A 68,400-nucleotide genomic window follows, 5' to 3' on the forward strand; every position below is an offset into this window, starting at 1 on the left:
TGAAGGAATGCAACCAAAGTCGGTTTAGGCTGTTCTGAACTCCGGATCCGGTTTGGACAGGTTCCGCAGGCTCTTTATGACGTTTGCGCTTTAGCTGAAAGATCAAGGGGCCGTCTGCACTTTGCCCCCCCCCCCCCCCCCCCTGCTGATGGAAGCGCGTCTCAGTGAAGGGCTCGGAGCGCGCACGGCGGGACACACGGAGAGGAAGATGAACGGCAGCAGGACGGACCCCCGGAGCCGCGCTCACTCCGACGCGCTCATCTTCTTCGTCAATGGGAAGAAGGTAGAATGGATCATCAGAGTAAATGTGGATGTAGATTCCAGAATGTGTGTGTGTGTGTGTGTGTGTGTGTGTGTGTGTGGAATCTGATTCCTAAATGTCCTTTTATAAACTCTCGCTTTACTTTGGTGACCTTTAAGGGAAGCATGAAGCGGATCAATGGCTAACCTCCTTCATGTCCGCGTGTGTCTGCAGATCATCGAGAGAAACGCCGACCCTGAGATGACGCTGCTGATATACCTGAGGAGGAAATGTGAGCAGAATGAATGAATGAATGAATATATTTATTAGATAGAATGTTAGAGTACAAGTACAGTCACAGAGTAGCATGTATTACAGTACAAATAAAGTCAAACATCCTGTCGAAGAGGAGCATTTCAAAAAAGCCCTTGCGGGCTTGTTTCCGTTGAAAGTCCTTCGTGCATAAATCATCCACAAAGTTTAGGGACTCTATAACTATATAACTATAACTATAAGAGCAGGTCAAAGTCTGGCCGTAAAAATATTCATTCTGACTATAAAGGTTACGGAAAGCTCACTTTTCCCATGTTTCTACGCGATTACGGCGGCTTTATCGACCCAAAAGCATCTGAATAATCCTGCGTGGGTCTGTAATCTCCTCCTGAAATGCTTCTAATCTACGATAATGTGACCTCACATTGTAAGAACGCGCGTAAGATGTGTGTGCGCATGCACGCACGTTGCCTTAAAGATCTCAATAGCGACTGTGGGAAGAATGAAGAACCCGAAGAACGAGCTCTGAGGGACCCCTCTGTGTGTTTTCAGTGGGTTTGACCGGAACTAAACTGGGCTGCGCCGAGGGCGGCTGCGGCGCCTGCACCGTCATGCTGTCCAGATACCAAACTGGCACTCAGCAGCCGAGGTATCCTTCCGCTGTACATGTAGAAGAAGCTCTCATGTGACCCCTGATCCCTGGTTTTGGGCCGTCCTTAACCCTGCCCCAGCCACCACGCCGTCAACGCCTGCCTGACGCCCGTCTGCTCGCTGCATCTGGCTGCCGTGACGACCGTGGAGGGCATCGGCAGCGTGGCGAGAAAACTGCATCCCGTCCAGGTGAAATCAGCACGTCTGGGGGCGCCGTCTGTCGTTCTGGCAAGGTGGCCACTAGAGGGCGGCAGAAAGCGTCAAAAAAGAAAGATCGTTAGCTTATTTGTTATTATGTTGATTTCAACAACGCAAAAATGTCCTCGTCCAGGAGCGAATAGCGAAGGCCCACGGCTCTCAGTGCGGCTTCTGTACGCCCGGCATCGTCATGTCGATGTACGCCCTGCTGAGAAACAACGCCACGCCCAAAATGGCCGACGTGGAGGAGGCCTTCCACGGTACAGCCTATTTGTAGTTTGTTGTTGAACAGCTGGAGAAACCAACCGGATGCATGAAGACGAACGTTCATTGGAAACGTCAGAAATGAAAATATTTGTTTGTTTTCAGGAAATTTGTGCCGCTGCACCGGTTACAGACCCATCCTGGAGGGATACAAGACGTTTACTGCGGTGATTACGCAACCGGCCTCAACTCAGCTGACACTGAAGAGCTAGCGAATCAATTAATCGCTCGATTATTACCAGACAGCGAGCGCCTGTGTTTTGCCTCCAGGACGGTGGATGCTGCGGTGGCAAGGGGGCGTCGGCGGATGGCTGCTGTAAAGCCAATCGGAATGGGGCTGAGGAAGACTCGGACGGGCGCGTCGATGTGAGTTTACCTGACCGTTAATCCCGAGGCTGTGACGCCATCGCATCTGACGCTGAGCTGCGTTTTCGTCCAGGAAGCCCGATCTCTGTTTGACGCGGCAGAATTCGCGCCCTACGACCCGACGCAGGAAATCATCTTCCCCCCTGAGCTCACGGTGAACACCTCGCAAACACGCGGCACCGTCAGGCATTGCAATGATGTCATTAGATGCGATCGAGCTCTCCCACGTAAACCGGGACATCGTCTGCATACAAAGAATATTCAGTTTGTTTTTATGTGAGGCAAAGACAAAAAGCGCTTTGTGGTTCCAAGACTCACTGGAACCAAATGTAAGACCCAATATATATACGCAAATACGTGTGTTTTCTTTTTCTTTCTCGTTCCATCAAGTCTCTCGCCAAAGGTCAAAGGTCGGCGTCCCTCTCCTTCGTCGGAGACAGGACTGTGTGGCTGCAGCCCGACAGCCTGGAGGAGTTCTTACAGCTGAAATGGGAACACCCAGAAGCCCGAGTGGTGGTGGGGAACACGGAAGTGGGTCAGTCCGGGGCTCATGAACGTTGCGTCGGTCGGTTCGTCGGTCGGTTCGTCGGTCGCTTTACTCTGTGAATGTGCTTTTAGGTATTGAGGTCAAGTTTAAGAACATGGAGTACCCGGTCATCTTAGCGCCGGCCTTCCTCGTGGAACTGAACGCGGTGACGCACACCGAGCACGGCGAGTACATCCGATGGTACCGACGGTCGCCGCGAAGTTCACAAACTTTATTAATTATTAACCGCGGATCCCTCTCTGCGCGTTCAGGCATTTCTTTCGGCGCCGCCTGCACCCTCAGCCGAGTGGGGAGCGTTCTCAAGCAAGCGGTGAAGACGCTCCCTCCTCATCAGACCGAGGTCTTCCTCGCCGTTCTGGAACAGCTGCGCTGGTTTGCCGGGCTGCAGATCCGAAACGTGGCGGTGAGGCGCACGCCGTTTGCGTCGGTTTTTTTCCCCCTGCTGTTATTTCCACCTGAAAACCTGGAACGCCGACATTCCTGTGTTACATATTTACCTGGATGTTGTGCAACGACTGTGGCGTCCGTGTGCTCTCAGGCCGTCGGCGGAAACATCATGACGGCGAGCCCCATATCGGACCTCAACCCCGTCTTCATGGCGGCAGGCTGCCAACTCACCCTGATGGACAAGGGTAACGGGATCATGCGGACGAAGCGGCTGATCGATCAGCTGATCGTTCACGGTCACACAAGCCTGACCCGATTTCAGCAGCATGTGACCGACTTGTGGATCAATATTCCACGGAGCGTCTTGATTTCGCGCTTCGCTTCGGTGAACTCGTGGGCGTCACGCCGTGCTCTGGAATTGTGTTTAAAGCGCCGGATTGAAATGGTTTGGGGGGGGGGGGGTTGACCTTTGACCTCTGTCCACGTTTCCTGGCTTTCAGACGGCAGTCGCGTGGTTCAGATGGACGACACGTTCTTCACGGGTTACAGGAAGACCGTCGTGCGGCCGCGGGAGGTTCTGCTCGCCATCGAGATCCCGTACAGCAAGGAGGTTGGCGAACGGCGAGCGTCGGGAACTTCCTCCGCCGCCCGCCCCCGTTTCTGACGCCCTCTGGCGTTAATGTCCCTCCAGGGCCAGTTCGTCTCCGCCTTCAAACAGTCTCCGCGGCGGGAGGATGACATCAGCGTTGTTACCGCGGCGATGAGCGTCACTTTTGCTCCCGGGACTGACATCGTCGACGAATTGAGGCTCAGCTACGGCGGCATGGCGGCGGTCACGGTGATGGCAAAGATGGCGGCGAGCAGCCTGCTGGGAAGGTGGCTATGAAAGTGTGAAAATCGCATCTGGGGGGGGGAAATGGATGGACGAATAAAACGCCGGTGTCGTCCAGGCGATGGGGGGAGGAGCTTTTGCAAGAGGCTTGCTCCGCATTGGCTGAGGAAATGACGGTGGATCCCTCTGCGCCGGGCGGGATGGCGACGTACCGGCGAACTTTGACCCTCAGCTTCTTCTATAAGTTCTACCTGATGGTTCTGCAGAAGCTCAGGAAGCAGGTGAGAAACCGCCTGGGGGGGGGGGCCGAAGCAGCCGGCGTCTCCGTGGTCTCAGCGCCCCCTGCTGGTTCCGGTTAATAACGCGTTCCGTTCGTCAGGGCGTGAATGCGGAGGAGGTCGGGTCAGAATGTCTGAGCGCCGCAGAGATTTACGACCCGGAGACTCCGTCCAGCGTTCAGATCTACCAGGTGACGTCTTTAAAAAGCGTTTTATAAAGGTGGTAAAAAGCCATCGACCAAATCTTCAAGGCCTCACCCGCCTGTCCTCCAGGCTGTGCAAGACCAGCAGGGACGGGACGACTCGGTGGGCCGTCCCATGATGCACCTCTCCGCTCTGAAGCAGGCGACGGGCGAGGCGGTCTACTGCGACGACGTGCCGCTGTACGAGAACGAGCTCTACCTGGCGCTCGTCACCAGCAGTAAAGCGCACGCTAATATTCTGTAAGTCACGCCCCCCCCCACCCCCCCCGTGCGCGAGGACACCTGTCCGACACACGACCCGCCGTCTAAACTCAGGTGTGCGTTGTAGCTCCGTGGACACCTCGGCAGCCGAGGGCGTGCCCGGCGTCGTCTGCTGCTTGCTCAGCGGCGACGTACCCGGCTCCAATCGGACCGGGCCTGCCGAATACGACGAGACCGTCTTAGCCCAAGACCAGGTGTGTTTTCATTTGCCCAACCAATCGGTTCAGAATCATCATCGCGAGGTGTGTGTGTGTGTCCCCCCCCCCTGCAGGTGACGTGTGTGGGCCACATCATCGGCGCCGTGGTGGCCGACACTCAGCTTCACGCTCAGAGAGCCGCCAAAGCTGTCACGGTCCAGTACGAGGAGCTTCAGCCAATCGTGAGCATCCAGGTGAGACCGGCCGCACCTGGACAGGATGTAGAATAAGGATGATGTTAAAGTTTAAAAAAAAAAACCCCACCTGGATACAAATCTGTTGATTGACAGGAAGCCATCGAAGCCCAGTCCTTCTTCGACCCGATGAGAACCATCCAGAAGGGAGACCTGGAGGCGGGCTTCAGCCAGGCCGACCATGTTTTGGAGGGTAAGCGTGATCCCGTCCCGATTCCAGCAGACGATCCGGTATTTATTCATCAATAGCCATCGATTGATCGTTCAACAGGCGAGATGCACATTGGAGGACAGGAGCACTTCTACCTGGAGACGAACGTCACTCTGGCTGTTCCACGGGGAGAGGACGGAGAGATGGAGCTCTTTGCTTCTACTCAGTCTGCCTCCAAAACGCAGGTAATATACTGCAGGACGCAGGTAATACTACTGCAGGAAGCAGGTAATACTACTGCAGGAAGCAGGTAATAATACTGCAGGATGCAGGTAATACTACTGCAGGACGCAGGTAATTATACTGCAGGGCGCAGGTAATTATACTGCAGGACGCAGTTAATAATACTGCAGGACGCAGGTAATAATACTGTAGGACGCAGGTAATAATACTGCATGATGCAGGGGACAGACCTGTTAATTTGACAGCGATACCTGTGTCCGTGTTTCTGTTAGTCTCTGGTGGCGAAGGCTTTGGGCGTCCCCGCTAACAGGGTGGTGGTCCGGGTGAAAAGGATGGGTGGGGGCTTCGGCGGGAAGGAGAGCCGGAGCACAGCATTGTCCACTGTGGTTGCCGTGGCAGCAAACAAGTACGGCTGATCTTTAATTATATTTCCCCATTTTTTTTTTACATCGAATGCAAACGCGTCATTCGCTTCCGCCTTCTTCTTGCGTCAGGCTGAAGCGGCCCGTGAGGTGCATGTTGGACAGAGACGAGGACATGCTGATCACCGGAGGAAGACACCCCTTCTACGGGAAATACAAGGTAGGAGGTCGCCCTCTGCTGGAGAGACGCAGGACCTGAAGTCAGGACGTTGTTCCGCCGTCTCTTCTCGGGTCTCGCTTGCAGGTGGGTTTCCTCCGCAGCGGGAAGGTCGTGGCGCTCGACGTTACCTACTACGCTAATGCAGGGAACTCCAAGGACCTGTCACTGGCGGTGAGTGGACCGGCAGCGCCCCCTGCTGTCCGTCGATGGCGTGAGAACCTGACCGGGCTCTCTGCGCCGTCCAGGTCTTGGAACGCAGCCTGTTCCACATGGAGAACTCGTACCACGTGCCCAACATACGAGGGCGGGGCTTCCTGTGCCGCACCAACCTGCCGTCCAACACGGCCTTCAGGGGCTTCGGAGGGCCGCAAGGCATGCTGGTCGCTGAGAACTGGATGACGGACGTCGCTCAGAGTCTGGGGAAGCCGGCCGATGAGGTACTCGAGAAAAGCAAGGCGTGATGCGAGTGCGAGGGGGGGGGGGGGGGGTTGGCAGCAACCGATCAGCGATGCCGCCGTCCCCCTGCAGGTGCGGCGGCTGAACTTGTTTGCGGAAGGAGATCTGACTCCCTACAACACGAAGTTGGAGCGAATGACCTTGGACCGATGCTGGGAGGAGTGTCTATCCCGATCCGGTTACCCCGAGCGACGAGCGGCCGTCGGAGCGTTCAACAGGTGAAAGCGACCGCGCGCGTCGTCGGCGGCGACGGCAATCGGTAAAAGTCGAGTCGGCGTGAACCCGGCGGCGGTTTCATTTCTCCGAACAGCCGGAACCGGTGGACCAAACGAGGCCTCGCCATCGTCCCCACCATGTTTGGCATCAGCTTCACGGCCACCTTCCTGAACCAGGTCCGGCGACGCCGACCGGCAAACTGCCAAAGTCGTCTTCTTCTTCTTCTTCTTCTTCTGTGGTGACGTCTCTCTGCGTCGGCAGGCCGGCGCCCTGGTTCACATCTACACGGACGGCTCGGTGTTGTTGACTCACGGCGGGACGGAGATGGGCCAAGGCCTCCACACCAAGATGATCCAGGTACCTGCTCGCCAGAGTTAGCGTCGGAAACATTCGGGAGCCGAGCACCGGACCCGGGGGGCACACCCCCCACCTCGTGACTGTGTTTGCAGGTTGCCAGCAGGGTTCTGGGCATCCCGTGTTCAGATATCCACATATCAGAGACGAGCACCAACACGGTCGCCAACGCCAGCCCCACCGCCGCCTCGGCCTCCTCGGATCTCAACGGCGCCGCCGTGATGAACGCCTGCGAGGTCCTGCTGAACCGCCTGGAACCGTACAAGAAGAAGAACCCCAAAGGATCATGGGGGGACTGGGTGAGCAAAAAGCCTTTTTTTTTAAGACTTTTAATCGACATTTCTTCGTTCTGAACGGCAAATTAAATTCGTGTTCCAGGTCGCCGCGGCGTATTTCGACCGCGTGAACCTCAGCGCAAACGGCTTCTACAGGTGAGTTCAGAGAACGCGTCGCTAAGATGGAGACCAGGAAGCCGTCCCACGGCTCCGCTCTGTCCCCCCAGGACTCCAGATCTCCACTACGACTTCGACTCCAACACGGGCCGGCCGTTCAACTACTTCAGCTTCGGCGTGGGATGCTCAGAGGTGGAGATCGACTGTCTGACCGGAGCCCACAAGGTGCGGCGCTTACAACGACGAGGTGGCGTCCCGCAGGGATCCGCTTTGGGCTCAAACCGTCGTAACCAAGAGGAGAAATGCGGGGCCACACCCTTAAATCTGCTTCCTGGTTGTGTTCTCCGTGTAGAACCTGAACTCCACCCTCGTGATGGACGTCGGGCGCAGCCTCAACCCAGCCATCGACATCGGGCAGGCAAGTCGACCCCCCCTGTTGACGGGAATGACATTTTACGAACTGCTCCTTTACTCCCTTCCTACGAGCCCGCTTTGTCCTTCCCCAGGTGGAGGGGGCGTTCATGCAGGGCGTGGGTCTGTTTACCCTGGAGCAGCTCCATTATTCCCCCAAAGGGGTCCTTCTCACTCGGGGTCCCGGTTCCTACAAGATCCCGGCCTTCGGGGACATTCCCAAACACCTCACCGTGTCGCTGCTCCGCGACGCCCCCAACCCGAAAGCCGTCTTCGCTTCCAAAGTACGTCCCGGGGAAAAACGCCACGGAATATTTGACGGGAGAATACTCGATCTCGATTTAGGAGTTGTTTCGGATGCTCTCGCTCCAGGCTGTGGGCGAGCCTCCTCTCTTTCTGGCGGCGTCTGTTTTCCACGCCATCAAAGACGCCATCGGCGCCGCCCGGGCGGAGTCTGGACTCGGCGGTCCTTTCAGACTCGACAGCCCGGCTTCTGCCGAGAGGATCCGCAACGCTTGCGACGACCGCTTCACCAAACTGGTACCGAACGCTAGCCCGGGAAATGTCGAGCCTCATTAGCTTCGATAAATGTCAACTCTGCGAATGCTTTTCTCTCGCAGTGCCCCCCCGCGGAACCCGGAACCTTCACCCCCTGGTCGGTTCAGGTCTAGGATACGAGGCCGCCATTGGTTACTGGGGAATTCTGCAGCACGACAATAACACAATGAGCCATAGCCATAACCTCTCTCTCTAGTATGCTGTTTTTCTGGTGCCTGGTCTTGAACCGTCAGTCAGTGTCTCTTTACCTCTCTCTCTCTCTTTGTCATTCGTGGAATGACGTGATTGCAAAGCTCGGATGATGGAAGAGTTTAATTTTCAGAGAATTGTGAGAGGATTGTTATTTTAATTTGGTGTGTTTATAAACCGCTATTAAAGCTGTGGCCGCAGGAGGGCGACAGAGATCTGAGTTATTTTTTAAGGAGGTTTGATGTTTGATCACTGATATCTAACATAATTAGTCAGTAATGGCTCCTTTATTTTCCTGTGAAGCGTCACGTGATGAGAACTTAAGCACAGAATTTCACTTTTGTTTTCCTGCGTTGAAAATAAACACGAAAAAGTCTTTCTACTTATTCCAGACTCCATCGTTCTTTATCAATAAAGTTACGCGTGAAGTTGAAATATACAAGTAGCTAATTAAGTATGCGTGACGTCACATGGCCTGTTCCCCGCTGCGATTGGATTGTTGCCGGAGGTTCGGCGTTCGGTAACCGTCTTTGCCCCGCCTCCCGCAGCCAACACTGCTGAGCGTCCCCGGTGCTCTTAACGGTGCTCAGAAACCGACCGGAACGAGGAGCGGCGCCGGTAAGTTCCGCCTCGCGCGTGCAGCGCGGAGGTTTCTCGGTTGATGCGAGTGCGTGAGGGGAGCTAGCGGTTCAGAACCGGAACCGAGCTACGGGTTTTATTCCCGTTAATAGACTCGTCGTTTCGAGTCACCGGAAGGGCTTTTTCCTCCCGAATCGCGATTTAAAATAAAAACGGTAAAAAAAAATTAAAAACGAACGAATCGAAGATGCTTATTTAGACGCGGATGCATCGATCCGGGTTCGCTGAGGTATGTCCCGCCCCTCTCTGTCTGTGATTGGCTGGAGTTTTTTAATTTGCTTATCCTGATTGGTCGGATTAAGTCATGAGATTTAATGATTGGCTACTGTAACAATAAAACGAGGATAGACCAATCAGAAGCGCAGCCCGACGTCGCCATAGTGGAATTCGTGAACTATTCGTTTATTAATTTATTTATCTTTGTAGTTTCTAATAACTAAATGTTATAATCGCTACTCGGGCTAACGTTAGCTTGTTTGCTAATTGTGTTGCTACGGCTACAGATGCGTTTGTTTTACGAACTTCTGCTGAAAGTAAAGCCTGTCTCCGCCCCTCTCTCTCTCTCTCCAGAGGGGGTTCTGATGTCCTGCAGCGGGAGACGCCACATCCGGGACATTGCGAGTCCAGGAGCACCTTAACCAAGGATCTGGCTGCAGTAATAATCCCTTAAAGACTATTAGCGGGCTACGTTTAGCCACGGAGAAACGGCCTTTGCTTCGAGCCGCTCGCCATGATGCAGATATCCGAGTCCTACAAGCAGAAGAACTCTCTCTACAACGCCATGAACCGCTTCATCGGGGCGGTCAACAACATGGATCACACGGTGATGGTGCCCAGCATGCTGCGGGACGTCCCGCTGGACGAGCCGGAGGACGGCGCCAAGGCGGCGGCGGGGGCCCCCGACGGCGTCGCCTACTTCCGGGACGGCGACATGTACAGCTCGTACGTGCTGCTCAAGTCCATCCGCAAGGACATCGAGTGGGGCGTCCTGGAGAGCGACGAGTGGAGGAAGGAGAAGGCGGAGGCGGAGGCGGAGGAGGAAGCGCCGGGGGGGTCGGAGGGGGACGACCTGGAGAAGCAGTTTCATTTCCACCTGACGGGGCTCCACGCCGTCCTGTCCAAGCTGACGCGGAAGGCCGACACCCTCACGAGCCGCTACAAGGAAGAGGTCGGCTGCAGGAATTAACGGAAATGTCCGCTTTGATCTCTGAGGGAGACCAAAAGATGAGAGAACTTTATTGAGAAAACGCCGGCCGTCTTCAGGCGTCTGTCTTTTTCTTTTTTCTTGTCCTTCCTCACGGTTTTCTTGTCTTCTCGCTTTTGCGTCTGTGTGAGGAGGAAGAGGCGCAAACTGACGATCAATCGGGCGGAATGGGTCCAGCAGCCAATCGGGACGCTCGACGCCGCCGAGGCTTTCAAGTGGGATTCATTACTTAAGACTGAAACTTAAAACTTTTTGGCCTCTTGTTTGTGCAAAAAAGCTTAAATTTCCATTTGTAATTTAACTTGATGTCATTTTTCTTTAAGATACGGTTGTTAATTGTTGGAAATATTCTCGTTTGTTTGTTGACATTGTTAAAAGTCTTGTTTTGTACTTTATTTTACTCGGTACTCTTCAGTTTACTGTGATAAAATAGAAAACCTGAACATTTTCGGTTGAAAAACTCATTAAAAAGACGTCAGATGTTTTTCCTCGCAGGTGATGGAAGCTAGAGATCTGATTGGCTGATCTTGTTTATAAATCTCATTGGCTGGTGCTCGTATGAAACCGATCCAACTGCTTTTTCCAGCTCCTTTTATTTCATCCAGTAAACAACAAAACATCTCACTGTGAGGTTTCTGGCAGCAGTAAAAACCACAAACGGCAGCTTTAAGGTTAAAAACATTTCTGTTCAAGGTTTGTTTTTATATTTTATTACTGTGTTTATACTCAAACAACCTTTTTCTATCGAACGTCCAGCTTGGTAATTAAAAGGTTTTCAGGAGTATTTTGTTCTTTCTTCTTGTTCAAGAGGTTTCCTCTTTCACAGACCTCAATGAAGGTGAAACAAACAACCCCAGGAGCTACGGTGGTTACCCCCGGCAACGCCGCCGTGAGGTTTAGAACTTGCTGATCCGCCAGAAACAGAAACCCGAAACGCGGAGCTGAGTCGGCGGCTTCTCTGCTGTTTATTTTGCAGCTCTATCTTTGTTTACCGAGCTCTAATCGGTTCTCAGGTTAAAAATAGAGTCCGGTCGGCAGGACCACGTTCAGGATACGTGATCAGCGTCTTTGCAGATCATTGATCTTTCCGGCGCTCCCCATTAATGTGTAATCTGTTGGCAGGAAATGGGGAAAGATGGAAAAAGCTGCATCAGCAGGATTCAAACCGGCAACCTTGCAAACACGAGGCGCCAACAAAACCTTGTTGATTTGAAGACCTGTATCCAAAAAAATAAATCTCACAAACACATTTTGATTATTATTAATATATTCTATTTCTCGTTCATTCAAATTTATCAGCACATTTAGTTCCATTTACTCAGCTGAGACGTTCTGACTGGATCCAGCAGGGGGCGCTGTGGCACCACCGCTGAACGCACACACAGCTGATGCCATTGTGTGCGTGTCAGCGTGCCAATTAGTGGTTGACACGGTCAAACCTGCAGCAATTAACACGCACACGCAAGTCCGCACGCAGCATTCATTAGTGCGCGTGTAAACGTTTGCGTGTGGGAGTGTAAATTAAAGGTCAAAGGTCGTCTGCAGGGCGGGGCGGGTGCCTTCCACCCGGGATTATAGGACGTGCCCCCCCCCCCCCCGTCGTGGTCCGCTGAAGGTTTTAAAATGGTAATGATCCTCGGCTGCATCCCATAATTAGGGCTGCATCAACGCCGAGACGCTTCTGAGCAGCCGTTTCTCTCGCGAGATTTCGTCGAGGTTGTCTCGGATCACCTGAAAACAAAACGTAAAGGTAATACCTGTTTTTCACATTTTTAAGTAAAAAGTCTACCGTGTCGAGCGCAATGCCTCATGGGAATTCTGTGCGTGGAGTGCGCTGTCTCTCAGTGGTGCATTCAGGGTCTCTTTTCGGGTGTTCAGATCCTCTGTGGGGCGTTCAGTGTCCCAGTGACATGGTTAGCAGGTCACTGGTGCGTTCAATGTCCCGTGCTCTCAGGGTCTCTGGTGCGCTCAGGGTCTCTGGTGCGTTCAGGGTCTCTGGTGTGTTCAGGGTCTCTGGTGCGTTCAGGGTCTCTGGTGCGTTCAGGGTCTCTGGTGCGCTCAGGGTCTCTGGTGCGCTCAGGGTCTCTGGTGCGTTCAGGGTCTATGGTGCGTTCAATGTCCCGTGCTCTCAGGGTCTCTGGTGCATTCAGGGTCTCTGCTTTTGGTTTGAGTGTCAGTGGTGCGTTCAGTGTCCCTGACTGCACCAAGAGCTCAGAGTGTGTGTTCAGGCTTGCCCCAGTTTACAGGTGTGTGTGTGTGTGTGTGTGCGTGTGCGTGTGTGATCTGCCGCCCATGTCGCTGCCGTCAGGCATCGTTTCCGTGACGATCAGCGCCGCGGCTCTGATTATTTACCTGTCACATCTCTCACTCTCACAGGCGTCTGCCTGGCTCTCCCGTCGCCATGGGAACGGAGGACACAGACAGCTGTGGCTGTGTCCCCCCCCCCCATGAACGAATTGTTAAAAGTTTGAGGCTGTTAGAATAAAATCGCGGCGGTGTGTCATCTCAGTTCGACCACTAGAGGGCGACGGAGATGTTCCGCTCTCATTTGTTAGCATTTTTTTTATCGTAAAATTTTGACACAACGCACAGAATATTTATTTCAGAAAATATCTGACGGTACTTCAATGTTTTATGTGTTCATAAGAAAATAATAAAAAGATTTTGGAAAAAAAAGAAAATATCTGACGGCTCCTTTTTTAATTAAAAAAAGATTAAAGACGATTTATTTTGCGTGACAGATTTTAAAAGCCACTAGGAGAGGTTAGCCGCTAACTCTGGCAGGGAAATTTGCGAAGAAAGTATTCCGATTAAAACGTGAGAGATGGCGTCTGGAAAACCGAACGGCGCCGTAGCGCTTAGATTTCCGAGCCTCACGCCGTCTCCTTTTCGCTCGTCTCCTTTTCTGCCTCGGCCGTTTGATCTGGCGGCTCGTCCTACACGCGCTCGGCGCCTGTCGCTCGGCGCGCGGTGGGGGGGGGGCGGGAGATTTGCAAGAGCGCGATCAATTTGTCTGACTGGAAGCGTGTGATTTATGTGATCCCGCAGACGTCCATTAGCCTCCATCTCTTTCCTCTTTTCTTTCTATCCGTCTTGTGGTCGTTTCTCTCGTTCTTTCTCCCGTGGCGTCCTCCTCTCCTTCCTTCCTGTGGGCTCCTCTCGCCGTCGTTTGCATGATTGAAGGTTATTTGATGTCAAACGGTCGTCTGCGGAGACGTTAAGCGGGAATGAGACGCGGTGAATCACGCGGAACGCGGAGGAACAGCGGAGATTAACTTGCCTTGACACGCGTTTTAAAAAAAACGCCCGTAAACTAACTTCATTACGAGGATTCTAAATAATCGGCAGCGGCTGAGGTGAAGCCGAGTCGGCAATTAAAACAGAAAATCGGCAATTAATCAAAAATGTCTCCGAAAAATGCCAGATTGAGAAACGCAGATGAAACGGTCCGTAAATAAATCGTACAAATAATCGCAAGAAACTGTCCGAGACGCGGCTGCTGCTAGCGGCGTCTTCAGATCAATAGTTCAAACAATTGAACACTTTTATGATCAAATACCTGCAACATTAATGGAGTTTTGTGCTTTTCGCGCTAACTGGCTAATGTTAGCATGTTGAGTTCAGGAATGCGTTTAAAAAAACAGCTCTTTAGCGCCGCCACCGGGACGGCCTCCCAACCGACGCTCCCTCTCTAGCGCCGCCACCGGGACGACCTTTCAACCGACGCTCCCTCTCTAGCGCCACCTGGACGGCCTCCCAACCGACGCTCCCTCTCTAGCGCCACCTGGACGGCCTTCGAACCGACGCTCCCTCTCTAGTGCCACCTGGACGGCCTCCCAACCGACGCTCCCTCTCTAGCGCCGCCACCGGGACGGCCTCCCAACCGACGCTCCCTCTCTAGCGCCACCTGGACGGCCTCCCAACCGACGCTCCCTCTCTAGTGCCACCTGGACGGCCTTCGAACCGACGCTCCCTCTCTAGCGCCTCCGCCGGGACGACCTTTCAACCGACGCTCCCTCTCTAGCGCCTCCGCCGGGACGACCTTTCAACCGACGCTCCCTCTCTAGCGCCACCGGGACGGCCTTCGAACCGACGCTCCCTCTCTAGCGCCACCACCGGGACGCCCTTTTCGTCACGCGTTTTATTCCTTAGTGCCGCGTCAACAAGTCTGTGGATTTCTCCAACGCGAAGAAACCGGTGTGTGCGTCGGCGTGTGCGTCGGCGTGTGCGCGTGAGGGGAGTGATGCATGGTGGGAAATCGTTTAGCGCCCTCGCCGGTCCTCGGCGACAGCCCCCGGCGACGGATGAGAAACGAGGCGGCAACGAGGATGTAATTTGAGAACGGAAGAACAGGGAGGGGGGGGGTGACAGATTGAAGGGGTGAGGACGCAGAGGAGGGGCGGGTGATGGAGGGAGATGCGGAGAGGAAGAAAGGAGGAACGGGAAGGAGGGAATTGAGAGTGACGGAGGAGGGGAGGAAGGAGAGAGCGGCGAGGGAGGACAAAGGGATGGTGAATGACAGAACGAGGAGACGGAGGAGGAGGAGAGGAAGGGAGGAGGGAGCGACAGATCTCTCTCTCCTTCTCTCTCTCTGTTGCGCCGTAAACGAGGCGAGCTGCGTTTCTCCTCCGAGCCAATTTGAATAATGAGGCAGTCTAATTCTCCACGCACACACACGGCGGCAATTAGAGCGTCACAGGGAGATTGGAAGTGTGTGTGCGTGTGTGTGTGTGCGCGTGTGTGTGTGCGTGTCTCTGTGTGTGTGTGTGTGTGTGTCTCTGTGTGTGTGTCTCTGTGTGTGTGTCTCTCTGTGTGTGTGTCTTTGTGTGTGTGTCTCTGTGTGCGTGTCTCTGTGTGTGTGTCTTTGTGTGTGTGTCTCTGTGTGCGTGTCTCTGTGTGCGTGTCTCTCTGTGTGTGTCTCTCTGTGTGTGTGTCTTTGTGTGTGTGTGTGTCCCTGTGTGTGTGTGCGTGTCTCTGTGTGTGTGTCTCTCTGTGTGTGTGTGTGTCTCTGTGTGTGTGTCTCTGTGTGTGTGTCTCTCTGTGTGTGTGTGCGTGTCTCTCTGTGTGTGTGTGTGTCTCTGTGTGCGTGTCTCTGTGTGCGTGTCTCTCTGTGTGTGTCTCTTTGTGTGTGTGTCCCTGTGTGTGTGTGCGTGTCTCTGTGTGTGTGTCTCTGTGTGTGTGTGTGTGTGTGAGGCGCGCCCACGGATGTTTTTTTCTCCAGCTGCAGCCTCCGTTCGTCTCTGAGCTGCGATCAGCGGCGAGCCGAAGACAAAACGTCTCCCGGGAGGGGAGGGGAGGGGAGGGGGGAGGGGGGCGGGGGGAGCAGCCGGAAGCCCGAGTTCCCGGTAAAGCCGTGAACGTTCCGTAGCCGAATCAGAACCAGGAGGGAGACCGGAGAGAACGTGGTCGGTGTCGACCTTCAGGAGATGAAGGTCAAGTCCAAACGTTTATGACGTGTTCTGTTTAGAACCCACTGGGTCATGATGGGGGGGGGGGGGGGGGTTCTCTGCATCCGACCTGTGTAAATGGAGCAAGGCAGGAAAAGGGCGGGGTTATGACGCGTTGGCCAGAAGGAGAAGGTCACGCCGTACTCCCGGAACGGCCTCCAGTGTCCGACCTTTGACCCTGGTCATGGATCTGGGAATGAGGCCACGGAGTCGCTCCCCTGCATCAACAGGAGCCCGTAGAGGCGGTCCGGCCGCCTCCTGGACGCCTCCCTTTGAAGGTTTTCCAGAAATGTTTAACTGGGAGGCGATCCAGAACTCGCCGGGAACGCCTCGGGATCCCCGGGAGGAACCGGAAAGCGTCCGGAATACCCCGTTGAGAACGCTGCTGGGAACAAACCATCCCAGATAAGGAGGAGAAGACGGACGGGTGGGAGGCGGTGCCAGAGCGGGAACGTTCCCGCCGCGACTTCTCCTCCCTCCGTTTGTTTGTAAACAACCGATGAAATCAATCTTTATCAACACAAACAAAATGTTTTTCACTTTAAGTTCGTATCGCGACACAAAACGCAAGCAAGTTGTTTTCGCACATTTTTTTTAAATTTGCGGGACGCTCTCGGATGAGCGTTGAAACGAGGGATCGGAATTCTTCTCCCACCGGCGGATGAAATCGACTGGAAGAGAGAGAGAGACCGGAAGAGGAGACGAGGCGGGAATCTAATTGTTTTCCTCCTTTTCAATCCTCGAAAAGCGAGAGAGCAGGTCAGACAAGTACAGCGGTGGGTGAGCGAGCAGGGGTCTGCATTACAGAGAGAGAGAGAGAAAGAGAGAGAGAAAAGAGAGGGATGAAGGGTTTGGCAGTGAGGCATGAGGACGGGAGTGTGTGTGACCTTGTCTGTGTGTGTGTGTGTGTGAGAGAGAGAAAGGGTGAGACAGGAAGGCGAGCGAGCGAATAGAAAAGGGGAACCTTGAAACCGTCCTGATTTCCTATTCCATTTTCAGTCTCTCTCCCCCATGCAGGCGCGTTCTCGCTCACCCTCGTCTGAATGCCTCTTGCTGTATGGGAGCAGAAAAAAAGGGTCGTTATTATTTTGTGCTAGCGGCCATCGGGACGCATCCCGTTTGTTAGCATTCCGGCTATAATTTTCACGCTCGCAGGTGAAATCTGAATTAATTTGCGCATCGTTTCCCGAGCTGAAATAATGTTTTTCTTCCGTACTTTTCTCCCCACACACAACCAGAGTCGTCCGTTCTCATTCCCCGCCCTTTTTTCTTTGAAGGTCTGACCTTTGATCTTCCTGTTTGGCGTGTAAACACAAGACGTCCTTCCTTTTGAAAGATTAGACGGGCAATAATTGCTCGCCGAGCGCGACTACACGAAACCGGTCTGATAAAACGCCGTGTCGGAACTTGAATAAATTATCTTTTTCTTTTCCGTTCTTAATCTTGAATTTGTGACTTCCCACCTCAGTGAACGATTAAACTTTCAACGGAAAGCTTATTTAGTTTTTTGCTGCAAACCTTGTCGTTACAAGTTTTTTGTAAAATTCTCATTGCAGAGTAACTGCAACCGGATGGCGCCGCGAACGAGCAAAGGTCAAACGGCAAAGGTCAAACAGCAAAGGACGGGAGGAAAAATGGCGCGTAAGTAGCCGCCGTCGGTTCGGGTTCGTTTTGCGCAGCCCAGAAGCGGTTCAGATAAGTAAGAATTAAGGCCGGCCATTCGCTGAATAGCCGCTGATTGGAACGGAAGTTTGGGACTGGGCCGATCCATCAAGCCGATCTCCTAATCTGCAGTTTCTCAGGTGCGGCTTGCATTCGGATGGCGGCTCTGCTTCCAGCGCGCGCTCCTCTCTGGCGCTGTGTACACAGACGGGCTATTCATCTTTCCCTTCAGCAACATCAATAAATGATGGCTGCTCTCTCTCTCTCTCCCTCTCTGTTTAAATATTCATCGCCGGCGCTGCTCGTCTCGCTCGCTAAACAGCCAGACGACCAACGCGCACGGCGACACGCGCGGGCGAACTCCCCGCGGCGCATTAGCAATTCAATCTGTCGGCTTCGACGGCGGCGTTAAGGCAGCCACACACGCAACCGCACGATCCCGGTTACACACTTATTACACGCGCACACACCGACGGAAAACGCACAAGCGGCAGAGAACGGAGCGGCTGCTGGGGGTGGAGATGGCGGTGAAACCCAACGTTTACCCCGTTTATCCTTAAAGGGGAAGGGCCGTCCTCCCCCCGCAGCCGGAGGGGGGGGGGGGGCGGGGGGAGACATCAAAGGATCCACGGCGAGATTAGCGCTAGCTTAGCATAAAGCCCGAAGGCGAGGGAGAAACGGTAGCTTTGGTCTAGTTTAGGGTTCGTTTAGGGGAGAGCGGTTCTTCGACGCTAACGACGCTAACAAAAAAAGAAACCGAGGAGTCGTAATTTGACAAGGAAAAAAAAAGACGGATTAGCGTCTAATCGAGGTTTAGTTGTGTTAAATTAGCCGGACGGTTAGGCTACAGTGGCTCGTGGTTATTAGGGTACGGCTGATAATGAGGGTGACGGTCGGCTGATTCTAAAATTATTCCAATCAGGAGAGAAAAGAGGAAGCAGCGACGATAATTATTTACTGCAGGTGATAATTAGGCTGTCGGAAGCTCTTCAGATCGTGATCGAAGGCCGTCGTCTCCGAGCGGCAGGTCGATTTCCGAGGAAATCTATTATGAAAACTTTCATCCGTCTGAATTATTTCACATCTGTCAAATCTGGTTGAAAGATTGTTAAATTCTGCGGGGATTGTTCCTGAATCGGGCGCGGGCGGCTTCCTTTCCAGCGAAGCGTGTTGGCTGCTAATTGAACGCGGTGGCGCCGGTGAACGGCATCGACGCGCTGACACGAGCCGTTACGGCGAATCTCCCGTAATTAGAGCGTAGGGGGGAAAAAAGAATCTCCTCCTTTTTAAGACGGATAAAAGGGGAACGAGCAAAAACGAGGTGGAGGGGAATACAGATGGAGGCGAGACGTGGAGCGCTAATGAAATATGAATGAGTCCGCGGGAGGCTGAGCCAGCTGCGCGCCTGTCGAGGTTAAGTCGTGATAAACAACAGGCGTCTGAATCACAGCCGGTGCGGAAGCGTGTGTTTTACACCGCGCGCAGGTCGGCGCCGCTGACGTCAGCCGTGGAACGAATATCCGCATGTACGAAGCCGTTTTATAAGGCGATCGTGGAAATGCGATGTCAGAGCAGCAGGCCGCAACGGGGGGGGGGTAAACGGATCCCTCGTGCAACTGTTCCACGCATCCGAAACGGTTCAGGTTCTGATTCCGGACTGCGCGGGAGAACACGGAACATTCGACCAACACGAGATCAAAGCCAAAGTCGGGCTGCTGTGTCCAGTGCGTAAATGGGGGGGGGGGGGGGGGAGGGGGGGGCGGCATTTAGCGCCAGCGAAACATTTGATTGGAAAGGAACCGCCCAGGTAACCCAGAGGTTCCCGAGAGGTTCAACCCACAAAATAAAAAAGAAAGAGAAATAAAGATATTCGTCAGATTCTCAATACTGAACGGGACATCAAAGGATCCGGTGGGTTGTGAATCTATTTACGTTCTTCATGCTGTCTCTCTTCCCTTTGGCTTGCCGCCTCCCGTTAATCGTGCCCGACGCGAATGACTCATCCCCGAACTTGCATCGGGATGAAAGGGCGTGGGCGACGGGAAGCAAACGGCCGGGCTGAGCGAGGCCGGCGGCGGCGAGACGAGGGAGCGCGGAAAGCATCCCGCATGCATGAGGAGACTCGCGCTCCGCTTTTTTAGAGGAAAAGACTTTGTCCCAGTTTTTCGAGCAGCCAATGAGTCACACTCGGATCCTGGAATCGTCTGCAGACGACCAAACGGCAGGCAGCATCTTCTTAGAGACCGCCCAACAGCTTCGTTTGTTTTGGTCGCAGCAGCTGTTGCTAATGCATAATATATATATATATATATATATTTGTTTTTACAGAAAAAGGTGCAGATTTTTTTTTTAATTACGAACAATAGAGGATCTTCTTCAGGAAGTTGTGTTTTCACCTGTTGGTCGGTAATCGTTTTTTTTTTTTTCCAATCAAGAATCTTTCATTGCCCGAGAATGGAAAGGTCTTCCTCCAGGGTCCATCGTTGAACATGGATTCTACAGAAGCCCAGGATGGACAAACTTATACGCCATCTATAGATCCTGTCCAGTCGAGCTGCTGTGTCTGGTGCGTAAATGGCGCAGACGCGCCTGCTGCATGTCGAGTACGGCGTGTAATATTTATGCCTGTTTTTCCTCACTTGTATATTTTTGCATCCAACCGTAACCCATTAGCTGCCAGTCAGACTGCTACCCACGTGCTTCAGCAACCTCCTCCTCCTCATCAGTTAAACATGGCCGCCTTTGCTCATTTGCAGTCAAACGGGGTCTTTGCCGGGGGGGGGGGGGGCGACTGGGAGATCGCGTAATGTCCAGACCTCCACCGACCCCAGAAACATGAGGTGGGCTGCTTCATTACACACACACACACACACACACATAAACGGAGCCGGTTGTGTCCCGGTTTGCGAAATGTCTTCCCGCTCCTCCTCATCTCCCGACGTTAAACCTCCGGAGTCGCATTTCGACCCGACAACACTCGTCTCGTAATTTCTCTCAGACGGAGAGGTCGGCGGGTCCAATCAGCGAAATTTAATTTCCCGTCCACCAGAAATGAAATGTTGCTGCGTTTCGCTGCACCGCCTTTAATTAGATGCTGTTTAACATTCACTCACACACACACACACGCACACACACGCGCGATCTGAATGAAATGCAAATGAGCATCCAATTAAACCACACACACACACACACCCCTCTCCTTTGAAAGGTCCCTAACGCTCAAACGCTATTTCTATCGATCTTTGTGATAAAATAAAGTCGAAATGCGTTTTCGTCTGTCGACGGGTGCAAACTGTCTGTTGGGCGGAGTCACTTCCTGTATCCGTGTCGCACCTGGGGTCTACCTGCTGCCGCGCCCATTCAGAATGCGAAACCTGCTCGCGGGTCTGTTCAACTTGAATTCAGACAAAAAAAAGCGTTCAGACTTATTTCTTGTTGTTTATATTTATTGGACAATATTTCGGTGACGAAAGCCAACATGACGCTGAATACAAAACCACACAAAGGTAACCGACCACCTTCCAACCGACAGACCAAACCACGTCACGGATACGGCATTGTGCTGCAAATTTGACAACAGTGAGGATTGTATTCTTAAATAAAAAAAAAAAAAAAAAAATTCAAACACATATTTACAGTATGCATATAGTACACACGTTATGCTGTTACAATCTCGCCACGGAGGATGCGCTGTCCTTCTCCGTTGAGTTTCAGATGTGTCTGAACAATATTTACATTTTCCGTTCCCGACTCCTGTTTGCGGCCAAAAAAGTTTCTCGGTCCAACAACCGAACTCGTCGAAAAGTTAAAGAAGATTTGCGACATCTCGTTTTTCTCGTTTTGCGTCGAGTTATCAGGATTTGGTTTTGACCTTCGCAGCCTTCCCTTGCTCTTTCTTGATCTCGTGCCGGATGGTAGCTCCGCCTACTTTCATTGCTAGATCCCTGATGTGGACTCGGACGTTGCCCAAGTTCCTTTGCCAGGCAGTGTCCATCTTTATGGTCTTACCTCCTTGTCCTTGGCCGCCACAAACACCGGCTTCACTGTTAGGCGCCGCGCTTGCGCAACCAATTCTCTTTATTCCTTGGCTTTCCCACATCTTGGCGTCCACCGTTAGCTTCGCAGGGATAAGGATTCCTGCACTCGTACTTCGCGGTCGCTGTGGTTCCGAAATGGTGTCGTCAGCTAAAGCGTCTGGGTTTGCAGGATCCAAAACCCTGCCAGAACTCGACCCTTGATTCTGCTGCGTGTTAGCATCCTGCTGCCGCGCGTTAGCATCCTGCTGCTGCGTGTTAGCATCCCCGGCACTGCTGGACTTTGCTGGATTGGGCGCGTTCTCATTTCCTGTCCTCCGCGGTTCCGACGAGGACGCTTCTGCTTTGGCGTCAGAGTTCATCGTGGTTCCGCTTCGTAGCGTCTCTGGCTGTTGCCGCATGCAAAATTCTGGATTTGCAGAATTAGCAACCCCGATCTGCGTGTTCGATTCGGCGGCGTGAGAGATCCACGCGTTCTTACTTTGCTGCCTTTGTGGTTCCCACGCGTCGACATCTGTTGCCATGTCGGGTTCCGTAAGAACCGGAGTCCCGTTGTTTTTACATCCAAGCTGTGGTGGTTCCCGGATTCTAACATCCGTTTTGGGTTCCATCTGACCTGCGAGCGTGGAATAGCCCAGATTTTTAAGTCCTTGGAATTGTCCAGATTCTGCGCTCCCGTTTCGCAGCGTGTTCTCTACTTGGGTAAAAGCCTCTGTCGCCCCCTGCTGCTGTGGCGGTAAAAAAGGCGCAGCGTGTCGAGGCAGTCTCGGTGACGGCGGCGGAGACGCCTCCGAGTCCCATCGAGTGTCCACAAACTCCAGGGAGGATCCGAGCATGCCCGCCAGCTCGGGAGTGGCCTCCACGAGCTCCAGCGGGTCCTTGAGATCCGGCCTGAAGGAGGCGAGGTCCTGCTCATCGGGGCCCGTCAGGAGCTGCGACAGAGACGCCTGTCGGTAGAACTCGTCCTCGGGAACAGACTGCACGTTGAGCTGCGGGAAGAGGCGGCGGAAAGACCGAGGCGTCATCCGAAGTCGACCCAGGACGTCGGAGAGGACGAGCCAGTTCCTGGGGCTGGAAGAAAGACGGGGGGGGGGGGGGAGAAATTTCAGGAAATGAGAGCGTGTATCGGTACCCGGTGGCCGGGAGGAGCCATTACTACGACGTCAGGCGCCAGCGGAAGCGAAAGGCGAGCGAGCGAGGGAGGAGAAAAGCGACAGGGGAGGAAGACGAAGTGGAAGCCAATTAGCCGCGTCGCCACGGCGATGCAATCCTCGTTAACGACCCCTCCATCTGTCCTGCCTTTATCGCTCCCCCCCCCCCCCCCCCCCCTCTGAGGATCTCTTTTTCTTTTCCCCTCGCGCCGTTTCTCGTCGTTCGCTCTCTCCCTCCTCCGCCATCCCCTTCTTTCTCTCCCGCGCTGGCTTTCCACCACCTTAATTGGAGCGTGTGCGAGTGTGAGAACGCGGGAGACGTGTTGCTAACACTGAGAAAGAATGCGAGCGTGTGAGACCGGGGGGGGGGGTCTCTGTTGGTTGCTTTTCTTTTGGTCGGTTTCGTTTATCCCTCATTTTAGAGCGTCTCCGACCGTAATCTCGTCCTGCTTGTTGGATCGCGGCCCGTTTGCGCTCGTATCAGATGCCCTTCTCCTTTCCTTTCCGGTTCCTCCTGGGAGAAACTTTTCAGCGTTCCCAAACTCAAACAGGTTCCGGGTCTACCCCCCCCCCCGGCGTCTCATCCCAGTTGCCTGAAATCACCCAGAGGGGCCGTCGCCTAGGGAACAGCTGAACCAGATGCCTGAATTTATTCGGCCCCACTCCACACCAAGAAGCCCCGCTTTGTTTTGTTCAAGCCCCTTTAGCCCCATTAGTCCTCAACAAAGCGGCTCGGGCGAAGGCACGGGCCAAGGAGGCGCCGCCGCTCCTTCGTCTATGACATTCCTGACGTCTGGAGAGACGTCGGGACCGTCTCGACTCACCCCTGGGACGGCGACACCTGGATGTTGTAGCAGGGCAGCATCGGCCGGTCGGACAGCTCGAACTCAAAAGCCTCTCTTCTCGCTTGTTGGTCCTCCTCCTCCACGTCCTGCCGCTCGTCCTCCTCTTCCTCGTCAGGCCCCGGCGGGTCGGCGAGAACGTCGTACCCTCCTCCTCCTCCAGACGGCTCTGGACAACAGAAGGACGTTCTTAACTTGTCTCCTCACAGTTAACGTTCACTCATATCGTGCAGTTTTAACTTCCATGACCCCCCCCCCCCGACGCTTCAGCCTACGCGTGGAAACTCACCGCACACCGCGCTGCCGTAGAACTCCCAGGAGATTCCTGGATCGTCCTCCGACCTTCCCTGGAGGTCGGAGAGATAGTCTGCGGAGGGACAAAAGAGAAACGGAGTCAGTGGCTTTCGTGGTCTATCAAAGAGGGAGAGCGAGGATGAAGGCAGCGAGATGAAACAACGAGCCCCCCCCCCCACACACACACGCACACACACACACGCACGCACGCGCGCGCGCAGCGAACGGCGGAAAGAAGAAGATGAGTGTTTGTGCTCAGACGGTGCCGGCTTGTCGCCGCGGCGCTTGGCGCTGCGTAGATGGATGCTGGCAGGCGTGTGTGTGTGTGTGTGTGTGTGTGTGTGTGTGTGTGTGTGAGGCGGTAAGCTGTTCTGGGATTCAACAGCCAAGCCTCATTAAACCCCTCTGGAGAGAGAGAGAGAGAGAGCGAGGGAGGGAGAGAGACGGAGCGAGAGAACAAATACAGGCGGTGAATGGTAATCAGGCCGGCTGGCGAACGCTGACGTTTCAATCATTCGCTCTGAATCTCATTCATTGTCGTTTTGATTTCATCTTTTATTTTTACATTTCTTATTCTTACGACTATTCGTTATTAGCGGTGCGTTAAGAAACGACCGACAACCTGAACCTCAGCTTCGTAAACGAAGGCGGCTCCTCCTCCTCCTCCGTGCCGAGCTTTAATTCTCTTTCTGATGTCGTGAGCGCGTTCCGGTCTCAGACGGAGCGGAACGACCAGCTGGACTCCAGCTGCTGCTTCACAAGCACATCTGGATGTGGACTAATGCGCCGCGGAACCGGTTCAAATCGGTGAAGCTGAAACTCGCCTGCTCTGACCGGCGAAGGATCAATCGTTGGTTGACCTCTGCGACCGCGTCCATGCAAGGCGGTGCGTGAATTTACTAGCCCCTCCTACCTTCCAGGAAGGTTTCCATGGTGGCGCTGTGGGTCATGCTGATTGGCCCGCGCCCAGAGTAGGAGGTGAGGGTGGGGTCGGCGCCGCAGGCCAGCAGGAAACGCACGACTTCCACGTGGTCGTTCTCCACGGCGTCGTGCAGCGGCCTAAAGCGGGAAATGGGGAATCAATCCACCGCAAAAGTGCGAGAAGGCGTCCCCCCCCCAGGCTCCGCCCATGACGGCTCCTAACCGCGTTCCGTCCTGAGCGCTGCAGTTAACGTCGGCGCCATGCTCCACCAGGTGGCGTGCGATCCCCAGCCAGCCGCGTGCGCAGGCCTCATGCAGGGCGCGGTACCCGGCGTTGTCTCGGTGGTTAACGTCACAGATCCGCCGCTCCAGACAGTACAGCACCACCTCCTGGACACGGGGGGAACCAATGAAACGTGGGGTCAGCGTCATACATGACCCCCCCCGATGACATCATGCAGGTTATGAAAGACACCGGAACGTCCTGCCTCTCAGCTGAATCCCGACGAGTCTGTAAGCGCCTGATCTGACATCGTTACAGATCATCATCATCATCATCATCATCTAGTCTGAGTGTGCTCTGCCTTCAAGGTGTGGAAGCAAACGAGGAAGTGACACAATCATAACGAAGGGGGGGGGGGTAATTTTGACGTGGACTGACCCTCTTAAAGGAAGTGTGACGAAGGGAGGAAGGAAGGATGGAAGGAAGGAAGGGAGGCAGGCAGGGAGGACGGAAGGGAGACAGGAAGGAAGGGAGGAAGGAAGGAAGGGAGGAAGGGAGGAAGGGAGGCAGGAAGGATGGAAGGCAGGAAGGAAGGCAGGAAGGGAGGAAAGAAGGAAGGGAGGCAGGAAGGATGGAAGGCAGCAAGGATGGAAGGCAGGAAGGAAGGAAGGAAGGAAGGAAAGAAGGAAGGGAGGCAGGAAGGATGGAAGGCAGGAAGGAAGGAAGGAAGGAAGGAAGGAAGGAAGGGAGGGAGGAAAGCCCCCCCTCCTGCTCTTCTTCCAATCTCTCGAAATGATTACGGCTTTAAAAAAAAAAAGCCGTGTCGTGAAAGATGATGGCTTCATTTGCAAACCGAGCTCGTTAGCTTCACCGCTCGGCGGGAGAGAGAGCGCGGGCGAACGAGGCAGGGTGACACTCGGGAGGCCTGACAAGGGCTGTCACGCGGCACATGAAATATTCAGCGTGTGCGTGTGCGTGTGTGTGCGTGTGTGCGCGTAGGGGGGGGTTTGACAAATACCTACATGCACACACACACACACACACACGCTGATTTCTACACGCAGGCTGAATTTCAATAAAGCTGAAGACTCATTGTTCCAACTTTAACGCCACAGGTTCGGGTTTCAATCTCGAAACGCGTGTTCCAGTGGCGCCGCGACTCGGGAAGGTCGCCGGGGTCGTTCAAAGCTAAAACGCCTCTCTCTGTAAAGCAGCTTTTTTTTTCTCCTTCAGATGAAACTTCGCTGATGCCAGCTTTAATTTATTCTAACAAGAGCCCCTTGACTCCGCCCACTCCGCCCACACACGGACCCGTGTGCGTTAGCCTCTCGTTACCTCGTATCCCAGGCGTGCGGCGCGTTGCAGCAGCGTCTCGCCAGCGTTCTTGTTCACAATGAGCCGGCGGACCTCGGGAGGGGCGGGCCGGGCGGGCGGAGAGGGAGGCCGACGGCTGGGCGAGTCACACGGGTCACGTGGAGAAACCTGCGTGTGTGTGTGTGTGTGTGCGTGTGTGTGCGTGTGGTCAAAGGGAGAGGCACGCGGTTAATGTGATTAGCATGCGCTTGAAGATTTGTTTGATCGCACACACAGCCATTAGACGCGCGCTCGGGGAAACGGGCGCTCGCTCTGTCGACATCCATCACTGTCAGATGTTTTCTCTGCGACGCCAAGGCTGTGTGCCAAACACACACACACGCACACACACGCACACACCTACACACACACACACACACATAAAGCCAAGCTTGGTTGAAAATAGCACTGTCACCACCTCTGCTCCCACGACTCTGTTTTTTGCGTGTTTAAAGTGTGCGTGCGTTCGAAGCCCGAGGCCGATGACGGAAAGCTCAGGAGGAGGAGGAGGAGGAAGGGAGGAAGGAAGGGAGGAAGGGAGGAAGGAAGGGAGGAGGATTCGTCTTAAAGTAAACGACAGAACAAGGGGCATGATTGTCTTCCTCTTCACGTCGTTTCCTGAAGCGTGTTTCTGTTTGTCGCCTTTCAGGATCAGTCTCTTTCTCCTCTGGTGGAGTCTGGAGTGCAACACGGCTCTGTTGTTGGGCTTTTTGTTTTTCCCCCCATTAGTTCAGGCTATCAGACCTTTAATTTAGACGGGGTTTTCACTCGATCTCAAATCCGGCATCATATCTAGTTGCTTTAGTAACTTCATTATTTTTCATACATTGTCTTTTTCTGAAGCTAAAATGTTCCTGCCTCTCCTAAATGGAGCTAATTAGACGCATGCGGCGGTGGCGGCGGCGGCGGATGAAAGGCTGCACCGATGTAGTGGAGCCACAGCAACAGTCTCTGCTGCTTAGCAGCCAGACGGCGTGTGCGCTTTAATCTGTTTGTGTGTGATGCGTGTGCGCGGGCGTCTGTCAAACGACGCCGCTCGCCGCCACGCATCGACAAACAGGATGCAAGCTTTGCCCTGGAGGTGTGTGTGTGTGTGTGTGTGTGTGTGTTTCCTAGCGGAGCAGCCTCAAACAAGGAGGAGGGTCGAGCGAAAGCCAAGCGAAAGAGAGAGAGAGGGAGACGGTGTGTGTGTGTGTGTGTGTGTGTGTGTGTGCGCTCGCTGCCCTGAGGAAATCTTCGGTGCAGCAGCTGTCAAAACGGCACAAGCTGCTGCACACACACGCACACACACACATGCACACACACGCACACGCACACACACACCGTACATGTGGAGAATATTATTCTTCCTCCATAACCTTCAATCACTCCATCCCTCCTTCCCTCCGGTTCGTTCGCTTGCTCTCTCCTTCACTTTAATCTGCAGTGAATTGAATTACTCCCTCACGCACACGTACGTGCACACACGCACGCGCACACGCACGCACCGTCCCTGCTGAGTTTTCCCAGCGAGCTCCAATCAGGACGATAATTACAACGATTAACAGAGAGGGATGAAAGAAAGGAGGACGGAAATGAGAGGATTGTGGTTTTAAGAATTTGATGGGATTTCTGCGAGAGCGCGGAAATTCTCTTTTCACGTTTCTCCGTTCCTAAAAATGAGAACCGTTTCATGCGTGAAACCGTCTTGCCATTTGAGGCTTTCTCCGTTTCCTCGGATTTGAGCTCTGAGGTTGATGGCCGTCCTTCACAGGTGACGCTGCCCACGCCTTCAGGTAACTGGGCGTGGCCGTTGGCTTTAGTGGATGATGGTCATGCAATCGACAATCGGAAGAACTCACCTTCCCACTCGTCTCCCGATTGTCGGTTCCCCCGGCGTCGCTCTCCTCCTCCGTCGCCGCCTCTCCTTCGATGTGCTTCGTCTTGCAGGGACGCTTGCCCTTCGGTTTGGCGAGTTCTTCATCAAAGCGGCGGAAGGGAGCGGCGTCGGGCGAGGAGGACAGAGGAGGAAGAGGAGGCAACGCGGGGAGGAGACCGGAGAACCTGCGGCTGTCTCGCAGCTTCTGATGCTTGTCCTGGAGGCGGGAAGAGGTAAAAGAGGAGAAGGGTGCAGGGGAGGGTTGCCGGGGGGCGGAGGCGCAAGGTGGGTGGGGGAGGTCGGCAGGAGGCGCCGCTTGGAAGACTGTAAGACACAGAGAAAGAAGACAGACCTGAGTACATAGCCGTGCTAGCAATCCTGTGAGCTGAACGCTAAAGTTAGCATGCTAGCATGTGCTTCTTACTACAGCTCTTCTGCATGCTAGCTGACGTCGTGGACTGTAGTATCGCCCGTTTAGTGTAAAAAAACAATTTTTTGACCCGAGATTTGTGAACTTTTCTACAAATGTTTCCCATTAAAGCTATGCTAAATTAGCTTTTTAGCATCTCGGGAATACGGTCGATACATATTTCGTGTTTGTGTTCACATTTCTGCGTGTATTTATCTGTGACGTTTTAATTCATACTAAATTAAACATTAAACTTTCTGTTCGGCCTTCACTCCCTCCTCCTCCTCCTCTGTTTCCGCTGATGTTGTGTACATTCGCCTGCACGGACGTGACGTGCGCTATATTCCTCGTCTCCCAACAAATAAGCTACCGTCTGTCCTTCGGCGGGGGGGGGGGGCGGCGAGTTAGATAATCAGAGACAGGATGGAAGGATGAACAAAGAAACGCGGCGCCTCCTCGCATGACTGGAGCAGCGAGGAGCGGGTGCGCCGGCGGGCGAGCGAGGTAGCAGATAGTGGGGGAGGGGAGAGAGAGAGAGGCTTTTCTGTTTTCCATTGCGAGACGCCTGCAGGAAACACACGCAGGAAAACGCACACGTGCTGCGTGAATTTTTTTTTTTAAAAGCCGCGACGTGACCCCCCCCCCCCCCACGCACGCACACACACACACACACACACACATACACAGATAGAGGGTGTTTGGGGAGTGACGCCGCTTCCATCTGCTGAATAATTTACAAGACTGGACTCGTGCCGTAAACCTCTAATCGGCGAATGGCAGCTTCTTCGCTGTTTTCTTGAAGTTCACAGCATAACTGTTTTGATCTCCGGCGATGGCGGCGTCAAAAAACAAAACAAAAAAAACAAGCGTAAGAAGTACCCGGCGAGTTGCTTTAAGGTGCCACCTGTTGGGTCGCGTTCGGGCTTCACAAAGTTCGGTTTGATTTTAGCGACGTCCTGACGTGACGCTCAGGAAGAGAGAAGAAGAAGAGGCCGCAAACACATTCCCTGTGCGTTTTACTGCGTGTGTGAAGTCGCCATCTGGGACCCGTTTGACGGATATTAGCGCGCCGTCCGTTTACACACGCACACACATTCTGTGTTATTCCACTTGCGAGCGCCGGCGAGAGCAGAGGAAAAAGAGACCAGGGGGAGGAGAAGGAGGAAATGGAGAGGTGGAGAAGTGATGACAGCAGATTATTCGTTTTTGAACTTCAGAATAAAAGCTTCCCTAAAAATCAGCTGCATCAAACTCTTTAAATGTCATTTTACTTTGTTGATTTAATATATATGCGGATAAATTTATTCCCCATATAAAGTTTAAAAGCACCACCAGTGTGTTGGTTTTACCTCTTGGGTCGTCCATTTTCACAAACGTGCGGTCACACCAGCCTCCGTTGACCTCTGACCTCCCCCCGGCGTCCGCTCTGAACTTCCCGTCTACGTCCACCGACTGCTGGCCAGAAGGCAGCCATTGGCTCAGCTCGCCGGGGAGGCGGGGCTTGTTGAGTCGGAGGCCATTAAGCTCGATGCAAACCTTCAGCTTCTTCACATCCTCCAGGGTGGAGTCTGTCGAGAATAACAACCAATGAGTGAGCAGGAGAGATGACTGTCCAACCAGCAGACTGAAACGCGGAGCAAGGCAGAAGTCGAAGGCCATTCGGGCAGATTCTATATCAAATCGACAGAAATGGGCTTTGACAACAAAACTGTTGTTAATATACTGCCTTTTTAACGATTTAGCTCGGGCTGCACTTAAAAGTACAAGCAATTATTAAATCATTACATTTCATGACCGTCAGTCAGGAGGTCTGGACAACAGCCAAGACAGAAGTTCTGAAATTAAATGAGCAATAATATCAGTGACCTGACAAAAGCACAGACGCACCAGATCGGGTTCCCCTTACCGCTGCTGAATTTGCTTTTCTTGCTGGGGGTTCCCATCATGTCCCCCTCTTCCGTCTCTTCCTCCCTCTTTTCCTCCCATCCTCTCTTCTGCCAGCTGATGATGCTGCTCTGGTGGAAAGGCTCCAGGCTAAAGATGCGCCTCCGATTTATCACCGTGCTGAAATGTGAACCACCGAGTCCTGGCGTGGGGGGATTTCCCTGAAATATACCTCTCGCAATGGACAGGAACCTCTGCTGTTGTTGTGAGACGAAGCTGCTCTCGTCTTTCTTTTTGTCCTTGTGTGGAGCTCCTTCTTCCTCTCTGTTTTTCTTCTGCTCCTCTATGGGGCCCTCATCATTCTCCTGGAGGATGGGGAGGTTATCGGCGTAACGACGCAGCGGCAGGATGGGGAGTTGGCCGTGGGAACCGGATGGATGGAAACCTACGTAGATAACGACAAGGACAATCCCTAAAGATCGGAAACATACATTTACACGCTATGCAGATGACACTCCGCTGTGATTTGGTCATTTCACAATCACACACTCGGTGATTATTAAGCACCAGTTGTTTTTTTTTGGTCATTAGCGTTCATTCCTCCAGGCCCAACTTTAAAGTTTGACACAAAGCATCGCGCCGGTTAACGGCCCGGTTCTAAGCTATAAATAAACAGGAAGCGGAGCTTCTACATCATAAAAAGCCTGCGGCTGTCTTTTAGGCACATTTGAATAAAAAATAGTGCTTTAATGTCTTTATGTGAGAGCGCAGACGTCATCCTGCAGAGCTCTCCGGAAATCCTCTTACCTCTCGGAGCCTCAGCGGCGGCTGCGGAGGTTCTTCCTCCCCCTCCTCCCTGTCTCCACTCGTTCCGCTGGCAGCGCTCCCAGCCTCCTCCTCCCTCTTTCTTCCTCTCCACCTCCCCTTCCTCCGCCTCGTGCTCTTCTTCCCTCCCTCCGTCTCCCCGCTGGTCGTATGCCAGCCCCGTCTCCCGTGCCGACGCCTCTTCTTCTTCTTCTTCTTCATCTCTTCCTCCCTCTCTTTCCTTCAGCTCCAGCTCTGAGAAACGTAGCATGGCTCGCTGATAAAGGAAATGAAGGAAATAAGGCATCAGTGGGAACAAATCGCTTGATATTTTCGATTGAACGGAAACTTTTTGTGTTTGTTTTAACTATAACTTGATTTTCTGGTTGGATTCTGACGGTTCCTTTTCTTTTTTTTCTCGTGTCTTTTCAGCCTTTAAGCGACGCTCGTAAATAAAGAGCAGCTGGCGGCTCGTAGGTGAGGTTTTTGATTTATTTCTTTTGCAGCTGGAGCCTCAGGGAGTTTCGCTTCCACAAACGGCAAAAGTCCAAAAACTCCCAGCGACCGTCGATGCTTCTGGTTTGAAAGAAATTAAAATCCTTGTTGGTGTTTGAATACGCACTTTTGGAGAAGCTATGAAAACAAGCGCTTATAGGATCCCATGAATTTCAGGACTTCTAGAGAATTTGACAATTGCAAATATTTTCATTTATATTTTTGCAAAAGATGAAAGAGGTGGAGGAAAAAGACCTTTCACATGATCGATCTTTGCCAACTCATTTTCAACCTTTCTTTGGTCTCAGGTCTTTGGTCTCACAACCCACCAAGGATGTCCTTCAGACGGCAGAGCTCAGTGTTTCATTTGATTCAATTCTACGCTTTATATTTTCTACTGCTTCCATGCATTTATCTTAAGAATGTGCAAAAGTCTTTTCCCTAAGATGCAGTAAGATCAAGATCCTGCTTTAACTGCATCTCCGTCCGACTCTGAGACATTTTCTCCTCAGAAAAAGACGGTAAATATCCAAAATGTTCGCTCCACACCGATTCGAACCGAATCTCCTAGCAGCCAGTAACCGCTCCCCGTGCGCTCCCCGACAGGCCAGTATTTCTCGCTCACCTCACTCTGCCCTGACCACAAACCCATTTTGAAATTAATGGGCCGTGAAACGATCTACAAATCCATCCAACGCTGCCGCTCAGCAGCACCCAAGGGCGTAGGAGCAAAATGTGAGTTAATTTGAGTGGTAACCTCCCCCCAGCGCCTCCTTCGCACCGCCGCCCTCCACCAGGAGACACGACAAACAGCCTTCCGGGGGGAGTAAACCACCCGTCTGCCCAGAGACGTCCTTTAACAGCCACGAGGGACAGACGCCGTTCCATCAGGGCCAATACGGATTATTAGTAATCAAGTTACTCGATGAAATGCACAAAGTTGAAAATCTAAACGCTGAAATGTATAGTTTGTCCTCGCTCAGATCTTCTGCCGCTTGTCTGATTCCATTTCTGCGTCCTTCGGAACGAACGACCAGGAGACGGTTTGGACTTCGGTTCGCTGCAGAAACCAGAAGCCGTCTTTTTGGTCCAGTTTAGGCATTGTGACATTAACACAACCCCATGGCCCATTAGGAAAAGGACAGAACTCGGTTTGCACGCTTACTGCGTGGGCAAAGCATCGAAGCTAATCTGGGCTACAAGGAGGAGAAAGATGAAGAGGAGGATTTTATTAAAAGTTCTACTTTCTTACCTCCTCCATCTGTAAAACGGGATGAAGAGGGGAGGAGGACAGATATTTAATTTGAAGGGGGGACCTCAAGGGGATCTGAGGCAGTAAAGAGAAGACGAGGAATAGCGAGTGTCTAACGGATGCACAAAAACAAAAATAGAGTATTTTAGTGACTGATGAAAGGAAAGAGAGTTTAATGATAAAGCGAAAGAAAAGAGGAGTACGAGACGTTCTCCTCATACCACCTACGTTTAGGCAACCTGGTCGTTCTTTACGGCATCTTTTCAAAAGCCAGAACCTCCAAACACAAAATTGCTGCCACCTCCTAAAAAAAAAAAAACTCAGCTGAATGTAAAAACATTTTTTCCCCGTTTCCACCGTGACCATCAACGCAACGTTTTTGGAGCTTTGTGGTAATGGTCTCCATACATCATTTAGCGATGACAGCGGCTTCTATTTTGAGCTGGTTCCCAATTGGCGAAAAAAAATAAAATGCATTTATCAACCCTATCAGTGGACAGATAAGGCCATCCATCTCCTACATCCATGTCCACGAAGGACACCCTCAGAATATCCCCAAATTGAGCTATCCAACCCCCCACACCATCTTATAGAAATCACAACCTCGATGTATTTACATACCGGAGGACTTAAAGCTTCAAGGACTGGCGAGACTTTGTCCAGCAGGTACACAAGTCCTTTGTTTGGGTAGAACACAGAATCGTACTGGAGAACTGGACCATAGTGACGAACGAGCCTGTTCCCTTTCAGTCAATGCGAGTTAAGTTGAATCAATGAACACTATCAATATGCAAAAACAAACTAACAAGCACCAGTGGTGCAGTGATCACGCTCCGGAACACAAGCAGGAAATTATATTTACCCACTCCTGTCTCATCAGAGTGAAAATAAGAGGATTTAAATGCAGGTTGGGGTCTTACCTGGAGTGCTCTCTGTTCTCTGCTCAGTGTGCTGGAATCGGCGTTGAGCTCCGCGGTCGTGCATTTAATCTGGTCGCCCACGTACCCGGAGGAGTTGGCGATACGTTTGGTGAGACCGGAGTGCCGGTTCTTGTTGCAGCCTAGTCCTTCGTCTCCATCAGCATCCATGCTGTCCTCTAGTTCGTTCTCTTCATATGTAGCAATAGTAATGCCAAAGTTTGGTATCTCTTCCCTGGGCTGTGTCTCATTAGCAGAAAGGCCATCACGTATTGGGTTTTTGTGAAGTGGTGGTTCTTGAATCAGATCTGCGGGTGTCACGTTAAAGCCTGCTTCGACATGATTGGTGGGTGAAGAGTGCCGACAGGTTGGGCCCAGTGGAATAGCGCTTCCATTTGTAGGGACCCTGTGGGGACTATTATTTGTGCAGGTCTGGTTATTTCCGAAAGACTGGCCCCTGAAGTCGTTATTTCCACTTTGTGAACAACTAAAACAGTTTGTTCCACATGCAGGAGGGCTGAGATTGATGTTCCTACAAACTGGGTGTGTGGAATTGTGGTTCCCACAATTTGTAAATCTGGGATTGCAGTTTATGTGAGATGAACTGCTAAAAAGTCCCGATTCACAGGTTGGAGTCATTGGACCCACATTTCTACAAGACGGGCCCACAAACGTTCTGGTGGCAACATTTGGAGCATTTCCATCACCGGTGTTCCTCTGCTTGGAATTGTTGTTTGCACACAGTGGAGCCCGAGTGTTCAGAGAGCCTCCATTGGAATGAAAAGTCCCAGATGCAGGGACATCTCCACATGTTTGTCCCTTACTGCCAGGAACTGTAGAGTATGAAAGACATTTGCTTGTGACCGGACAGACTGCTCCCATGATATTGGAACTGTTACAGTCAATAGCAGTATTCTCTTTGCTAAAAGGACTCGATGAGTTGCCATTTCTGGAAGGACTTTGCTCATATTTCGTATTTTTATGAGCAGAGGGCTCTAACTTAGCTCCATCACTAGTGAGCTTCCCATCAACTCCATTATTGTTAGCATGAGTTATGCCCCCTAAGGTCTCAGGAACACAAGAGACTCCAGTTTTACGTTTTCTAGAAAACTGTTGTATAGAGGTTCGGGCACAGCACATTGTCTGCTCCTCTGAGATGTCTTGGAATGGGCTAAGTGGCTCTTCATTTTCCAGAACTTCCTCTGGGATTTCCACGGGAGGCGAAGGAGTTAAAGATGAGTTGTGATGGGGAAGTCGTAATTTTGAAGATTGGATTGGTAAGCCTGGTCTCTGCTCTGCCGCCTGGCTGGGAGGAAGGACCTTCAGAGAACCTAGCTCTCTTTCTTGATTGTGGTTCAAGCCACTTCCACCATGCTTGGAATCTTCTCTTATGGTGGAGAGGGAGCTGTGTGTATTGGCGGATACATCATCATCTGCCTCATCGTGCACCAGGTCAACAAAAACGACATCCTCTCTGGCAGAAGTGAGGCTTTTACTTGACTCTTTCATCATTCCATTTCTTTCATTGTCTCCCTTGTGGAATCCATCAGTGTCTGGCCTTTCCTGGTTTCTGAATGGTTTGGGACTGAAAGTTTTTTCCTGGGTCTCAAATTGATCAAGACCTGGTTGAGAGGAAATGGTAAGTGGGGCTATCCCCCCCGACATTTGGTTAGTCATGAAGTCCCCTGTACTTGGATGCACCCCATATGGAAGGCCATGTTGTGGTGCAATGCGAGGTGGGTAATAACTGCTACTCTCAAGCAAGACTGGGTGGGGATAGACAGGTCCTTTACCTGGCATGGTCATACGCTGTAGGGACATATTCTCTGCAACAGAATATGGGATGTAGCGGTTGGTGTATCCTAAGCCAGGGGGGAGGTAAGAGTCACCATAGCTTTGACTGGAGGATTTTCCATTTTCCTTTTGTTGCTGTTTTGGATTTGACTGCCTTTCTTGAGCCTCTAGATTAGCACTGGTTGTGCTCAGTTTCCCAGGGCATGTACGAGTTTCTCCTTTACTGACAGGATGGACCTTCTCCAAATCACGAGGAGGGAATCGTGGCCATTCGGCTTTGGACTTTGGGGAAGGAGATGATACACGAGGCCTTCCCCCTGTGGCAGGGTTTACCTCAACTGCCATAGACCCGGGCGAGTTCTGAGACTGTGGATGATGATCTATGCTCTTGTTTTTCAGAAATTGGGAGCCTCTACCGTGGTCAGAACTCACAGATTGTGAAGTGCCAGGAACAACCCATGGGGAGGACAAAGTGCTAATTATTTCAGTGTGGTCTGGAGTCTTTGCTGATTTGCTGATGGCTGGGACTAGCCCATCTTTTAATTGCTGATCCTGACTGGAAAGCAACCCATAAGAAGATGGTGGTAAATACCCCAACTTGGTCAGAGCCTCTAATTTGGATGGGAATCCATTTGAGAATTCTTCCAACTCTTTGGCAGAGAGAGATTTTTCGCCAGGGTTTTTGGTAGGATTTTGAGGTACAGCTCTGTCCAGTGATGTCTTTGCAGGTGAGATACTCTTTTCTGCACTACAGTAGTCTGAGCTGGCATCTTTGGTTTTGTTGCTGCCTGACCGCAAGGGAGAGCAGTGCTCAGAGCTCAAGGTACTCATATAAAATGGATGAGATGCTGAAAGCGAGGTTGAGGATGAAGAAGTGCGTCGGTATAGTGACTTCTGGAGGTTTGTAGTAGTATTGTTAGCAGGGGGGACTGAGCATGCAGCTTGGGTACTAGGGGTAGACTCTAAGGCAGCAGTGCTAGATGAACTGTTCACAGGGGCACCACTACTTCCACTACTTTTGCTGCTCAGAGTACTGTTGGTGGAAGCAGACTGGCTGGATTTGGTGCCACCGCTGCCATGTCGATCATTGTGGCTTACAGACTGTGGCAGGTGCTCCTTGTGTACCTGAGGACTGGTACTGAAGGCAGAGTGTTCTTGATGTATTTTAGGATTGAGACCTTGCAAGGCCTTGTCCGAGCAGTGGGGCAGGGGTGAAAGAACGGCAGCCGATGTAGCTGTATGGAGTCTTACTGGATGGCCCAGCGTGGTCGGGATATGGGCCGGTGCATAATGTGGGAGGTAGAAAAGTCTTTCTTCCCCAGTTGTGCTGCGTCCTGCCCCAGTGGCACACAAAGACTGATATGCCAGCTGTTGGTGGATTAAGGGTGATGGCTGGGATAGGAAAGAGGCCTTGTAAGCCATATCCAGGAAGGGGTACATTGTGGCATCCGCATAAGGGCTGATCCAGGGCAATCGCAAGAAGCTGCAAGCACCATTCAGGCCCAGTTCTGATTGCTTGTCATTGGCTATAAGACGGCGGTCTAGTCCAAAGCCTTCACCTCCTGTCGCATGGACAATTAAAGGTTTCTGGAATCCTGGTGGTGGGCTCTTATAAAGTCCAACATATCCATTTGCAGATTTCTGGCCATCCAACAGGGTGACATCTGGTTTATAAACGAGATCATAGCCAAGCGGGAGAGAAGTGCCACACTCCCGGGGCTTTTCACCAGCAAGTGGATGGATGCTGGGATATAAAATTCCTCCATGGGGGCGATAATTTTCCCCCACCAGAGCGTTGCGATCAATGCTGAGAGCAGCTAGTGGGTTCATCCTGTAAGAAGCACTGGCATCAACCTGCAACACGGAGAGGCGAGTCAAAGTATGCGATGACTATAGTGAGCGATACTTTACTACTTTATTCCTAATGTAATTCACTCCATAACACTTTACACCAGTTTCGTACCCGGCCATATGAGCTAGTAACACGGAGGTGACTCCCTCGTAGCGCGCTTGTTACCGCAACACGCAACCAACCAACGCAACTGAACCGAACCGCCGGCTGGATGCGCAGCGGCTCTGCAGTATTGATTTGATTGGGATGATTCTTCCTTTTGCACAGTTAAAACTCGGGGATGCATAACTCAAGGACATGCGGGAATGAAGGGCGCTAAAAGGCTTTCGTACGATCTCCGTAGCAGAAAATAAAGCTTGTGATTTTCATTTTTCCTTTCACGGAGAAAAGTAAGAGCAGTCTTTTTTTTTTTATTTATTGCCGGATGACATACGACGCCCGGAGGAGCTACTCTTTCAGTCTCCCTCGACAGGAAACGGAGGGAGGAAAACGCTCGACAGGAAACGGAGGGAGAAAAACGCTCGACAGGAAACGGAGGGAGAAAAAAGTGAAGGAAAGGGTGAGCGCGAAAGAGAGAAGGGAAGCGTTAGATAAACAAAGGAGCGCCGGAGACAAAGGCGGAGCGTGGCAGCACGAGAGAGAAATGCTGAAGGAAAAAAGCTGCCTAATTGAATTTCCTGTCACACGGCTTCGCGAACCATCTCTGATTGGCTATCAGCCGCAGGGCCATTAGGAAATTATCCAGACAGCTGCGTGGCCGCCTGAGACGGGAAGGAAGCGGAAAGATCCGTCACGCGGCGCTCTGTTCCATATCGCGTCTCCTAAACCGAAGCCGAGCAGCTTAGATTTACGAATGCGTTCCGGCCGGATCGGCGACATCCGCCTGTGGCTTCGGGCTAATAGGAAGGTCGCGCCAGCGGGAGACGAACTTGACCTTTGACCTCACCATGCTGTGATCCCGCACTCCGCCGGTCCTCTGCTTCAGACGGCGCCGTCTGCCTGGAGGACGCCGCTCGAGTTTGCCATGTCTGCGGACGGAGAGGAAAACCGCGTGATGGGAAGTCTTCAAAGACGCGCTGAAAGCCGACAGTGAGTGTCCCGAATGCGACGTCTGTCTCCGCGAAGCAGCTGTTTCCCGTGACGTCTCCGAAATCCAACCTTTTCCTCGCAACGCGCCCTGACCTTTAAGTCGTGTTCCGTTAGCCGGACGTGCGTGCTAGTTAAGGTTGTATGAAACCTCGCAATAATGGGCCGCCTGCATAACAATTAGCTAACACCGCTAGCCGACCGTGTTCACGCGACCGTACAGATCACGCTGATCCGGGCCAACACGTATCCCGATTCGAGGCCGCGCGACATCGATGTGAACGCACGCATTTTGAGGGCTGTCGTCATCGGGAAACGACCACAGAGGAGGAAATGTCACGCGTGCGTTTCGGTTTGATTAGATCGCGTTGTCTCATGAATACGCTGCTTCGTGACGCAGGAGGCGGTCGAGAGGCGCCGCCGCCGCATCGGAGCCGGATTCGGTATCCTGGAATTATAATCCACGTTCACGTGAATCTGTGAGGATTTGGAGATACAAAATAAAACGATTTGGACGCGGTTCCAGGATCCAGACGAGACGGGGAAAGAATCGGAAACCATTTTTATCTCATTAATTTCTCAAGGAAGTCAACGGCCACACACACACACACACACACACAGAGCTCTCCGGCAGTGGCGCCGGCGCGAGGCTCCACATCGGTGTGTGTGTGTGCGTGTGTGCGTGCGCGTGTGTGCGTTTTATCGCCCAGCCGGGGGACTGATAAGACACGTTGCCTCATTTCCCGAGAAAGTCGTAATCCAGCGGAGAGAAAACGGATCAGCGCCGCTCGACCAGCACATGCACACACGTGCGCACGCACACACACACACACACACAGCTGTCCTTCAATAGTCTGGAGATAAGAGCCGTTATTGAAATCCCAGCTCCCTAACAGCCATCAATCAGTGTGTGTGTGTGTGTGTGGGGGGGGGGGGGGGCACTAATGCTCATCCATCAACCACACGCGCCTGCACGCACACACACACACACACACACAGCTGGATCTGCTCACTGGGAAATTTATTGGCAGATTTGAGGCCAAATTTCCAGGGCCTGGTTTTCCGTTCCCGGCGGCGAGTAACTAAGTAGATTTACAAGTACATCCAATCCGTACCGGATCCTTCCTCGAGGATGAGGGCGCGGAAAATGGGAGGTGAAAATGGATCATTCTGAAGCGACCCGTCGGGGGAAATGGTCGTTTCGTCTCGGGTTCTGGCTCGATTGATCCTCCGACGGTCCTGATGTCTTTCCCTTCCGTCTTTATCGACAGGAAAACTTCATCTCTCCGTGAAAATCCGGGGGGGGGGGTTCTTCTGGAACAACTTTGATAATCTCACAGAAAAAAAGTCCTTTGATGTCGGGCGGCAAGCTGTGCAGTTTTTAACAAGTGTTTTTGCCGCTGTGACAGAGGCCTGTTTAAAAAGCCGTGACTGAAAATCCTGACGACGTCGGCAGCGTGTGGAAGGTCAAGACGGTGGAAAATGTTCCGTTCCCATAAACGCCCCCGCTCGACGCCGCCGTCGCCACGCCTCAATTCGTCTAAACGCCGGCACGCGGTCTAAAATTACACGCCAGTGACGTCAGGCCGACATCAAGCGGCTCCGTTGCAGCACTTTTGTGTAAAGATGGTCAACATTTCGGAACTTTATGAAAGTGGGAAACAAATTCTCGGATCTAAAATCGAGTCGGGTCATTTGGGAGTCGGGTTTCATCCATCCTGAGAGTTTTAAGAAAATCCATGAAGTAGTTTTTGTGTAATTCTGCTCACAATCCAGAATAATGTATAATAATAATAATCGATTAGTCAGAAGAAATTCTACCTTTTCCAGGATTATATTTAAAGGGATTAAATATAATTAAAATGCCGTTAGGGAAACGTCTCTGGAATATTACATGTTTATTACATGTCATAAAGAGTAATGATTAATCTCCAGACTCACCTTCCTCCTCCTCCTCCTCCTTCTTCTTCTTCTTCTTCTTCTGTGGGGTGAAGTCCGGTTTTTAGTGTTTGACGTAAATCGCTCTATTTGGGTAAAAACAGGAAGAATCAAAACACTTAAAGCCTCCCTCGTGCTAAAGTCAATAATCCATCCTCATCGATCGGCCGCGTGCTGATGCGAAACGGGCGCGCGCGCGCTGACAACGCGCACGAACAGGCAAAAACATCAAACAGAGAAAATTAAAACCAGATCAAATTCAATATTATTTTTTTTAATTAATCTTTGGTGTGAAAAAAACGCGCTAAGTAAAAAAAAAAAAAAAAAAAGGGAACATGTACCGATCAGTTTGAAGTAGATCAAATTGAACAAAAACAATAAATTAAAGCGAAGAAACGCACCTGGGACGCGCACGCAGAGCCACGCGCTCTCCGGTAACGGGGCTTAACTCTCCGTGAAGTCCCGGCAGGAAGCAGCGACGGGATCAAATCCAGAAAAACAAAAAAAATCAGGAGGAAGATCAAAAACAAATTAAAAATAATATTCCTCCGCGAGCGTAAATATTCCTCTGGGTGTCGCGCGCGTGGGTCGCGGATTATTCCACATTTCTTTTCTTTCTTTCCGTTCCGGTCGTCCGTCTGTCTGCTGGCTTCTTCCTCCTCTTCCTCCTCTTCCTCCTCCTCCTTCTCTTCCTCCGATCGGACACGGCCGCCCCGTCTTCCTCTCTTTCTCTACTACGTCGCTCTCCGCCGCGCTCGGGCTCCAAACCCGACATCAAGTAGCGGCAAAATAAAAGCGCAGCGTTTCCGCTTTGTTCTTTCAGAATAAAATCACCAGCCGGAAGAACGCTCCCGTTCACGCACGAGTATTTAACACGTTTTAAGAAACGGTTCTGTTGTTTATGTTCAGTTGAATAAATTATGAAAAAGAAATTGAAGCAGGATTGATTATTAATTAAATTTAATTAATCAATAACTATAAAAGTTATATGTTGTGTATTACTACAGTTTACGTGTGTGTGTGTGTGTGTGTGTGTGTAGTACCGTGTTTCACTTTTTAAATGCGATTTTAATAAATGATGAAAATATCAAATAATTTTCTACAAATACAGTATTCCCATTAGGTCCAAAATTTGAAAAGCTTTTATTTTGATAGGAGAACACAAATCTGTCATTGATTAGGATGAATGATGATGACTTTACACAAATACATTTGACCGATTCTCTTCAATACTTTACTTCTTTATTCATTTTGTTAAAATTGAAATAGCTTAACGTGCTCATTGTTACGATGGATATTTTATCTGTTTTTATCTTTTGCTAAAAGTTAAAAGTGAGGTTTACGTGACTGGTTTTGATCGGAGTTTTGAAAACATCTTCAATACAGTTTGACAGCTCAGTGATCAATAGCCAATCGATTAAAATGCCTTCGATCATTTTGACAGACGGAGCGTTCACGAACAGAATTGATTACGAATTTATTACAGTGATCAGTCTTCTGTTTACATTTTTAATTGCTATTTCTGCCACCCATGTTTAAACGACGTTGATCGATAACCTATAACGTAATAAAATAAGTTAAATGAAGTTTGCGCGGCGCGCAGGTCTTTGACTCCGAACAGTGGCGCCACAGCGCCTCCAAGTGGATAGAAAAGGTCCCGCAGCACGGATTAAACACTCGGGGGGGGGGGGGCTGGATCTCCTCGTACTGGAACGAACAGCGGGAGCACAGTGAAGACTTTAAAACCACCGGTAATCCGGATTAAAGCGGCAGATTGAGGCTGAACACGAACAATAAGAGTCAACAATGCAGCAGTAATTCAGTCCTTCCAAGCAGGAGGAGCAATGAGGAGGTGCAGCAGAGGTAGTGTTAGTGCAGGAGGAGCAATGAGGAGGAGTAGCAGAGGTAGTGTTAGTGCTACAGGAGGAGTAATGAGGAGTAGCAGAGGTAGTGTTAGTGCAGGAGGAGCAATGAGGAGGAGTAGCAGAGGTAGTTTTGGTGCAGGAGGAGCAATGAGGAGTAGCAGAGGTAGTGTTAGTGCAGGAGGAGCAATGAGGAGGAGTAGCAGAGGTAGTTTTGGTGCAGGAGGAGCAATGAGGAGTAGCAGAGGTAGTGTTAGTGCAGGAGGAGCAATGAGGAGGAGTAGCAGAGGTAGTGTTAGTGCTACAGGAGGAGTAATGAGGAGTAGCAGAGGTAGTGTTAGTGCAGGAGGAGCAATGAGGAGGAGTAGCAGAGGTAGTTTTGGTGCAGGAGGAGCAATGAGGAGTAGCAGAGGTAGTGTTAGTGCAGGAGGAGCAATGAGGAGTAGCAGAGGTAGTGTTAGTGCAACAGGAGGAGTAATGAGGAGTAGCAGAGGTAGTGTTAGTGCAGGAGGAGCAATGAGGAGGAGTAGCAGAGGTAGTGTTAGTGCAGGAGGAGCAATGAGGAGGTGCAGCAGAGGTAGTGTTAGTGCAACAGGAGGAGCAATGAGGAGTAGCAGAGGTAGTGTTAGTGCTACAGGAGGAGCAATGAGGAGTAGCAGAGGTAGTGTTAGTGCTACAGGAGGAGTAATGAGGAGTAGCAGAGGTAGTGTTAGTGCTACAGGAGGAGCAATGAGGAGGAGTAGCAGAGTTAGTGTTAGTGCTACAGGAGGAGCAATGAGGAGGAAAATGTTAATGTTTTGTATAAGATCTATTCAGTGAGTTTGTACTGGTGAGTTTTGTTAATAAAGTAAAAAAAAAAAAAAAAAAGTTTGCTGCATCCGTTTAGTGACGTCATGACGTAATGCACGTCTCCGCTCCCCCTGTCGACGGAGAGATGCGTTCATGTCTGTTTTGCTGCTAATCCGGACCATCTTGTGATGAAAATATGTCAGTACAGTAAAGCTTTTATTTTTCGGGTTGGTTTTTATACTTTTTAAAAACGGACAGCTCTTCAACCGGACGACATGTTGGTGAACATTTAACAACAACAACAGGAAGTCGGTCGGCAGGTAATTTAGCTTTAGCAGCTAACTTAGCTCTCTGACGAGCCGGCTAGCTTAGGGGTTAGCAGCTAACTTAGCTCTCTGACGAGCCGGCTAGCTTACGGGTTAGCAGCTAATTTAGCTCTCTGACGAGCCGGCTATCTTACGGGTTAGCAGCTAGCTTAGCTCCACTGTTTGACGTTAGGTTAATAAATTTCAAGCGTGTGTGCACTTTTAGCTTTTTATTAGCAACATTACAATAAATTAAAGAAACAAACTGGTCTAATAGAGCTGTTAATTATAAATGAGGCCAGAAATTCAGCGTTGCACATTCAGGATGATCCCCGTAAAAAAAAAGCTGTTTTAAAAAAGATTATTACCTGAATTAAAAGCGACACTTGGTAGAATACAAGTAAGAATTGCCTTTGAAGCAGTGGGGTATTGTCTTTAATTCGGCCGTGGTATAATCAACCAGCTATTAGTAATACTATAAATACAGTCATTAATAAAGAGCATGTGTTCGTAGCTAGGGGTAGCTAATGCTAAAATCAAGGTGGATTTAAATTCCACCTTGTATTGAGGTGAACCTCTGCCCTGGGTGTTCCTAATAACCTGCGTTCATGAGATCTGTTTTACAGAATGGACTGTTGCGGTTTTTGGACTGATTTTGGGTCATTTGTTCTGTTAGCATGGCATCGCCTTTCAAAATCCCCAAGAGGAAACAAGCGGCCGGTCCGGACTCCACCGTCGTGCATGTGCAGTCGCCTCTGTCCCGTCTGGAGAACCTTAAGGTGACTGCTGACATTTCTAAACATGGTGCATTCATGGTTTTTTTATGCATACTTCGTGTAAAGTGTTGCATTTTATTCAATCTGACTTCTCTCTCTCTCTCTCTCTCTCGCCACGGGGCTCAGTCCAGCAGAGTTGGAGCTGACAGGATGCATTCTCAGAACACATTCGGCCCCCGAACGAGCAGACAAAGGTTTGTGTTCCACCGGTGCACGCTGCAGCATACATTACTGCAGCTAACAACACGGTAAAATAGAGTTAGACACAGCTGGATCTGTCATTTCTGCTGCTCTGCAGTGTTCCTTGTGAGCCCATCTTCACGGTCACGGTCAAAACTCTGCTGGGATTGGGCAGCCCGACAGGAAGAGCATCAGCAGCAGGACGCACTCGGGACCAATCCCATCCCAGACAGAGAGCCGAGACAGCCTCTCCTTACTTCTCGTTTGGGTGAGTTCATAAACTGGGCTTGACGTTACGATTCTTGGAAAGGCAGACATTTTCCTCAGACTCCGTAACGACCTGCGTGTGACTTGGACGTAACTTGGAGAGTCTCAACCTCACATCCATGTTGAATTGTCAAATACATCTGCGCAGGGCTTGCACTCATAAACATGAATGAAGAGTGGGCCGTCTGCCTGCCGTGTTATCAGCTGCTGAAACCAGGAAAATAAAGTAGAATTATTCCTCTTGTCTCGTCCTCTTTGACCTTTTTGATTTTTATTCATTTGACACATTCAGCCTCCGGGAGCTTTTTAAATACAGAAAAAAAGCTTCTTCTTTTTTTTTTTTTTTTTTTTTTTAAAACCGAAAATGTCTTTAATTTAAAAAATAAAATAAAAACAAAAAAAATCCTTCTGGGTCAGCACCGAGCGGGCCTCGTCCCTGTTCCACAAATCTCATCCATCAAGAACATTTTGAGGTAACAAAACATGAAGTCATTTTAAATTCAGATGTTTTCTCCACCAGGTGGCGTCCAAAGAGAGCCTCAGACCGGCTCGAGCCCACCATCGCCTCAGCGTCTCCGCCACAGAGGAGGAAAAGTGGCCTTATTGGTAAACGCTCTCATTTTAAAAACGTTTCACTTTCGGTTATTTCCATTCGTGGCCTCCGAAGTTTACGATGTTTTTTTTCGTTGCTATTAACCCGATGTGTGTTCCTCCATCAGCCTTGTCTCTGAACACTGACCGCCTTTCTGTGGCGTCACTGGACAGTCTGGCGGAGCTGCGAGGCGAGAGGCATGCTGGGAGTTTCTCAGCGAGTCGGGGCGCCGCTGAAGCGAAGGTAAAGGTCAAAGGTTGTGGCCACCGTCGTGTAAATGTATAGCATCGTTTATAACACTCCGACGAATAAGAGACGAGCTTCTGTGTGTTTGTTTTCTTCAGAGAAACTCCCCTGAATGTTTAAACCAGACGATCCCGTCGCTCTCGGCTTCAGATCGGACGTCGGGAGATGATTTTGCCTCTCCGACCGGAACCCGAAACAAGTCCTCAGCGGGCAAAGCCCCCAAAGGCAGACCCTCTCTCTCCGCGGGGAGGATCAGCCCTCGGGCGTCAAGGACGGAGCGACTCGGTTCAAGCGGCAACCTCGAGGAGGACCCGAGGGAGAAGGAGCGACGGAGGTGGGCGGAGTTCAGCGAGAAGAGGAGGCCGAACAGATCGTGCCTCCGACTGAGAACGCAGACCCCGGCGGAACCCAGTGAGTCCTCTTTTATTTTTTTTATATACAGCTGTTTAACATTCCAAATTTACACAAAGATAAACAATAAAATGTAAAAATAACAAGCGACAGGCCCTGAAAGAAAATATATCCGGAATCACAGGATGAAATCTGGCCTCAGCAGTTCCCGATCTTTCGATTACCGCAATGAGATACTTGGAGAAAGTCTTCAGGGGATTAATATCGATGAACATTTACAGATTTGTATTTCCGGCCTCCTTTCGTCCTTTAGTTGTCCTGTCCAGCGAGGAGGAAGAGCAGGGCGAGGATGACGGCGGTGGAGGGAAGGGGCCGTTTCACGGCAGCGACCGGGTGGAGGAATCCTGTCCAGGAAGTTCAGAGGCGGCGCAGGTAGGAGGCTCACCTGGGAACGGACGCCACAGGAAGGACGATGAAACGGCGGAGCCGAATCGCTAGAGTCCGCGTCCTCCGTTTCTGCACAGAGGACTGGCTCTTTATCTGCATCAGCCTGTGTCCCTGCGTTTTGTCTGACAGGGTCAGCAGGCTTGTCCTTCCAGAGGTGAATGCAAGGCGCCGCCTTCGTACCTGCAGCTGGAGTTCACCTCGCTTCACGCCGGGCTGATGCACACCGACGCCAACGGGGAGATGATGGTGAGGAGAACATCTTTAAAAAAAAAGACGGGACAAAGACGTGTATTTTTACCTTTTATCTCTGATTTTTTGTTGCTTCCATGAAGCGGATTCTGGAACAAGCACATTTAAATGTTTCTGTTTCTCATCGTTCTTCCCTTTAAAGGATCCATTTCTCTTTATTTCTGCGTAGATCACGGAAAGCGGCATCACTCTTCCAGTGACGGGTAAACACATCGACTTCAAGATTTAAAACAGCGGAAATATTTTATTTGATCTTCTTTCCCAACTTTTTTTTTTTCTTACACCTTTTTGACAGTAAATTATTATTTATTTATTTATTTTAATCTCCGTTAGGGGCAGAGGAGGGGGAGGTCACCGTGGTGGCGTCTCAGGTACGGGGTTACGGCGTTTGGGACGGGGGCGTGGCTCGGGACGGGACTCTGTTGGCCGGTTGCAAAGGTCCCGCCCCCTCCCTCCTCTTCCTGTGGGTGACGGACGCTCAGGCCAACCTGCTGCAGGCGGAGCTGGCCCCCCTCCGGAGCTCCCGCGCCGCCTCAGGTGACGCCGCGCGCCGCTCGGACTCCTGCTGGAGACTGGGCCGACTCGGTGAACCTCCTTCGTGCTCCTGGTTCTCCAGGCCCGTCTTGCTGCTTCCTCCTGCTGGTGCTGAGGCAGCAGCTGCAGGAGCTCCAGGCTGCCCTGCTGGCCTCCATCCTGGACATGGAGGAGTACAGGAAGGGGAGCTCCTCCTCCAGCGGCCTGACCTCCCCTCTGGAGTGGACAGATGGGTTGCTGCTCTTGCACAACTGTCCTCCTCCTCTGGACCAGCACCTCCTCAGATTGCTGGGATGCTCTACGGTGAGACTTCCAACCTCCTTTCCTGCTTTATGTCCTTGTTGCCTCCTTCCTACCTTCCTTCGCTGGGCTCCTTCTCTCCTCACCTCTGTGCTCATCTTTCCTATTATATTTCTTCCTCTCTCTCTCTCTCCCCACTCTCCCGTAGTGATATCTAATCCTCGCTCGTCCGTTTTACGAGCCCGTTGGCCGTTAGCCGCTAGCCGGTGGCGCCGGTGGCTCGGAGGTGATGAGGTGACTCCTGAGGGAGGTCCCGGTGTGCGTTTCTGAGCTTGCTGGTCCTGAACCAAATCGGAACCGACCAAAACCAGCTATTAAAACAAATCTCTCTCTTTCAGGAGAAATCCAGAAACGGGAAGTCCAGCCAGAAGTCCTCCGGCCGGCAGCACCTCCCCACCAGGTACGACCGACCCCGCCGGGAGGGGAAGCCGGAGGGGTTTCCTGTCTGACCCCTCTCTGTGTGTGCCCCCCCCCCCCCCAGGTTGATCCAGTATCCCGCGCCGCCTTGTAAAGGCCGGATCTCGGTAACGGAAGAGGACCTGGCTTGTCTGGAAGACGGCGCGTTCCTCAATGACGTCATCATCGACTTCTACCTCAAGTCAGTCTGCCGGGTGGAAATGTTTTTTTTTGGTCGCTGTGAGATGTAGTTGCTGTCGGTCGCCTGTAGGGGTCAGCGGTATCCTCAGTCGCCTCCTCCCCTCGCAGGTATCTCTTCCTGGACGGCGTCGGGGGATCGGTCGCCGAGCGGAGTCACGTCTTCAGCAGCTTCTTCTACAAACAGCTGAGCAGACGGCGAGCCGCCGGAGAGAGCGACGCCCCCTCCGCCCCGTGAGGACGTGGACAGACGAGCGCCGACCGTCTCGGGATCCGACGTCGTCCCTCATCCTTCCTTCCTTCCTTCTGTCTTTCCGTAGTGATCGCCACACGAGGCACCGGAGGGTGAAGACCTGGACCCGCCACGTCGACGTCTTCACCAAAGACTTCCTGTTTGTCCCCGTCAATCAGGAGTAAGAAAACGTGTCGATAGAAAGCCGTGACTGGACGGCGCCGGCGCCGGAGGTCGACGCGAGTCTTCCCCTCCTCTGACCCGTAATTGGCTGCGGAGTCGACCTCGGCTCCTCGTCCCGGATTTAAAGACGCCGGTTTGGCGTCCTGACCTCTGTTGGGACATTTAAATCCAAACTCTGTTATTCTACTTGAATTCAAGCGCCTCCTCGTCCTCTACCTGCCAGCGGGGCGACACCTCTGCTGAATCAGTTTGAGTTCTTCAATGGCTTTAGCAGGCCTCCCTCTCTCAGCTCTTGATTCGTTTCTGTGTTCAAAGGGCTCACTGGTTCCTGGTGGTGGTTTGCTTCCCGGGTCTGGAGGACCTTCGGTACCGGAGGTTCCAGAGCCGGACCGGTGAGCTGCCGTCGGTCGTCTCCTGTGCACGTCTGTAACGTTCAGCAGATCCTCTCTAATGGCCGCCAGACCCTGTTCCGGGTTTCCTTCCTCCGGGATGCTGGAGATCTTTGTTGTATTTGATATTATCGCCGTCGTACTTATTTAAAAATTGTAGTTCATCGTCTCTTTACTCTCGCTTTGTTTCCATTTTCCTAATCTTTCCTTCCGTTTGCTGTTTTCCACCCGATTCGGCGTCGGTTTGATCTAGCTAGCATTAGCATGTGAAGTGTTTGAGGAGTTCTGGGCAGCGGCAGGTCGAAGACTGAACGTTTCGTTCTCCAGGTTCATCGGAGCAAGTTTCAGGAAAGCCGTCCATCAGCCGGACATCCCAGCAGCTACCGGTAAACGCGCCCGCACGGCTCCCAGCACCGGCGGCCTCCTCTAAAAAGGTCCGGGCTGACGTCCCTCTGTCTGTCTTTAGGAGTGCCTCCAGCAGACCTGTCAGAGGGACGCCGTTTTAAAGAGGTGAGTCATCAGCGTAGAAGCCGATCGAAGGAGCCGGGCCGGGTCCTCGCTGCTTCCTCAACGCCGCGGCTTCCTGGTCGGTTCCAGGCCGTGCATCCTGGTCATGGACTCGCTGAAGCTGTCGTGCCACGACAACGTCTGCAGACTCATCAGAGAGTGAGTTCCGAGGAATTCTGTTTCCCCTTCCCGCCCGCGGCGGCGTTCACGAGTCGCAGTGGAATTCTGACTCGCCGGTTCTCTTCAGCTACCTCCAGGTGGAGTGGGAGGTCCGGAGGGGCACGCCCCGTCTCTTCACGCCAGACGGCACCAGGAGCTCCAGCTGCCGGGTTCCTCTGCAGGACAACAGCAGCGACTGCGGTTTGTACCTGCTGCAGTACGCCGAGAGCTTCCTGCAGGTAAAAGCGACCGTGAAAAGCGACCGTTAGTCACGAGTGTCTCTAAAGACGGGGATAAAAAAGATCAGGAAACACGGACGGGAGAAGAAGTAGGAAGCAACACAGTCCTAAACGTCCAAACTGAAACCAGGCGGATTAAATAATTACCCAGTTATCAAAATAATCGTTCAAATTTCAAGTCTCGATTTGTAAATACTTCCGAGAATCCTTCGAGTACGACCTCAATGCAAGCACGACTCGGCTTCGACGGTTAAATCGAGCTGTCTGATTGGTTCCTCAGAACCCCGTGGTGCACTTTGATCTCCCGGTGCGTTTGGACAACTGGTTTCCACGGCAACAAGTGCGACAGAAGCGCAAGGAGATTCGCAGTCTAATAATGAGGATGCACCGTATTCAGAGGGGAGAAACATGAAGGACCAAAGAGTTTATTCTGTGCAATAAATAATTTAAACTTTTCTATGTTAGCACGTCTTTCTTTTCATTTCCAATTACTTTATTTGATTATAATAAAACTTACTTTAAAACATTTTTTCATACTGTTTATTCCTACTTTCATCAAGCCCTCCTTTTCTTCCAAGAATATGTCAACAGGTTTTTTTTGGTTTGATTAAATAAATCTATTTACCGGCTCTTATTTTGGAATGCGAACTGATTCAAGACAGGAAGAAGGGGAAATCCAATCTGGATGTAATTCCCTCAAGGAACAATGTAAAGGAAGGGAAAGAAGGCGGCTTCAGGGGACCATGTTCTTGGACTGAGAATAAAATCCTTGTGAATCAAAGACGTAGGAAGTGAAGACTTGATCTCTGTCATCAGATGGATCGAGGTCGCGTCCCCCCCCGTCCCCCTGTCCCCTTTGGAACGTCTCGTTGAATGACAAGTCTGTCTGACAAGATGAGGTCATTGGGTTTCTCTCATCATGTACTCATCTTCTGTGGTGGCGGGGGGGGGCTGTTACCTTGATATGTCCGCAGAGCTCCCCCCCCCCCCACTGAGGACCAATCAGCTTACAGATCATTGACTGGATAAAACCAGAGTAGATTACAGAACCAGAACCAGAGCGATCATCACAGTAAACAAATAAACATAAACATGTAGCTGTAATTATGCTAGCGTGATTAGCATGTAAGGCTTTATTTTGTGTTATCACCTCTGTCCGGGATCTGTGGGTCCATGTTTTCCCTCGGTGTCTTTAGGCGTTACTAATCCGAGCGATGGGAGGTTAGGATTATACAGATTTAGGGATTCCCGTTTCCCAAAACTAATCAGAGTGAGTCCCAGAGACGACGGGGGGGGGGGGATCTGATCCAGACTCTCTGCTGGAGGCCGACGCCCAACAGAAAACATGACATCCCTGTGAAACCGGGAAATTAGACCGATCCCAGCCGGGACTGGGGCGAGTCTAAGTCTAGAAACGCATCCTCTAATTGGACGACGCGCCGGTTGTGGGATTAATATCCAACTTCAAACCGATCTCGGGCCGCTGAACTTTGACCTTTCACCGCTTCATGTGACCTTGTGGCGCTTCAGATAATCCGCAGTGATCGGTCTGGCCGGCCGACCACCTGGCGAGCCCGGCTCAGCCGTGTCTGGGTTTTTGTTCTAAATCCGAAACAAACGAGACATCTTATACTTCTGAACTTCTCTTTCGTGGACTTTTCGTTCTAATCGCAAACCGGCCCCCCCAGGTGGGTCGCCCCCCCCCTGCCTGCCCCCCCTGTCCCCCCGAAACCTCTCGCATTCGTTTCAGTCGGGCTGTTGCCCTGCAGCGCTCCTCTAACGCTCATCCACTCCAGCAGCTTAACAAATAGGATTAGAGCAAAGAGAAAAAAACAAAAAACAATCTCCCCCCCATCTGCTCACCTGGGAGCGACGGGGCGGCCGGCGTCAGGACCGGCCCGAGCCTCCCTTCATTTGTTCCGCCATGCGGCGACGGCGAGTAGGAACTGAGGAGGAGGAACGCAGGAGACGCTAGCCCGGGGCAGGACGGCGAGATCTTCAGAGACATGACGGGGAGGTTGGCGCTTTGGGCGCTTGGGGCGGTGCTGCTGACGGGGCGCGTCTCCATGGAAACAGGTGGGTGCGAGATGGCGTGGTGGTGTTTTCTTAGTGCAGGAAATAACCGTCTCGATTGTGTGACGCCTCCAGACGCCGCCGCCGGCTGGAACTCAGGGGAGCGTGGCGGGTATTCGGTCGAGCCTCCGGCCTCGGATCGGCTTCTGTACCGACGACACGATTCCGTCACGCGGAGAAAAAGGAATATCTTGTTCCCCACCGGAGTGAAACTTTGCACTCGGGAGACGTTTGACCAGGCTGTGGAAAACCACCGGAGATACTTCCACCTCAGAGGTAAGAGTCTTTCGTTTCCCTTTTTGTTTTCACCGGGCGATTCGCTTATCCAAACGGAATTACACGCTTAATCGCCGAGTCTAACCGCCATTAACGGCACCCAATCCCAGAGAGGTCAGAGGTCACGCGTAGCCAGATGCACAATGGATGAGGACGAACCTCGAACTACGAGGGTGGGTGTTTATTTCAAAAGGTAATAGTCATATTTTGTCTTTGGTGGGGGGGGGGGCGTCAGTGTGTCAGGAGACGGTGTGGGAAGCCTTTAAGATCTTCTGGGACCGGCTGCCGGAGCGGGCCGAGTACCAGGACTGGGTCGGCCGCTGCATCGACGGCTCCGTCAGCATCAAGGACGTCGGCGCCGCCTTCAGCCAATCGCAGGAGCACAGCAGCCTCATCAGGAGCGTGAGTGGACGGAATAAAAAACGCACGCCACTTCGTTCGATTTTCTAAAAACGTCGTTTGTCTCGCTGACACGATCGGCCTCGGCGCTCACCTTTGCTGTTTCTTTCAGAGCGTTGCCATGGCAGCAGCGATGAACAGGTGAGTCTGAAAGTCTTTTTCCAGAGGCCGGACGTCTCTGGTCGTGTATTGACGCCTGTGTTGTGTTTTATCACCTGCTGCAGTGTGCCCGTCCCCACAGGCCCGCCTCCATGCAGGTAGGCCTGCGGTCCGTCACAAGCTGACCTGGAGTCAGTGCACCCAGAAATGTGCTTTAAATAAATGCACAAATATACCTTATGTACATATATATATATATACATAAATGCATTATTGATTTTACGCAATATTTATTCAGACAAAAAAAAGCACACACTTTCTTTAGTATGCCAACAAGTGAATTGACAAAGACAAAACACTGCGGGAAACACTTCCTGCTCGTTTCATCGTTTCGCCAGATGACGAGGAGTCGGTGGGTGTTCGGGTCCGAGTCGCTTGTCTGTGCCTTGTTTGTCGTGTTGTACTTTGTACCGTCATGTGGATTGTGTTAGCTTTCGCTGTAAAAACAACCCAGATGTGCTGCAGCGTTCGCTTCTTACCGAATTTAAAGGGGAATACCGACTATTTCGAGGATTCACAGATGTTTTTGTCAAAGATTCCTGTGACCTCTTTGTCTTTTCTTCAGCTCCGAATCAGCAGCTGTTCAGACTGAATCGACACGACCAGGTAAGACGAAAATAGGGGATTAACCGCGCTCCAAAATGTCTGTGCATGATGGACGGATGAAAGCGGACTTCTCCGTCGGCCGCAGGCCCTCAACCTTTCACCTTGGGTGCAGGAGCGGTGGATTCCCGTCACCTGCTCTGCTCTAAGAATAGATCTGTAAGCCTATTTACTGGCAGCAGTCTGGTCAATGGAAGGTGAACAGAGACGCAGACGTGGTGGAATTAGCGCAGGAAAGGTTTCGGGGTTAGTCGGATCGCAGCCCAGAAGCGCCGATGTAGAAGCCCTTTCATTTGTTAAGATCCAGATCATCTAGAAACATTAGATTACTGCACAAACGCCTGATCATAATTATTTGAATGAAAATACTCCATGAGGATGATGTCTTGGCTTTTGGGTTGCGAGTACGAACACATGCTTTATGTATTTTTTTTTTGCCATTTTACAGGGGCACGTGGCACCACCATCGGACCGGACGCAATCGCACCGGCCCAAACCGACCTTCCGTTGGGTTCTGAGCTCGCTGCTCGGACCCCGCCGGCCTCTGCAACTGAAGACGGAGTTCAAGAATTGACAAAGCCCTTGAGCGAGCTTCCTGTGGATTCGACCTCCGAGGAGGCCGGAGCGGAAGATGTGCACGTTCCTGAGGAGACCGCAGAGGTAGTAATCCATGAAGCTACGATGGTCCTCACGAAGCCTGCAGCAATATCCACAGAATTAGAAGAGGAGATATCCCTAGAACAGGTCCCATTAGCAATTCCCAAGGTTAGTGCAGACCAAGACATTCCAGAGGAAGCTTACGGGAATCTAGAAGACCGACCTGAGGCACTGTCCGATCGTATCGGTGAAATGCGACCGGATGTGCCTGATTTGGCCGAGGTGGCAGTTCTCAGAGAATCAGAAGGTGACATCCAGAATCCTCAGGCAGAACGTCCTTCAGAGGTCACAGGACCGAGCCAAGAAGAAGTCAAAGTCAGCTCAGGCGAAACTCCGACAGGTCCCGATTCGGAGAGAGACACTGAAATACTTGTCAACGCGATTCCGGACGTGATCGCGGTACACGGAAGTCACGACATTGGTGAAGACAAAATTCCAGGAAACAAACCGACGTTAACGGTTGAGTTTACTTCTGAGACTCCAGGAAATACTCCTCCAAAAATATCAGAGGTGGGTCCGTCTGAGGAGAAAGAGGAAGGAGCGAAGGAGGAGGAGGTAAAACACGAAGAAGCTTCCGTTGCTGCCGCAGATCAGATGGCAGGCGCTGCCGTCGGAGAGACGAAGGAGCAATCTGCTATTGGAGAACCGGCGGAGGAAGAACCGGGAGCTGTCAAAGTGGAGAAAGGGGAGCGGGCACCAACGGAGGAGGAGCCGGACGAGGGAACGGAGGAAAGCACCGTAGAACCCACAACGGGTACCGAAGGAGCAGTTGAAACAACCACCGAAGGAGAGCCGGTGAAGACTGTCGACGAACCAACAAGAGAACCAGTAGAACCAGAACCCGTAAAAGAGAGTGACAAAGTTACAGAACCAACAAGAGAACCAGCACAAGAACCAGAACCCGTAAAAGAGAGTGACAAAGTTACAGAACCAACAAGAGAACCAGAACCTGTAGAAGAGAGTGTCAAAGTTACAGAACCAACAAGAGAACTAGCACCAGAACCAGAACCTCTAAAAGAGAGTGACAAAGTTACAGAACCAACAAGAGAACCAGAACCTGTAGAAGAGCGTGTCAAAGTTACAGAACCAACAAGAGAACCCACAGAAGACGAAGAACCTGTAAAAGAGACTGACAAAGTTACAGAACCAACAAGAGAACCAGCACAAGAACCAGAACCCGTAAAAGAGAGTGACAAAGTTACAGAACCAACAAGAGAACCAGCACAAGAACCAGAACCCGTAAAAGGGAGTGACAAAGTTACAGAACCAACAAGAGAACCAGCACAAGAACCAGAACCCGTAAAAGAGAGTGACAAAGTTACAGAACCAACAAGAGAACCAGCACAAGAACCAGAACCCGTAAAAGAGAGTGACAAAGTTACAGAACCAACAAGAGAACCAGCACAAGAACCAGAACCCGTAAAAGAGAGTGACAAAGTTACAGAACCAACAAGAGAACCAGCACAAGAACCAGAACCCGTAAAAGAGAGTGACAAAGTTACAGAACCAACAAGAGAACCAGCACAAGAACCAGAACCCGTAAAAGAGAGTGACAAAGTTACAGAACCAACAAGAGAACCAGCACAAGAACCAGAACCCGTAAAAGAGAGTGACAAAGTTACAGAACCCGTAAAAGAGACTGACAAAGTTACAGAACCAACAAGAGAACCAGCACAAGAACCAGAACCCGTAAAAGAGAGTGACAAAGTTACAGAACCAACAAGAGAACCAGCACAAGAACAAGAACCAGAACCCGTAAAAGAGAGTGACAAAGTTACAGAACCAACAAGAGAACCAGCACAAGAACAAGAACCAGAACCCGTAAAAGAGAGTGACAAAGTTACAGAACCAACAAGAGAACCAGCACAAGAACCAGAACCTCTAAAAGAGAGTGACAAAGTTACAGAACCAACAAGAGAACCAGCACAAGAACAAGAACCAGAACCCATAAAAGAGACTGACAAAGTTACAGAACCAACAAGAGAACCAGAACCCGTAAAAGAGACTGACAAAGTTACAGAACCAACAAGAGAACCAGCACAAGAACCAGAACCCGTAAAAGAGAGTGACAAAGTTACAGAACCAACAAGAGAACCAGCACAAGAACAAGAACCAGAACCCGTAAAAGAGAGTGACAAAGTTACAGAACCAACAAGAGAACCAGCACAAGAACAAGAACCAGAACCCGTAAAAGAGAGTGACAAAGTTACAGAACCAACAAGAGAACCAGCACAAGAACAAGAACCAGAACCCGTAAAAGAGAGTGACAAAGTTACAGAACCAACAAGAGAACCAGCACAAGAACCAGAACCTCTAAAAGAGAGTGACAAAGTTACAGAACCAACAAGAGAACCAGAACCCGTAAAAGAGAGTGACAAAGTTACAGAACCAACAAGAGAACCAGCACAAGAACCAGAACCCGTAAAAGAGAGTGACAAAGTTACAGAACCAACAAGAGAACCAGCACAAGAACCAGAACCTCTAAAAGAGAGTGACAAAGTTACAGAACCAACAAGAGAAGCAGAACCCGTAAAAGAGAGTGACAAAGTTACAGAACCAACAGAGGAAAGCATCGTTGGTTCTGAACCGGGAGGAGTCCCAGAAGATACAAAGGCTTTATTGACTGGAGCGGAGGGAACCCCTCTACCAGAACCTCCAGGAGACTCTGAGGTAGAAGTACCACCAGAACTCACCGAGAGTACTACGCAGGTGACTGAGTCCGCATCAGAGGAAGTCATCGTTCCCGAGGATCCGTTTGAAACCTCTGTGGAAACGGGAGGACGCAGGACAGTCGAGGAGCCTGTCCTCGAAGACGACGTCCCAAACGAGGACGCTGTCCCAGAGGACGCCGAGGGCGTCTCCCCGGATGCCGCAGCAGAACACGCAGATGAAGAAGAGCCCACCCCCCCCGCCGCCCCTTCAGACGCCACGACCGACTACATAGCGGAGTACAACAACGGGAACTTCCCCGACCCGACAGGAAGGCCTCCAAACCCGAACGGCGGCTCCTCCGACGAGGAGAACTCGGTAAGCGGCAACAAAAACCTGCTTCCGAATTCACCGTTTTAATTTCGACGGTGCGCTGATACCCCCCCCCCCCCCCCCCCTCCCGCGTTCAGATGGGAAACGAGATAGACGAGACCTTGCCGTGGCCCCCGAGGCTCCTGAAGAACCAGGTGGTGGAGCTCAGCATCAAGCTGAAGGAGGAGACGTACCGCGACGCGCTGTCGGACCGGAGCAGCTTCCAGCGCCGGCAGCTGGAGAGACACTTCGTGCGCCGGGTAGGAGCCGCTTTCCTTCGCTTTTGTCGTTAATGAGGGAACTCGAGGTGGATAAACGGCGCTGAGGGAAACGCGTCGTCACGAAACCGCCGGACGAAGGACGGGACGTCCCGGTTCAGGTCAACTTTGAAGCCGCAGAGACAAACATTTGTCCTTCCCTCCTTGTTTGACGGCACATAAAAGTAACAAAAAATAAATAAATATCTAATCGCATTTTCTTTCCTGCCTTGAACTTCCAGGCTGAAGAGGCCTTCAGCAGGTTGCCGGGCTTCAAGGGCGTCCAGGTCATTGAATTCAGGTGCGGCCGGTTGAATCCCTGTGATTTAGTCCAAATGTTTAACCTTAATAAATGGATATTAATCTTTTATTCATAATAATCTTTGTCGTTGGTTTGTGTTCTCAGGCCACAGAAAGATCTGGAGCGGTGAGTAGAACCCTCTTTAGAACCCGAGACCCTCTTTGGCTGTGATAAAACGTTATCTGTAGCCCTTTCTGAACGTTTATTGGTTTAACGTTCCACATCGGGGTTCCAGGTGTTTCGTTACGCTAACGACAGGAAGTAGTTCGTAAGCAGGCGGAGCTTACGGGTTGACTCCCAGGACAGGTCTTTGATTTGCAGAGACGGATTTCCTGGCCCTGTCCCATGTGTCCTCACGGACCCCCCCCCCCCCCCCCCCCCTCTTAAAGCCCCTTTCACCTGGTTGTCGCTGTAATTAAGAAGCTCTGCTCTAATTTCCTGTTAATGTCCTTTACAATGGACAATCGGCGCTTAAGTGGGATCAGACGCTTGCCGGCCACCTGCCGAAGGATTACTCTTATATTTAAGACCGGCTCACTGTCTACCTGCACCCCCCCTCAGCCCCCACCCCCATGTCACACAATGATAAATTCACTTCGAGATACTCGAACCAAAAGAAGAAGTCGCAAAGCCTTGAGCTGGAAAGACGTGAAGACACTCCCTCCTCTCCCGTCCACCTCAGGGGCCTGGCGGTCCTCGTCCACTACGGCGTCACGCTTGAGGTCGACGGCGACGGCGTCGCCAACGACACCCTGGACTTCATCTCCCTGCAGAGTAACCTCGTCGAGAGGACCTATCCCGGCGCTCCGGAGCAGCCCACCGCGGTCTACACCATCACCGACCTGCGGAACTACATCACCGAGGCTCTGCACCGGGACCACTTCATGAACAACGAGAACCTGGAGATGCAGCGGGAGAACGGTGAGGCGGTTTATTTCTCGACCTCGGATGGAACAGTGTGAATAATGGCCGTGACTCCAACGCGACTTGACTCGTTCCTTGCAGCGGAGAACGTGCCTCCCACAAACCGGCCGGCCGACCCCTTCGACAACATGGTGAGACGAAATAAACGGGAAGGATTCATGTCGAACGCAAAAAAAAAAAAAAAAAAAACCTCACGTTGCTGGAACGTCTTCTTTCAGGACAACGTCCTCGCCGCGGAGAAGCCTCCCGACGCTCCGAGCCACGAGGCCGAGAGCGGCGACGTTTCCCCGAAGGAGGACGACTTCCTGTCCAAAGACCCTCCGGCGGCGGCGGCAAGTCGCAGCGTCGCTCCTCCAGCCTCCACCGAGAGGACTCTGAATCCAGACGGTGAGTTTTTTTTTTTGTTCTCGCACAGGAGGAAGTTCCTGGTGTTGACCCCCTTCCATGTTCTCTTGTGTTAACAGATAATGGGAATATTGAAGACGAGGGCTTCCTTCTCGGTAACGCCGATCGTACCCCTCCAGGAGACCGTACGATCGGCCCTCGGGGCTCCGCTGCACCGACTCCGCCTCAAACAAGCTCCGAGGTGGTCCAGGTCCCGGACGAAGGATCTGGATCTGGGTTTTCCGGGTACGGCCAGGCGGCCGATCTTTGGTCCTGGCGTCCAGCAGCAACTCCTGATACGACCGGCTCGGAGGTGCTACCTCCACCCGATCTGGAGGTGACGGAAGACGAAGACGAGGTCGTAGAGGTCATTCGTGTCGAGTCTCCAAACACCGGGAAGCGTGATTCAGTCGAGTTCACAGATTCCCCGCATCCTGTAGTCACTCTTGGGTCAGACTCTGAGGATGACGTGCACGAAGAAGAGGTCCATCTTCTGATTGTTGCGCCGGATATATCCGGTACTGACGCGTCCCCGACGGAAGGAGTCGTCCAGGTGGAGCCCAAAGGCTCACCAGAACTGCTGCCGCCGGAATCTGAGGAACGAGACGAGGTCCAGATCTTAGAGGAGAAACACATCGGCATCGCTGAGATGACTAAACCACAGCTTGTTGGTGTCCATGACGATGACCTGGCTATGGATGAAGTCATGGTTGTCGTAACGACGACCGCCGCCGTGCCGGTCCTCAGTTCATCGGCGGGTTCGCATCATAGCAGCGGCGGCGGCGGCGTGCTCTCGCCAGAGAAGGACTCGCCGTTCACCCGCGTGTCGGATTCGACTCCGGAGGAAGAGGTTTCAGATGTCCCTCATCCGACTCCTCTTGTAGTTACAGAGGACAAAACAGAGGGGGCAGCAACGCATGCCAAAGAGGGGTCTTCTGGCGACTTGGGCACCGCCGTGAGCAATACGTCGCAGAGGGAATTAGGTAACAGTAGCCTCCAAACGGAGATCCAGGATTTCTCCTTTGACGTGTTCCAGTACGACGGCGTGGCAGCTGAAGGTGAGAGCCGTGGGTTTTCCAGCGGGGCTCTGGCATCAGCACTGGATTCCATCGCGTCCCCAACCCGGCCGGGCCGGGCCTTAACGGTGTTCTTCAGCCTCAGGGTGACCAACATGGCGTTCTCCATGGACCTCTTCAACAAGAGCTCGCCTGAGTACAAGGCCCTCGAGCAACAATTCCTAGAGCTGGTGGGATTTAAAGTCAAAAGTCTGAGCCGGACTGCGGGAACATTTGTTGACTGTAAATCTTTTTTTTTTTGTCCACCTTGAAGCTGGTTCCGTACCTCAAGTCCAACCTGAGCAACTTCAAGAACCTGGAGATCCTCAACTTCAGGAACGGCAGCGTCGTGGTGAACAGCAGGATGCGGTTCGGAAAGCCGGTTCCCAGAGGGGTCACCGACGTGGTCCACCTCATCCTGGAGGACTTTGCCAACGCCGCCTACCAGACCATGAACATGGCCATCGATAAATACTCGCTGGACGTCGAATCAGGTACCGCTTTTCGTTTTAACCCCGTCGCTGCGTTCGTCGCCTCATCGTAGGTCTGCGATGGCGCCGCCGGCTCCAGACGACGTTTTATTTTTGGGCTCTGACTTAATATAAGAGCGGCGATTCGTCTACGCGGGGAGACCGAGCCGAACCTTCGACTTTGTGGAGTGCGTTTCCACACGAGTGGGGCGAACCGCAGATTGATTTCCGCAGCCGAGACGAGGCTGTAACCGGAGATTTTACTGTCACTCCCTCCACCGTGTCCGCCTCTGCTGAGCTGCATCCCTTTAATCCGTCTGAGCCAATCAGAGGAGCTGGTGACGACCCGATAACCCTCACCTCCAGCAGCGGTCAGGACTCGCCCGGAGCTAATAATCAGTTTATTAAACCCCTAATCTAATACGGCAGTCCATAACATAACAACCGGGTGTTGGGTTTGGAGCCAAGCAGCAAGAACTACGGAAGAGAGACTTTTCCATGATGGAAGTAATGTCAGGATAAAAGTAGAAATCCAAATCCTGTAATTGCATAAACTGCCGGGTCTCGCGTTTTATTACATAAAATCTTTACACCTCTTGCAAAATCTTCTTCTACTGTTTCTTTGCTGGCTGCTTCCTCAGGCGATCGGGCGGATCCCTGTAAGTTCCAGGCGTGTAACGAGTTCTCCAGGTGCACGGTGAACCGCTGGTCGGGCGAGGCCGAGTGCGTTTGCGACGCCGGCTACCTCAGCGTGGACGGCCTGCCGTGCCAGAGCGTCTGCGAGGCGCGCGCCGACTTCTGCCTCAATGACGGCAAATGTGACATCATCCCCGGCGAGGGCGCCATTTGCAGGTGAGAGGAGGTTTTACACCCTGTCGTAGGAGTATTGGGATGACCTTTGACCTTTGCTGCAGGTGTCGGGTTGGGGAGACCTGGTGGTTTCGCGGTGAGCACTGCGAGGAGTACGTTTCCGAGCCGCTCGTGGTCGGCATCGCCATCGCCTCGGTGGCTGGTTTCCTGTTGGTGGTCGCCGGGGTCATCCTCTTCCTGGCGAGGTCGCTGCGAGAGCAGCGTGGCGCCGAGGACACGGAGGACCCAGTAAGGTGAGCGGCGCCGTCCACCTTTACCTCCGCGTCGACCCTACGGGGGGGGTCGTTGGTTTAATCGAAATGATTTCCCTCCTTCCAGGCGAGGTGACGGCATGCCAAAGCTGGGGCGTGCCGCCAAGTTCGACCCTTCGTTTGACAGCGGTCCAGTCACCGCCCAGTACTACCGTCGCTATGACGACTTGCCCCAGCGCTATCGTCACCTGGAAACCCCTCAGCACAGCAGCCCCTTTGGCGCCGATGGCGCCGTAAACCCGGGCAGTGACGAGATACAACACGTCTGCCAGAACACCTCGCTCTCCAAAGAGGTACACAAACCTGACTCGGAAGACATTTTAACTACTTACGGCTGAGTGTCATCGGCGTAGAGGTGTGTTTATCGCCGCGGAGACTTTTGAAGCCGCTGGAGGCGGTGAAATAAAACGACTTTGACTCTTTGGACGGATTCGGTTCAGTGTTGTGACATTTGTTTGGCTCAGCAGGAGATTTGTACTACGAGGATGAGTATTTTTACCGTCGGGACCTCCTCCTCTCCGGCCTACAGCTCCTCCCCTTTTGACCTTGCAAGCCCATCTGTTAGACAAACGCGTTTTCTCCTGTCTGCAGGAGATCCAGGAGCGCCTGAGGATAATCGAGTTGTGTGCGAGGGATCAACACTTTGCAGACTTTGTGCGACAGACTCAAGTGTGAGTTTTTGTGACCCTTTTCTTCCGCATCATTCACGTTAGAAAAATGATCATACGTTGTGATCAGAAAACAATGAAAACGAAATAGAAATCACAAAGACAAATCTTTATTTCAGTTTCATTTGTAAATATTTTATCCATCTTCGGAGCAAAATATCTCCTGACCACATTCCCGCGTGATTTCCTGCTCTCCAGAGGATGAGCCCTTTAGCTTTGAACGACCTCCTGAACTTCCCTTTCGGTGGGATCAACTCGTTCTGCTGGTGCGGAGGTGTCGTCCACCTGCCCCAGGTCTCGGTTTCCAGACTTCCTCAGCAGATGGGGAAATGAAAGACGAATAACTGACAGACCAGACGTGGCTGAACAAGTGTCTTTGCTGTTTGGGCTGAAGGGTTTAGTTTCCACTGACGCCTCACCAAAGTGATCTCCTCCAGTTTCTGACGTTTGGGTTCTACGTCGAAGGAAAAGCGTTTAAGGAGAAACGCAAACTAACCGGAATTGACCTCCAAAATGTCAAACGGGATGGACTCGTTATTTGGGTTTTTGTGGTTTGGGCATTTGCTGTTTGCACTGCAAAAAACACCAAACTAATCCGACTTTTCCTCCTTTGGCGGCGCAGATTCCTCGAGAGGAGAGGAAGCTCGACCACATAGCGAATCCCAAGACGGTGACTTCAAGGTAAGGACTTTTTTTTTTTTTACTCCTGCTTGTTAAGGAATTTTAAAGAATCTGAATTGGTTCTCAAACATGAAAAACCTTGAGGGCACAGGGAGAACATTTCCTCCGGCCCCAAATATCTCTATTATGAGCCGTTCTAAGACGAGTGTTCCTCTACAGAACCCTGCCTTCATCCACGAACCTCGGAGGGAAGAGGAGTTCGCCTTCCGATGCCGCGCTTCACGAAGGTGACGAGACTCTGACCCTTTGGGGATTCTTTTTCCAAGGAGACTCTCTGTTGGATGAGTCGCCTCTTTCCAGAACTCTAAACTGACCTCTGACCTCTGTAAGGGTCGCCTCACCTGCTTTTCACCTTTACACTTCTACGTACCTCTGTCTTACGCGTTCAGATGCTTCCACGGCTTCACTCCGAGAGCTTCGCCGCTGCCGTCGCGCGAAAAAAAAAAAAAGCGCGTCGCTGAAGGTTTGCTGATGAGTCTCGATTGTTTCGCGCTCCCTTCCCACCTGTGCCTTCGCCGCTCTGTTAAGCTCTATCTGTGATTCGCCGCATCGACGCCAGAGCGCTTGACGTCAGCGTTAACACCCGGCATCGTGAAGCCATCCATCCGCTGCTCATCCGACGCGTTTCACGCCGTTTACATTTACATTTCTGGATCGATGCTGTTCTGTTAAAAGTTAGCTCGGCGCTGCAGCGGTCAGCAAGGGAGGAATTAAACTAAGGTCTCATTTAGATTCATTGTTAATTTATATTTGTTTTTATGTTGATGACACGAGGCTTTTTCCTCGTGTTAAACAATTTGCGGGGGGAAAAAAAAAAAGCGTTATTTATATTAATTCGTTGGAGCAAATTTGTAAAAACACTTCAGATGTTGATTTATTCTGTAAATAAATTAAAGGAAGGTCTCAAAGCTCGGAGAAATGTAGAAATTCATCCACAGAACGGCTTGAATTTTCTTAGTTGTTTTGCTTTTACTTGAAAACTTTCTACTTAATCTCATTAATTTAGATTTTAGCTGAAACGTAGCCTGAAGACGGATGTCTTGTTCTTTATTTAGATGTTTGTTTTCTCAGCTTCTCCTCTTGAGAAGCTTCGTGTGTTTTCTATGCTGTTTGTCCAATTAGAACAGCGACAACAACAAATACTCTGATGTGTACCTTTACGTTTTTCTATCAATAAAATGGCAATATTTTTTACTCTATGATCAAACATTTATTCTGGATTATTTTTTATTTAGGGAAGAGCTTGATAACATGTTGTCATGGGAGCAAGAGGAGGTCATAAATTAAAGGAAAACAATGCATCCCAATTGTAGTAAATAAAGAATAACTGAGCTCCAGTTAAATGTTTTGAATCCAACTGCATTAATTCTATTAGGGGTCTGTCTGGAGATGCATGCTGGGTAATGAAGGACACAGGAAACATTCAGACCTGGATTAAATCTGAGTTACAAAGGCTGGTTGTCTTCCCTTCCTCAGCTGTGAGATGATTCCTGTGAGGTTTCTCCTGATCGACGCTGTTGTTACGGAGGATTCCGCCTGTCCATCAAACTCACCATGTCCTCAGGGGCGTGTGTCAATAAAGCTTTGAACCGCGAGAGGATTTCAGGGGTGAGGGTGAGTGTGAAGATGGAGCCATGGAAAATCTCTGGGTGGGATGCCAAATTCGAAAGCCATACGTGAATTTCAGGAATTCCATCACGCCCGTGGGGAAAACAAAAAATACTCCGACGTGGATGCTCAGCACGGTCCCTTATTTGACTTGATCAATACGTATTGATCCCTCCTCTTCGTCTCGGCTTCATCCTCATCACTGCATCAGTAAATGTTTGTTTCCATAGCGACGGTGAGGATGATGTTTCCACACTCCACCATTTGGAAGTTGTTTTTTTTTTCTTCAAACTTTCAGCTGGTTTGCGTCAAACGAGTGAAAACCTGAACTCCTCCTTCACGTTTCTATTTTTACGTTTTTCCAGAATTTGGTGTTTGGTTCGTAGGAAAAGTCTCGCAGCGTGTTCTGGATACGTCGCTCGGTTATTTCCTTCTCGCTGAGCGTACAGGCCAGACGTTTTCATCGAAGACAGAACCACCTTTTGGTTTCCACGTTGGGTTTGGTTAGGCAGGTGCCTCTTTGAAAAGTTGTCTTGCAGCAACTGGGAAGTATCTGGGCTTGGCTGTGTGGGGGTTTAATGGGAAACACAGTTCTCGACATGAACAAGTGCCCCTGATTGTGTCCCTCCTCGGCCCGTATTCCGATCCACTCGGCCTTCCTGTCAGTTACTCCCGGTTATGTAACAAATCTGTGATCTCTAGATAAAGGAAAGAAAAGCAAAACAGATTCCACATTCAGCGCAGGGAGTATTTTTCAGTGTGGGTGCAGTCGTGGAAAAGATTTCTTTGTGGGGGTAAAAAAAACACTCTTTTTTCATTTTCAAATCAGCGTTATTGATTTCAGATGTTTTCAGTTTGTGTCTCGGATATTCAAGAAAAACTGGAATGCCGGGAAACAAATGTGCGTTTTTCAAACGAAACGATGGGAGTTTCCTTTGAGCTAAACTAGCTGCTAGCATCGTTTGTCCTGCAGGTGTACCGTTCAGGCTGTGACTCTGCAGCCTGAAGCTCATATTCGGTTGAGATGTTTCAGCTAAAACAAAAGATTAGCATGCATTTAGTCACATTTCAATTTTGTGTGCTGTTAGCGCTTAGCATCAGTTCTGCCTCGCATGAAAGCGGCCTCTTGGTCCGGCTCATTTAACTCGCCATTTCAAAGCGGCGTGGTCTGACAACAATCTGAAACATCCCATTGGGTGTTGCGGCACGCGCAACAATTAGGAAATCGTTTTGGAAGTTTGGCGCAGGCTGCTCGTCGCTTTCAGAGTTGTCGCAGTCAGTTATTTGTGATTATTTCATCCAGCAGAGGCGTGAAACCTGCGGCAGATATTTACGGTATTTGATGAAATATGTGTAAACGTAAGGGAAGACGTTTCTCCTCTTATGTTCAAGAACTTGAGACGCATCCAGCCGAACAGTAAAATCTGGTATTTTGGGGGATTTCCTTATATTTTGGAAGACCTCGTCTTATTTGCGTCTTTCACCACCGTCTGAAGAGGGGGATTATTTTGATAGAAACTCTCCGGGGAGGCTTTCTGTCCTCACAGAGCTTTTCTTCATGTAAGCTGGCATGGAAAATCAGCCATCCTCTTCTCCGCTCTGCTTTCCAAATCCCAGACGCTCCAAGTAGGGGAGCTGACATGGTGGCTTTCGGCCTACGCGGGCGACATCTGCAAACACTTTCCAAATCGCAGCTGAAGCCGAGCGGCGAGAGGAGAAGAAAAAGAGCAGCTTCTAATGTAGCTTTTGGAAAAAAGTCAGTTCTCTTACGCGGCGATGTGTCGTCTATTTTCGTTCGATTGCGGTCCATAAATCTCCTCTTGTTGCCAAAGTCAGGATGATGACAACGCCGCTCGTTCCATCAGCCATTTTTTCCCCCTTCTGGTGACTTGGCGCCTCAAACTTCACGGCTGTAAAATAAAAATGGCTCAATCGAGATTGAAAATGTGGACGTGCCCGTCTCGTCTCGGAACCCGACGGACGTCCCGGGTTTGCCGAGACTCACCGAAAGAATCGGGACTCCCCGAGCAAGAAGACAAAAATCATCCGCTGGTGTTAATCTGTCGCGGTCGTCGGTGGATGTTTACGACACGGTTTGGTTAACCTCGGAAACCGACTCATCTGCGGCTCAGGGAGTCGTCATCCTTTTCCCAGCGGCTCCTGAGCGCCGCGCAGACGACGACCAAAGGACTCTTTGTGTTTTCAATGTCGTCTGCCATCTTATCCGAAGCACCTTCATCCTCCAGGCCAAATCCGGAGGGCCTGCGCACCTTGGCCGGATTCCCACAGACTGCACACGTCTCTCTGGGAATCTGTCCAAGGCTTTTGGAAAGAAACTCTTGAGTACGGTAATCACAGAACAGGTGTAGCCAAAAGTAAGAGGACACAGTCTGAAGCGGAGATGTTTGCATCCTTGTTTAGCCTAGCTTAGCAAGCTTTGGATTTCTAAAATAAAACACTTTTAATAGTTAAATTGAGTCCAGATGAAGGTCAGGGGCCGTTAAACGGATCAATTTAACGGGTCCTTTAACATTAACAATCCTAAACTGCACTTAATTATTGCTATAATGTCACCCCCCCCCCTTAGATTGATTACGGGTAATTATTCCTGATAAAGCGTTCTTGTTTATATGTTTCCATTCCTGCTGGGTTGCCCTTCACGCCGTTTTGACGTATGTGTACATCTCTGCGGGGCGCGTCGGAGGCGAGCCACTCGTGACATTGTGCGTATTTCACTACAGTGGAGGATATTTTTGCGAATGTCGGTGTGGTTTGTCGGACGGCGCCGGGTCCAGAGTGACGGGAAAGGTCACGGAGGCCGAGCTGCCAGCGTTCAGCTGCTGGCGCTGCAATAACAGCCGCATTGTTTTAGAGAAATGCTGCTGGAGGTGTGAACGCTGCTGCCTTTAGGTCACAAACATAAAATAAATTCAGTTTTATTATTATAATTAGTGATAATGACACCAACTTTATGTGCAAGTTTCCTTTTAAATGCAAGAAGGGCCGATTTTCTGTCCGAGCTGTCTTGCAATTAGCCGCAGGAGTAACGATAGCGCGTTAGCCTAACCGGCAGTGTGAGGCTCGTTAGCCTAATTAGCTGAATTTAGTGGGAGCCTGAGGCTGCGAGTATTTAAGAGTCCAAGCTGTAATTAGAGCGTTCTTAATTAGCCTCCACGCCGCTTGATGTGGGAGCGTTTCGGTTTTACAGGCTGAGGCGAGGAGCCGGCGAAGGACGAGCATTATGAACGCACGAGGAGGAGCAAAGAGAGAAAGGGGAAGAGCGGAGGGAACGTTGTTGATTTTGGCGGGTGGCGTGCTGCAGCTCGTTGCTTGTTACAGCCTGTTTAAAGCCGCGACTTTTACACTTGAAAGAAACAAGATGGACGGCGATTGGACTTCCCGCGCGTCGTGTGTGTGCTTTGAGATCGCTCCGATAGCCTGCTCGAATCGCTGCATCAGATGTATGATGCGGGGCGAAGGTGGCGCCGGTGGTGGAGCGGGTCGTTCCGCTGCTCACCTAGCAGTTTGCAGAAAATGGTTAGCATGGTTTTAGCTAACCTATGCTACAAATATGCTAGTCCTCCAGGGAGGACAGCAGTGACCAATGTCAATATTCAGTGAACAGCATTTAGCTTCGCCCTGCGGGACGTGATTAACAGATCGTCTTTGTTGCGGCTGTATTTTAGCGCCGATCTCCACGTCTTGGCTCCTTTCTCTTCTGTCACAGTTGACTCTCTCTCTCTTTTCCCTGCAGATGAAACCTGATGAACCATCTGTCATCGCTTTCCTCTTTTCGCTGAGTTGATTTGCAGCTTTGCTCCTTTGTCCCATTGTGCAGCGCTCCCTTCGAACATTCCCCTCTTTTTTCCTTCCCTCCATCCTGTCGCATGCGACGGCACGTGTTGGACCAACTGCGCCCACAAAGTCAAGGGCCAGTGGGAGAGTTCCCTTCAGTCCCCCCCCCCCCCCTCCTCCTCCTCCTCTTCTTCATCATCATTACTCCATTCAGCCTCCAGCTCGCTCCAACACGGAGAAAACA

The 68,400-nt window shown here is 51.4% G+C and overlaps 4 protein-coding genes and 1 long non-coding RNA gene across 6 annotated transcripts; 4 read left to right on the plus strand and 1 right to left on the minus strand.

Annotated features, from left to right (window-relative positions):
- Positions 1-208: 208 nt before the first annotated feature.
- On the plus strand, positions 209-8,771 carry xdh (xanthine dehydrogenase). The gene is made up of 35 exons (XM_068756577.1): positions 209-283; positions 476-533; positions 1,067-1,163; positions 1,246-1,354; positions 1,497-1,623; positions 1,733-1,794; positions 1,898-1,993; positions 2,067-2,147; positions 2,384-2,528; positions 2,612-2,704; positions 2,792-2,943; positions 3,079-3,172; positions 3,428-3,537; positions 3,619-3,803; positions 3,878-4,040; positions 4,139-4,228; positions 4,311-4,480; positions 4,569-4,695; positions 4,773-4,892; positions 4,989-5,085; positions 5,164-5,288; positions 5,559-5,692; positions 5,781-5,868; positions 5,953-6,039; positions 6,114-6,305; positions 6,397-6,542; positions 6,635-6,716; positions 6,802-6,897; positions 6,990-7,193; positions 7,273-7,325; positions 7,397-7,511; positions 7,639-7,704; positions 7,793-7,981; positions 8,070-8,237; positions 8,318-8,771. The coding sequence occupies exons 1-35, from the start codon at positions 209-211 to the stop codon at positions 8,366-8,368; spliced, it is 4,047 nt and encodes a 1,348-aa protein (XP_068612678.1). The 3' UTR covers positions 8,369-8,771.
- A 1,042-nt stretch (positions 8,772-9,813) lies between these two features.
- Positions 9,814-10,269, plus strand: LOC137912088 (mid1-interacting protein 1-B-like). Its single transcript, XM_068756442.1, has one exon. It carries the CDS (start codon positions 9,814-9,816, stop codon positions 10,267-10,269), a length of 456 nt encoding a protein of 151 aa, XP_068612543.1.
- Positions 10,270-20,839: 10,570 nt separating this feature from the next.
- LOC137912087 (BCL-6 corepressor-like) lies at positions 20,840-37,475 on the minus strand. The gene is made up of 11 exons (XM_068756441.1): positions 33,837-37,475; positions 31,173-31,446; positions 30,388-30,810; positions 29,831-30,049; positions 28,056-28,396; positions 26,197-26,343; positions 24,862-25,028; positions 24,631-24,776; positions 23,713-23,790; positions 23,406-23,592; positions 20,840-22,501 (listed from the first exon to the last, which is right to left on the minus strand). Exons 1-11 carry the CDS (start codon positions 37,455-37,457, stop codon positions 21,250-21,252), a joined length of 6,855 nt encoding a protein of 2,284 aa, XP_068612542.1. The 5' UTR covers positions 37,458-37,475; the 3' UTR covers positions 20,840-21,249.
- A 5,849-nt stretch (positions 37,476-43,324) lies between these two features.
- Positions 43,325-50,159, plus strand: LOC137912051 (sentrin-specific protease 7-like). 2 transcript variants are annotated; one of them, XM_068756397.1, is made up of 22 exons: positions 43,325-43,474; positions 44,136-44,238; positions 44,362-44,429; positions 44,534-44,683; positions 45,203-45,288; positions 45,402-45,517; positions 45,619-45,931; positions 46,185-46,303; positions 46,448-46,564; positions 46,737-46,770; positions 46,901-47,104; positions 47,184-47,404; positions 47,740-47,801; positions 47,883-47,999; positions 48,107-48,229; positions 48,316-48,408; positions 48,726-48,802; positions 49,127-49,185; positions 49,266-49,309; positions 49,397-49,465; positions 49,554-49,704; positions 49,985-50,159. In XM_068756397.1, exons 2-22 carry the CDS (start codon positions 44,137-44,139, stop codon positions 50,114-50,116), a joined length of 2,457 nt encoding a protein of 818 aa, XP_068612498.1. In that variant the 5' UTR covers positions 43,325-43,474; position 44,136; the 3' UTR covers positions 50,117-50,159. The 2 variants fall into 2 exon arrangements, with proteins under 2 accessions (XP_068612498.1, XP_068612499.1); XM_068756398.1 differs by having other exon boundaries at positions 49,554-49,666.
- Positions 50,160-56,769: 6,610 nt separating this feature from the next.
- LOC137912135 (uncharacterized) lies at positions 56,770-57,411 on the plus strand. The gene is made up of 3 exons (XR_011106168.1): positions 56,770-56,898; positions 56,991-57,152; positions 57,392-57,411. It is a non-coding gene; the product is annotated as an uncharacterized lncRNA (long non-coding RNA).
- The last annotated feature ends 10,989 nt before the right edge of the window (positions 57,412-68,400 follow it).

Source organism: Brachionichthys hirsutus, chromosome 24 (genome assembly GCF_040956055.1).
Source record: "Brachionichthys hirsutus isolate HB-005 chromosome 24, CSIRO-AGI_Bhir_v1, whole genome shotgun sequence".
In the NCBI taxonomy this organism is placed as follows: Eukaryota; Metazoa; Chordata; class Actinopteri; order Lophiiformes; family Brachionichthyidae; genus Brachionichthys; species Brachionichthys hirsutus.

Excerpts from the sequence above, each read along its gene's own strand:
- xdh (XM_068756577.1), top strand. The coding sequence starts at position 209 with ATGAACGGCAGCAGGACGGACCCCCGGAGCCGCGCTCACTCCGACGCG. Across the intron at positions 1,795-1,897 it reads GATACAAGACGTTTACTGCG|GACGGTGGATGCTGCGGTGG; the intron begins GTGATTACGCAA and ends TTTTGCCTCCAG. Across the intron at positions 5,869-5,952 it reads CCTTCTACGGGAAATACAAG|GTGGGTTTCCTCCGCAGCGG; the intron begins GTAGGAGGTCGC and ends TCTCGCTTGCAG.
- LOC137912088 (XM_068756442.1), top strand. The coding sequence starts at position 9,814 with ATGATGCAGATATCCGAGTCCTACAAGCAGAAGAACTCTCTCTACAAC.
- LOC137912087 (XM_068756441.1), bottom strand. The coding sequence starts at position 37,457 with ATGAACCCACTAGCTGCTCTCAGCATTGATCGCAACGCTCTGGTGGGG. Across the intron at positions 28,397-29,830 it reads GAAAATGGACGACCCAAGAG|TCTTCCAAGCGGCGCCTCCT; the intron begins GTAAAACCAACA and ends TGTGTCTTACAG. Across the intron at positions 22,502-23,405 it reads CAGGTGTCGCCGTCCCAGGG|CCCCAGGAACTGGCTCGTCC; the intron begins GTGAGTCGAGAC and ends TCTTTCTTCCAG.
- LOC137912051 (XM_068756397.1), top strand. The coding sequence starts at position 44,137 with ATGGCATCGCCTTTCAAAATCCCCAAGAGGAAACAAGCGGCCGGTCCG. Across the intron at positions 44,684-45,202 it reads TCTCCTTACTTCTCGTTTGG|GTGGCGTCCAAAGAGAGCCT; the intron begins GTGAGTTCATAA and ends TTTCTCCACCAG. Across the intron at positions 46,771-46,900 it reads CATCACTCTTCCAGTGACGG|GGGCAGAGGAGGGGGAGGTC; the intron begins GTAAACACATCG and ends AATCTCCGTTAG.